The sequence below is a fragment of the Ricinus communis genome, chromosome 4 (assembly GCF_019578655.1).
Source record: "Ricinus communis isolate WT05 ecotype wild-type chromosome 4, ASM1957865v1, whole genome shotgun sequence".
In the NCBI taxonomy this organism is placed as follows: domain Eukaryota; kingdom Viridiplantae; phylum Streptophyta; class Magnoliopsida; order Malpighiales; family Euphorbiaceae; genus Ricinus; species Ricinus communis.
The window spans coordinates 23,737,263-23,788,343 of NC_063259.1; the positions used below are offsets into that span (position 1 = coordinate 23,737,263).

At 33.1% G+C, this 51,081-nt stretch overlaps 6 protein-coding genes across 8 annotated transcripts; 3 read left to right on the forward strand and 3 right to left on the reverse strand.

The window, feature by feature from the left end:
- The first annotated feature begins 12,504 nt into the window (after positions 1–12,504).
- On the forward strand, positions 12,505–12,840 carry LOC8264511 (flavonol sulfotransferase-like). Its single transcript, XM_015716471.2, has one exon. The coding sequence runs from the start codon at positions 12,505–12,507 to the stop codon at positions 12,838–12,840; it is 336 nt and encodes a 111-aa protein (XP_015571957.2).
- A 1,264-nt stretch (positions 12,841–14,104) lies between these two features.
- On the reverse strand, positions 14,105–19,564 carry LOC8264512 (probable isoprenylcysteine alpha-carbonyl methylesterase ICMEL1). Of its 2 annotated transcripts, XM_002514470.4 has the most exons (12): positions 19,003–19,549; positions 18,789–18,888; positions 17,535–17,611; positions 17,351–17,420; positions 17,156–17,236; positions 16,675–16,749; positions 15,845–15,946; positions 15,575–15,715; positions 15,429–15,494; positions 15,179–15,322; positions 14,955–15,045; positions 14,105–14,514 (listed from the first exon to the last, which is right to left on the reverse strand). In XM_002514470.4, exons 1-12 carry the CDS (start codon positions 19,229–19,231, stop codon positions 14,353–14,355), a joined length of 1,338 nt encoding a protein of 445 aa, XP_002514516.1. In that variant the 5' UTR covers positions 19,232–19,549; the 3' UTR covers positions 14,105–14,352. The 2 variants fall into 2 exon arrangements, with proteins under 2 accessions (XP_002514516.1, XP_015571939.1); XM_015716453.3 differs by having other exon boundaries at positions 18,789–19,564.
- Positions 19,565–33,118: 13,554 nt separating this feature from the next.
- LOC8264513 (phosphate transporter PHO1 homolog 1) lies at positions 33,119–38,598 on the forward strand. The gene is made up of 14 exons (XM_015716472.3): positions 33,119–33,611; positions 33,716–34,016; positions 34,440–34,845; positions 34,943–34,991; positions 35,115–35,186; positions 35,496–35,625; positions 36,197–36,317; positions 36,401–36,650; positions 36,772–36,876; positions 36,971–37,015; positions 37,096–37,248; positions 37,386–37,664; positions 38,056–38,192; positions 38,296–38,598. Exons 1-14 carry the CDS (start codon positions 33,390–33,392, stop codon positions 38,384–38,386), a joined length of 2,361 nt encoding a protein of 786 aa, XP_015571958.2. The 5' UTR covers positions 33,119–33,389; the 3' UTR covers positions 38,387–38,598.
- Positions 38,599–39,441: 843 nt separating this feature from the next.
- On the forward strand, positions 39,442–42,693 carry LOC107260908. 2 transcript variants are annotated; one of them, XM_048373188.1, is made up of 4 exons: positions 39,442–39,661; positions 39,758–39,890; positions 41,167–41,295; positions 42,410–42,693. In XM_048373188.1, exons 1-4 carry the CDS (start codon positions 39,507–39,509, stop codon positions 42,431–42,433), a joined length of 441 nt encoding a protein of 146 aa, XP_048229145.1. In that variant the 5' UTR covers positions 39,442–39,506; the 3' UTR covers positions 42,434–42,693. The 2 variants fall into 2 exon arrangements, with proteins under 2 accessions (XP_048229145.1, XP_048229144.1); XM_048373187.1 differs by having other exon boundaries at positions 39,448–39,661; positions 42,403–42,693.
- On the reverse strand, positions 42,609–44,058 carry LOC107260918 (lysine-rich arabinogalactan protein 19). The gene is made up of 2 exons (XM_015716591.3): positions 42,987–44,058; positions 42,609–42,870 (listed from the first exon to the last, which is right to left on the reverse strand). The coding sequence occupies exons 1-2, from the start codon at positions 43,734–43,736 to the stop codon at positions 42,769–42,771; spliced, it is 852 nt and encodes a 283-aa protein (XP_015572077.2). The 5' UTR covers positions 43,737–44,058; the 3' UTR covers positions 42,609–42,768.
- A 600-nt stretch (positions 44,059–44,658) lies between these two features.
- Positions 44,659–50,492, reverse strand: LOC8264514 (tRNA(adenine(34)) deaminase, chloroplastic). The gene is made up of 4 exons (XM_015716530.3): positions 46,728–50,492; positions 46,559–46,646; positions 45,881–46,008; positions 44,659–45,178 (listed from the first exon to the last, which is right to left on the reverse strand). Exons 1-4 carry the CDS (start codon positions 50,357–50,359, stop codon positions 44,905–44,907), a joined length of 4,122 nt encoding a protein of 1,373 aa, XP_015572016.2. The 5' UTR covers positions 50,360–50,492; the 3' UTR covers positions 44,659–44,904.
- Between the last annotated feature and the right edge of the window lie 589 nt (positions 50,493–51,081).

The window sequence follows — 51,081 nt, forward strand, 5'->3', positions numbered from 1 at the left end:
CAATAATGTCATATGAATTATTATTTTTCATCTAAATCCCTTGACCAGGAGTTCTCTTGAGATACCTAAGGATTCTATTGATGGCATCTAAATGACTAGTACGTGGTGCATGCATGAATTGACTTATCATACTTACAGCATAGGTGATGTCAGGTCTGGTTACGGTGAGGTAGATTAGTTTCCCTATTAATCGTTGATAGTGCCCTATATTGTCTAAAGGATTGTCATCTTCAAAATTAAGTTTAGTTTTAGTCTCAATTGGTGAATCTATTGGTTTTACTCCTAGTTTTCCTGTTTCTTTTAATAGATCTAGGACGTACTTTCTTTGGGACAGGAATAGACCCTTATGGGATTTGGCTATTTCTATTCCAAGAAAGTAGGACAGTTGTCCGAGATCTTTGATGTCAAATTCCTCTTTTAATTTTTGTTTTACTTCCTCAATTTCTTCATTGTTGTTGCCTGTTATGATAATGTCATCAACATAAATGATAATAATGATAGTGCAAGAGAGAGTATGTCTGACAAACATAGAAGAATCAGATGCACATTTAACGAAATTGAGTTTTAAGAGGAAAAAGCTTAGCTTGGCATACCATGCTTTCGGAGATTGTTTCAAACCATAGATGGCCTTTTCTAGTTTACATACCATGGATTGGTTGTTGGTAGTCTCATAACCTGGAGGCAGAGTCATGTAGACCTCTTCTTCAAGGGTCCCTTGGAGGAACGCATTTTTTACATCCATCTGATATAAGCCCCATCCTGAGTTGGTAGCAATAGACAATAAAATGCGAACCGTGCTCATTTTTGCTACAGACGCAAAGGTTTCCTGATAATCTACCCCATATGTTTGGGTGAACCCCTTTGCTACCAATCTAGCCTTGTATTGCTCAACTGTTCCATCATGTTTATACTTAATTTTATATACCCATTTGCACCCAACAGGTTTTTTTCCTTGAGGTAGAGGGACTAATTTCCAAGTGTCATTTTTTTCAAGTGCCTGAAGCTCCTCCTTCATGGCTTGACACCATTTAGGATCGATGTTAGCCTCATAGAAGGAGAATGGCTCAGTATAGGAGGTGATTTTATTTAGGTAGGTCTTATATGAACTAGATATGCTATGGTAGCTAATAAAGTTTCGAATAGGATACATCACCTTGTGGGACACATAGTCCCTTAGTCTGACTAGGGGTCTGGTGGGTCTAGATGATCTGCGTGGGGCGACTTCTTCAAGTGGTGATCCTTCTCCCCCTGAAGAAGTGCCCCAGAGAGTGATACTGTCTCTTCCTGAAGGGTTGGTCTCGGGATTTGCTGCGAAAGCTATGTCCTCATTGGACGAAGGTGGGAGAACTGAACTGTCAAAAAAAGGAGAGTTAGTATCTGGAAAGAACAAGAAAGGCCCATAAGGGGGATGAGGATTGGTGAAATAGGGTGTGCCTTCATCAAAAAACACGTCCCTAGAGATGTAGGCTTTGTGAGTGCACGGGTCATAGTATTTATAGCCCTTCTTTGTTGAAGAGTACCCTAAGAATACTGTTTTCACAGAGCTAGGTTCCAGTTTATGAGAACGTTTAGCATGAACAAAGGCTGTACACCCAAAAACTCTAATGTGTCCTAGTTCAATTTTCCTGCCCTTGAGAATTTTCAAAGGACTAAGATTTTTGAGTTTTGGACTAGGGAGGCGGTTAATGAGATAGGCGGCAGTGAGGAGGGCATCAGACCAGAAGATGTGAGGAACATTGTTTTGAAAAAGTAGGGATCTGGTGACGTTAAGAAGATGGCGGTTTTTTCTTTCACAAACTCCATTTTGTTCGGGAGTGTACGTGCAGGTAGTTTGATGCAAGATGCCTTTAGTGGAAAAGAAGTCGGAAAAATTTTTATTGATGTATTCGGTGCCATTATCAGATCTAAAGCTTCTAATGTTGGCATTATACTGGGTTTGAATAAAATTGGAAAAATTTTGAAAACATTCAAAAACTTCATTCTTGCCTTTTAACAGGTAGACCCAAATGATGCGGGAGAAATCATCAATGAACGTCATGAAGTAACGAAAATGATTATAAGAGGTACATGGAGCAGGTCCCCAAACATCAGAATGAATTAGATCAAACATTTTTGTTGAAAAAGTAGAGGACACAAAAAATGGTAATCTAGTATGTTTTAAAAATTGACAAGTGTCACAACAACCAGAATCTATTTTAAGACAAAATAACTATTTTAAGACTGTATCAGCCAGATGCCCAAACCGCCTATGTAGGAGAATGTTGTGATTGAGAAGTTTAGTGGAGGTAAGACACTGATTGGTAGGATTGGTGAGATAGTATAATCCATTGTGAAGGTATCCTTCACCAATCGTCTTCCCGGTGGTGCGATCCTGAAAGATTACAGAAGATGGTGAGAAAATAATATTACAATTTAAAGTACGAGTTATTTTTCCAACAGATAATAAGTTTGACGTAAAGTTAGGTAATAAAAGGATATCCTGAATAGAATTAACATTAGGGAACAAATTTGATGAGCCAAAACTAGAGATTTCTGCTCGACTTCCGTTTGCAACTATCACATGTTGGGAATCTATAGGGACAAAATTGTGCAATTGTGTCGAGTCCCAAGTCATGTGGTCAGTTGCACCAGAATCAATAATCTAATTTGTAGATTTATAGTTTTGAGATACTAAACCTGTCCCACGGGACTGTTGGAGAATAGACTGAAGTTGAGAGAGAAGTTGGGAAATTTGAGAATTTTCAGATGGGCCGGACTTAGGTCGGTTTGATGGGCTGGGCTCGGAGGCTGGACTGGCCCATGAAGTGCTGGCCCATGAATTGCGGGTGGGCTGGGCTGTGGCTGGTGGGTTGAGCTTTGAGCCAGGATTGGCCCATGTACAGTTGGGCTGGGCTGTGGCATAAGCTACGGGGTCGGGTCGAGCGGAAGCGGGTCGGGCTGAAACGGACCCGCTTTCCACGTCCGACCCGTTGAACGCATCATAACCCTTATGGTTAGATCGTTCAGCATACTCACGCCGCTAAACCTTTCTTCTTTTCTTCGCTCGTCTCTGTCCCTTCTTTCTCTAGCCCTTCTGCGCTCTCCTCGGTTGAGCGTCGGGCGTAGGTGCGGGTGTAGATGCCAACACCGCTCGTGAGAGTGGCCCTGCTTCTTGCAGTGGTCACATCTTGTGACGTTGTTGGGCGTCCCTCGGCCGACTCGCGGGTGAGGCGAGGCCCTATTCTCTGTGTCATTCTGGTTTGTCATGGCTCCCATAGTGGCATGTCTGGTTTCCTCTTGTTGCACAAAAGCGATGACCGAGTCAAGTCTGGGGAGTTTGCTGGATAGCAAAATCTGTGACCGAACCGCCTCGTAGCTCGACTCGAGCCCGCTCAGGTAAGTGAACACAAGGTCTTGCTCCGCTCTTTGCCTTATTTCTTCTGGATCAGTAGTGAGTGGGAGGTAGCTTTGTAGCTTCTCCCACTGAGTTAATATTTCGGTTGCGTAACTCGCGCTGGACCAAGTTTCTTGTTTTATTTGTGCCAATTCCTATTTCAACTGGAATGCAAAGTTCTGTTCTTGCCCGTATAACTGTTTTAGTCGCTCCCATATAGCCTGTGATGATGCCAATAATAGACATAGCCTGGCAATCTGAGGCTCGATTGTGTTGGTTAGAAGCGACATGACCATGTGGTCAGTCGTCTGCCAATCTTCAATGGCCTCATTCTCTTCCTTTGTTGGTTGATCTAGGTTGATTGGTTGTGGTCTCTTTCGAGTTCCTGCGATAAATCCAATTTTTCTTCTTCCACTGAGGCTGATGTATACTGCCCTCGACCATTGGAAATAATTTTGACTGCCTGTTAAAGTTATGTTGGTGAGCTTGGTAAGGTCGTTTTGAGACATGATGAGAAATTTGGTTGGTTGGTTTTTTTTTTTTTGATTATTTTCTGGGTAAGTGATGACAGGATCACTCCTGCTCTGATACCATGTTGAAATATTGAATGATATTATTCTGTGATGAATTGTTAATACACAAGAATTATGAGATTATTAAGCATGTGTGATCTGCTATATACAAGTATACTGCAACGGTTCTTTTGCTATCTATGATCCTATTCTAACGTTCCTTTCTAGCTTGGGAAGGGTGGAAGTGACTTTCTTCCTTAGGGAAGAAAGGTTGCTCCTTTTCCCTGTTTTGATGCCTGTGATGATCTGATTGCCTGTGATGATCCAGTCTGAGGCCATATGACCAATAGTCTTTATCTGTTGGTTCTTCCTGGAGGTCCTGGACTGTTGGTCCTTGCTGGTTGTGCTTTTGGTCTTGTTCCTCAACAAAATCATATTCTCCCTCTATCATTCATCCTTTCATCTTTCTCATTTCTTCTTCTTCTTCTTTAATCACACTCCACACTCTCACACTTATTGCAATACCCAATAGTTTTTTGAAAAAAAAATAATAAAATAAAATAGAGAGAGATTAATCTAATGAAGAAGTTGATTGTGAGACTCTAATTGAACAAAACGACAGAAAGTATCACAATCAGCAACAAACTGTACCCACTTCCTCTCCTCATCGGAGATCTTTCTCTACCTTCCACATTGAAGAATATAAAGGTGTAATACATCGTCGTTTGATCAATAAGAGGTACTATTATTATTTGTTGGTCATCCTTCCTTTATTACTCATTATTATCTATATCTCTGTCGATTTAAGGAATACTTCTCCGCTAAAATCTCCTCTTAATTTCGATTCGATTTCTAATCAAATAAGAGAGACTGAATTGCAAGCTCTTTACTTGCTTGAACAACAAAAACTCTCTCTTTTATCAATCTTTTCCTTCTCAAAGTAACAACATTTGAAGATCTCATATCTGTCATTTTAAAGCAGATGACTTTTAACAAATAAATTCAACAAGATCTATTGTCAGCTCATAAATTTTGGAATGAAAATGTCTCAACTGGTTCTTTTTTGAGTTTTGGATTTGGTTTCAATAGTTGTAAAAAGGTAGAATCAAGATTCTTGAACAGGAAAACTATAGAGTGAAAACCCATGTCATATAAGTTTTTGTTTCCCATTTGCTTATGGATGAAAGAACCAAATCCCTATTTTTTTCTTTTTTATTCTCTTAGAATAATATACACAAGAATTGCAAAAGTTTTTTTAGGGATATTGTGTAATTCCACTTGCTCTTTTTCCACCACACATAATGATTTTATAATGAAATAATCCATGTAAGAACTTCTAATAAGTGACTTGCAAAATAAACTTGTTTGTTTCTTTTTAACAAGCTGACACCCTCAATTGTTATTTTTAAAAGTTTAGACAGTTAATTATAAAATCTCGATAATTCAGACACCAAATTTATAATTATCCCATGAAAATAAATAAAATAACATATAACATAAGCTAAATGCCTTTTTATTTATAAAAATCAGAGAAGTTTTGAGCTCTAACACTCTTTGTTCACCATGCATTAATATTGATGAGAGTTAGTAATTTTTATAAGGAGAGATAAAGAATAATTGTTTTATCTTATTGAGTGACTCATGACCTAATGAGACTCTAGCAAAAAGTATTTACATATTTTTGTTCTATTTATCTTTCGTTTTTCTTTTAGTTGTTTTTTTTCATTAAAAGAACTGAGAGGAAATGAATTCAAGCTATAAATTCTAAATTCAGCATTGTTTGTCACTAAACTTGATAGACTTAGAATAATTGCTCAAATGTTCATGAACGCATATGATTCAAATCCTTTTAAAATAAGTTACTTTGACAGGTTGAAGTCTCAAATCTGTTGCGTTATCAGATAACTGCGCATTAGCTAAATAATTAAAATATAAAACGGTGGTTATCATCCAAAGTCTTCAGATTTGAACATGGCATTTTGCAGAGACAGATGCAACGAATGAGGGGCAAAAATAAAGACCAATAACAACTAAATTTCTGGCAAAACTATTTCAGGACAAGAAACTTTTAGTCGTTTTCAGTAATATCGGTGGTTATCCGGTGCACTTCTGACCCTCTTCACAACGGCTTCATAGAATAAATAAATAAAACAAATAATGTTTGTTTATTTATATATTTGGGTGAATTTCAAAAGGGTTGTATTAAAAAAACAAGCTATCTTAGACTTTTATCTTTATATTACTAATTCTAAACTTTGATTTCAAAGCAAATCATTAACACTTTGATTTTAACTCAATGTTTATCACTTAGATCTATTTAATTTATTGCGATAATATTCAGAGTTATATACCATTTATTCTCTAAACATTATTTAATATATAAATCTGTTTTTATATTTTATTTATTACTTTAAAATTTTCTTAATGTTTGTAAAATCAACATTACTCATTTATGCATAATATAGTTAAATGGCGAAATCAGTATTTTAAAAATATAATTTAATTAAACTTATTATCAAGTATTAAATTTATTTAAAATTAATTATTAATTAAAATGAAAATTTATTTTTAATATAAAATTAATTTCAATATCAAATAAAAATAACTAATTAATATTCTTTACTTGCTTTTTTAGTATAAGTTAATCCAAGTAAAATTTAGACATTTGAGAATCACTTATTTTTATAATAATATTATTAAACTATTATATAATTTAATTTTATATTATAATATAAATTAATTATTTTTATTTTAAAATAACATATTATTGTTATATGCTAGAATTAAACTATATTAAAAATAAAAAGTTTAGTACATTTTGATAAAAATTAAAAGATTATGTTATAATTTAGCCAAATAATTTAGACACTAATTAATTTTATGGAAAATATGCTAAAATTAATGAGTCCATTATTATTGAAAAAAATCTTATAATCTTCTAACTTAGGAATGAAGCTTCTCAACTATTCGAACGAGATTAATATAAATAAATTTTTACTTTTGCTACAGTTTACTTCTTAATGTCCGATAAAAGTCACTAGTATTAACTAATTATTTATTAAATAATATAAAATTAAAATTAAAATTCCAAAATTTCAAAGTGCCTGTAGCAAATGAAAGGGAAAAGCCAGTGGAAAGCAGGTTTTTGTCCAGGCCGGCGGCAGTCTATTGGAAAAAAGAAAACATTAGTATAATTTTATCTTTTGGTATAAAAAAATTACAAGTCTACACATTGATTAATTTTAAGTCATTATAATTAAACAAAATAATCCAACTATCTCCAATTTTAATTTATGAATAATGGACCGTTGCAAGCTAGTAAGTATACTGTATATAAAGGATCTTGCATTCTCTTCTTCCATAACTCCAAATGCAGAAGCAATCATATTCTGCGTTTTAAGTTTTTCATTGGTCTTTATTTGTCTTCCCCAGTAAAACACTTCTCGATTTACTTTCCTTCCTTCGCCTCTTTTTTGAATGGATATTGATAATGGAGAAATGATAAAAGCACTCCCCTTTGTCCATGAAGACAAGGAAGGAGGATCACAAAATCCCATGCCTGGAACCAAGTATAATGAGCTTATCTCAACCCTACTCACAAGAAATGATTGGAAATTCATGCCTCTTCACCAATACCAAGGCTTTTGGCACTTCCCTGTTTATCTGAAGGCATTATTAGTTGCCTAAGAAAATTTTCAAACTCGAGCGGATGATATTATCTTATGGTACTTATCCCAAAAGTGGCACAGCTTAGCTTAAGACCTTAGTTTTTGCTATTACTACACGCCATCGTTATAGCATTTCTGAAAGCCCTTTGTTAATATTTATACCACATGACTGTGTTCCTTTTATAAGAATTGAAATGAGTATAAGAGAAACTTATACTCGCGATTCAAAAAATCCACTTGTAGCTACCCATGTTCCTTATAATTCTTTGGCGTTCTCAATAACGGTGGCTATGTGAGGTCTATTTTTAATGACTTTACACTTCTTCCTTTTTTTCTTTTTTAAGTATCCCAATTGTAGACTTTGACTTCAACATAATACACAGGAGCAACACTTGATTTTAACTCAATATTTACCACTTATATCCATTGTGATAAGCCTTAATTTCTGCAGTTTCTTTTATGCACAGTAATTAAATCTGATATGAAAATGAAGGATTTTTCGAGTTCGTCCTCTCTTTCTAAAGGATGGGTCTAAAGTAAAATGCTAAATATTTCGTCTTTTACCGTTTCATTTTTTGTTTATCTGTTTTTAAAAAATTATTAAATACTGCAGCAGATGAACAAGAAAAACAGACTGTTCAGCATTACTCCTATATTAGTCTCTTCTTTTACTCATTTTAATTATCATGACCTTAATATAAGGTCACCCGGATGATAGTTTTCAGGAAATAGAAGTAGAAGAGATATATGAAAAAATGCCAGCCAACTATTATTAATTTCCTTTTTCTATATTGTCAAGAGATACGTTTTAAGCATTTATACTATACAATTATCTTCTTCATTATTCTCCTCATTTTTCCTACATATCAACTCCTACACATAATTCAGCTTATAACAGTTCCATTTATATCCTTTTCTTTCTTTTATAGTAAAAGCTGGATCATTATTAATTTTACAATTGAAAAAAAAAACATAATTATATGTTGTAACAATCCAAGCTAATAGAGTTACTCAAACAAGCCAAAATAAAAAGTTGAATATTACAATGCTGTCAGAAAGATAAAATAAATTTAAAAAAATTAAAAATAAAATATCTAAGAACGTATAAATGAGATAGTAAGTACTTTTTTAGTTTAAACTTTAGATATACAATTACTTTAAAATTTATAAAAAAGTATTTTATCATCCATAAGAGTTTTATCCAGTATGTTTTAGATTAAATTTAAATATATTAATACTATAAAATAAAAACAATAATTAAATTAAGTCTAAATATATTTAGACTAAAAAAATAAAAATAAAACTTAGTTAGTCAACTTTCACAGGATATTGAAATCATCTCCAAGATCGAGAGATGGAAAATTGGGTACCAATGGAAGCCTGACCAAATTATTTTATTAGAAAAATCCAAGTGGATAATATAACTGATTACATTTCTGGAATTAACATCAATTAATTTTCTTTCACCACCTGTTGCTTTTACATTTTCCGTCAGTGTTTTATTTCAATTAATAAATCATAAATATTTATTTAAATACATCAATCAACAAGATAAATTTTTTAAAACAATTTAGTCCCGATCATGATCAATGGAACAAATGACCCGGCGATCTCCAAAAAAGTCATATGATTGACCAATGATATGTTAATTCCCTGCAAATACGGGTGTTCAATTTTTAACAATACTGAATAAAGAAATACTTCAATTTCATAATAACATTATTTAATTCAAACTAAGAACCGATTCAGAATTCTTAGATAACATTTTGAACAATTCAGAGGAATTTTATAATAAATAATATTGCATATTATTATATAATTAATTTTATTTATAAATAATAATAATTTTAAATTTTTTTAATAATTATTTACATTGAATTAGAAGTTGTGAAACTTTCTGTCATTAACAGTTAGTCCAACTGATAAAATAAATTAATATTTTTCCTTATCAACAATTCTTTGATCTTTCTTCTTCTATTTTCTTTCTCAGAATAAAATGATTTTATTAATCCATTAGAGAAAAATTACTTGCATCATTTGAGATCAACCGTTCTACATTATCAGGAACATCCTGAACCCATATAATTTCTTCATCAATACAACGTTGACAATGAGAAAGATAATGAGCCACTCTATTGGCTTGTCTTTCCATAAAATGAAATCTCCCAAGGCCAATAATAAGAGCATCTAACTCCCATATGTCCCCAATCAACATATCACCAAGCACACCGTTAATCCATTTATCATTTATGCCATTAACCTGAATTTCTTAATTATCACTTTCTACTCGCAACCTTTCATTTCATTGTCAAGAATAATATGCAAACCTATTATAACTTATAGGTTGTGATTTTTTATGAGAAACCTATCATAAGTTATGACTAATAGCAATTTTAATAAATTTTATTTCATAAACCATATCTGCATTATTCACCTCGAAAGATTAAATAAAAAAGATAAAGTATTCCGTCGTCCACAAAGAAAAATATATATACATAAAAACATTTAATATCTTGGATTCACTTCACTCCTAAAATCAAAGTGCAGGTTGATCTCTCTAATTGAGGCTGCATATATAAGATTGACAATTTTGATCCATGGTGACTTCAGAAATTTCTGAAAATTCCTTGAAGTGCATATCAAAGTTGGTTCTATGGAATAATTAAATGAAGCCTCAGGAAATATCTAGCAGAGGACTAATATTTTTCATTCACAATAAAAATAGTTTATTTTATTGGAAGCGTACGAATAAAATTTTAAAAATTATTTTATTGAAAAAATAAATAATTATTTAGATTAAATTATTCAACAGAAATTGAACGGATTTAGTTTTCTTTTCTTAAATTGGTAATTTAGTTATTGAAATTTAGAAAAAACAAAAAAAAGTTCTTATGGCTAATCTATTTAAAAAGTTTAATTTTTTTTCTTTTTCTTTTTTTATTTGTTTTTGTTCTTGTTTTATATATATTGCAAAATTATTATGCAAGTAAAATAAAAGTTTTGGTGTTAAGAAAAATGATTGGTACATATCTTTCTTTTTATTTTCTTCTTTCTCTATCTTTCTTTCTTGAATTAGAATAAAATAAAATTTCAATAAGGAGCAATAATATTAGCAATAACGATACAGTAGAACAATAATATATATTATAAATCCTTCTAAAGGACTTTCTTGGGGTTTCAATTTTATTATTTCTTTAAATTAGTGACACTTTTGGATGTTTTTAGCAATGATTGTTATCTGGGGTCAGTTTTATTGACTTTTAGACTTGATTTCTTTTTTCTTTTCTATAATCCCCAATTATAAACTTTGACTTCGACATAATACACTTGATTTTGACTCAGTATTTATCACTTATATTATATCGATTGTGATGGGATTTATTCCATGCAGTTTATTCTTATGCACAATATTTAAATGTAATCTGAATTGGAAAATAATTATTGCAGCATTATAAAGTTATATTACAATAATTAATTAATATTTATATAATAAAATAAAAATAACTGAAGTGATAATTTGTTTCATAAGAAATATTTGTATAATTTATTATTACAGAATTATTCGTACAATAATTCAATATATGTATTATTGTTTCTAATCCACTTTTAAACTTAAATAGGTGTAATTGTACAATATACTCTTCACTCTGCAGTTTAAAATTTAAGCTTTTTTTTTCTTTCCTTTTTTGCATAAACAGCTAAATAATTCTTTACTTATATACTATGCAGTTATTACTATTATCTTAATGATAAATAATAACAAAAATAGATTTATAGTTAAATTTTTATATTATATAATCAATTTTAAAAAAATAATAGTTTAAAACATTTTAAATGTCTTCTTAATAAACGTGCTAATGTCTTGAAATTTTATTCATAATAAAATATAAAGATCATTTAAAATATTTATTAATTAAGTTTTTAATTATGTATGAAACTAAAAATACAGATACAATTGACGTTACTATTTTAAAATTAAAAATAAACTAATATTATTATTTGATATTACATTTAAAATATAATTGAAATGGTAGGTTATAATTTAATTACTATTAATTATTATACTATAAAAAATTATTAAAAATTATTTTTAAATTAAGATTATTATTTAATTAAAAAAATAATTTATTAATTAATACTACAGAAAATGTAAAATTGCACATCCATAAAACTTCTATCTTATAAAAAATAAACATATAAAAAAAATATTTCTCAAAATTTATATATATATAAGTAATATCTGATAATTGTAAGAAAGATAAATTTGTGTCCTTTTTAATAGAATTTATATCATATGACACTCTTGTCTTAATGTCGTAAAACACATGGTTCGGTTAGAGCGCAATTAATTGTTTGAACATTAATTTTAACATACTTGAGTTCTTTATGTTTACTAGTAGATTCCAATTTTGGCATTTTGAATATATTAATATTTAGTATTGTTTTTTATGAAATATATTTAATATTTTGAAAGCAAAATCAGGGTATCAACAATTAATACGCATACTTTAAAATTTCAATTAAATAAATATTTTTAAAACATTCCAACAAATTCATTCTTTATTATAGAAATATGTGTAAAAATTAAGTTTTTAAGAAATTTTCTAATTCATTATCCTTTCTTAAAATGATTTCTCTATTCTTAAATTTAAATATGATTAAAAACAATTAATAATGCCAAAATTGATTGTCTATGGCCTAGCCATGAATGTAGCCCCAGCAAATGTCATAGCTTCGAACTCAAAAAATATTGCTGTACGCCCTGCGTCGGTTCCACAGTGGGGTGGTTCACAAAGGGTGCCTAGCATTGAGCAATCGCGACAGTCGAGATTGCCCAAAGCATTCCCACTTGTCCATGATGACAAGGAAGGAGGACCACAAATTTCCATGCCTAAAGACTAAGTATAGTGAGCTTATCTCAACCCTACTCACAAGAAATGATTGGAAGTTCATGCATCTTCACCAATATCAAGGGCATTGGTACTTCACCGTTTACCTAGAGGCAATGTTGGCTGCTCAAGAAAAATTTCAAGCTCAGCCTCATGATATTATCTTATGCACTTATCCTAAAACTGGCACAACTTGGCTTAAGGCCTTAGCTTTTGCTATTACTACACGCTACCGTTATAGCATTTCTGAAAGCCTTTTGTTGACATCTACACCACATGATTGTGTTCCCTTTCTAGAAATTGAAATGGGTACAAAAGAAAGTTGTGCTCGTTATCCAGAAAATCCACTTGTTGCTACACATATTCCTTATAATTCCTTGCCAACTTCTATAATATAGTAACCTCATCCTAAGGAAGTAACCAAATTTTTTTTTCCTTTTCTTTTTGCTTTTAATTTAGTCAAGTTTGAGTTTTTAACACTTAGTCATGAAATGATCTCATGATACTGTTAGATTATGGTATCAGATTTTAACTGTTAACTTTCTAAGTTTGATATATATATATATATTGAATACTCCTATTATCAAAAGTTTGAGAATATATGGATCAATAAAAATATGCACCAGCAGATACATAAAATGGCAAAAAAAGAGCAAAAATCAATGATATACGGAGGAGAAAATTTAGCTATTCAAATTGTGTAAGAAAAAAAAATCTTATTTTAAATATCTACAACTAAAACATAAAAGTTCATCTGCTCCCGTAGCTCAGGTGGTGAGAGCGTTGGTCTTATGAGCTGAAGATCGCGAGGTCGAACCCCGCTGGTACCATATGTGCCATTTCTATTTTTGCCTGTTCCTTCTAATTTTTTCTGATTTACAAAAGAGCAAAGTTAATTGAGGTAAAGAAAAAGCCACCATACTAGTTATATTGGCTAATAATTTACGGGTGGTTGTGCTTGTTCCTCTAAGGTCTTTCCCCCGGCACAAAATCAGAGAAAATAGGACTCTCTTTAGCATTACGATTGCACTTGATGTGTAGTGTCAGACTGCTTTTTCTAACGGCTGGTAAGCCAAAAACCAAAAACAGCACATAGTTGTGTGTGTGCACAATTTGATAAATAAGCCAATTCCCTGCCTCAGTGGAGCGGACGGGGTTAAATGTGTATCTCGTAATGATACACTGACTGTGTTACATTATTTTCAGGTCCTGTAATGTAATGCAGTAATGGCCTTTCGTTCACTTGTCAGGCCTTGTAACACTAAATTTTAATTTTAAGAAGGAATGGCTCCAATGCTTGTATAATCAGAAAATGGTTTGGTTTTAATTCTTTTCCTTCAGCAATTATGACATAACTTAGTTCAGTACACATGTTATGTCTTCAAGAAATAATCACGCCACTGCCAGTTATTTTGTCTTGCGATTCAGATATTTCAGGAAAAAACAAAGTAATGAAGAAAAAGATACTTGAGGAACATGATTGTTAATTTGCAGCTGCCATATAAGTCAATTGTTTCTGATGAAACTATGACGAAGCAGGCTATGGTTACTCATGACAAAGAACTACTGGAAATTCCTGCAGGGTACATGCTGATGAGGAAGTTTTTATTGGTGGAGATCAAGTTAAACAGGAAGATGCCAGTAGATTTTGTTACCAATGCAGAAATCAAAGAGGCCACGTTTTCCATTGATAATGAGAAGGCACCAAGAATTGATGCCTACAAAACCAACATGCTCCTCCATCAAAATAAAGGACCTTTCATCTACAGGGGAAAATTACAGGAAAAGAAAAAGGCAAAGAGCAGTGTAACAAGAAATGATCTACTTCCATTAATGATATGCACATCAGTAGAAAGAATAAACAAGAACTTAGGTGGTTTAGTGGTTAGTGGTGGAGTGTCTGGGAATTGTTAGAAGGGGCTAACTTTTCGAGCCACCTGTATCATGAATTCAGGTACGAGGCGTCTTCTTGGAGGAGCAACCGCATCTTTGGCCTGAGCTTCTGGATCATTAGCATGAACAATTGCAACTAAATCTTCAAACATCTGATCTTTGCCCCCTCTCATTGGATCCTGAGTGGCATACCATGAACAAGTTAATACAAAGATCAACCCTTTATTTGGTGCACTATTTGCACAAAAGGGAATTGAAAGGAAATTAATAGAGGAAATAAGAAAAAAAAAAAATTTCATCTCCACTGTTTCGGGTGTTTATTTTCTTTTCCTAAATGATTTCTGCTTTTTGTGTTCCTCTCTCCATTTCCAACTTACCAAACAATCATAAATGCACAAGCAAACATTTATAGCAAATTCGGTTGGAGGAAAAAGTAATCTGGGGGAAGAAGCATCAAAGCAATTCTTCATTTGCAACAGATTTGTTAGATGGAAACCTAAATTATAATCAGGCAAGATTTGTTGCAAAAAGAGGTACTTGGCTGAAGGAAAATCTAAGTCAAGTAATGTCCTACGTGATGGCAAACTTGCCAAACTGGAATCGAAGCATTGGCCCTTACCTGAAGAAAAACATCTGTATGAGTCTTCCCTTCATATAAAATCGATTCAGCCCTAACTCCAACTCTTTGAAGAGTTTCAGCAAAATTCTTACTGCATAGAGGGGCATGTGAACAGTTAGCTTATTAACTCCATGTAATGGCTTCCTCAGTCCTATCAAAGATAGGTGAACGCTGTATATATGGAAGAATATATGCAGAACCAGTTACTTCGTAGGAGAACTGACCTGGCATCTGCTGGAATAGAATAATCTGCAGTACCATGGAAAAGAATAATAGGAGGAAGGAGTGAGACTGCATCTTTCAGGTTGGGATCCTGTACAATTACTTCGGGAGAAAATCTTTGCAAAGATTCTTCTCCTTCCATTATGCTGTGCCAATAATTGGAGCCGTAAGAATGTTGGAACACCATGATAAGGCACCAACCAACTAAAACAAAACAACTGGTGTAACTCAACAGGCAATGAAGGAGTGTACCTTAGAAAGACGGAACGGTACAAACCACGACTGTGGAAGTAATCTACAAGGTTAAACAAATTGTACCTATATGCAGATGTTTTTTTTCTTATCAGTGGAGGACAAGGGACATTCAAACTTTATAAGAGTATTTATCAAAAACAAACCCTCCAGATAGACCAAAATAAGCCTTAATCTGGGAGACACTCCAGGTGGTGCTTTCTCTTTCACTGGCCTCCTTGATTGCCTGGTCTACCAGAGAACAAGCAGCAATGTGTGCACCAGCCGACTGTCCCATTAAGTAAATCCTAGTGAAAGAAAGCATAAGCATAACAATGTCGTTAGTATTTAGCGACAAATTAACCCCTGAATGGATATTTAAATATTTCTTTATTGTTTTCTTCAGGAAAATCTAAAGTAATATAAAATTCACCTACCTGTTAGGATCACCTCCATATTGTGCAATGTTGTTGCACACAAAAGAGATGCCTTGAGAAGCATCCCTCACCATGTCGCTCATGGTTGCCTGAGGGAAATTTCTGCACATGCAAGTCAGTTAGGATGCCATAGCTACAGTTGACAGTGTGAAATCACTAGAAGCACACCCACATGAAGAAGTCACTCGCACAAAGTCATCATACTAAGTAACTTTAAGCAATGATCAGTCTACTAATATAGCGTTACATAAAGAGACCGTAGAACAAAAGATTCGAAGTAAAATCCAAGCATATTATATTGCATTTATGAGAACATTTAAACTAGTTCCACAGTTGAACAATGTTCAACAATACCCAAAGTTCATCCTAGGTCTGAAAATGGATAACCAGGAGATAACAAAGTAACTAAACAGAAAAGATGATGAAACTAATTAGCAGCAGGTATCATCAAACAGAGAAGAAAAACTGTTAAAGAACCACATGCTCATTAACCCAATCTCTGGCAAAATACATATAGGGAAGCATTGATCTCACATTGAAATTTCTCAAGCGTCCAAGTAATAACATAGTAGCCCATTTTATCAGATGGAGACATTAAACACAGATAGGAAAGACATAGACAATTCAATTAGTAGTTCTCCATTGTGATTGGTAATGCAATCAAGCATTTAATGAAAAAGCATAAAAGCAAACAAAATCAAATCAAATTAACACTTAGCTAAGATGAAAACAATGGAAACAGTGTTAAGACAGCGGATATATTCATTGCAGAGCTTATCCAGAGAAGAGCTTTTTCTTTACACAATAAGCCTCGAGTAAAATGAACTCACCTGTAATCTATGCAGGCTACTATGATATCTCTCTCTGACAACTGTTTCCCTAAAAGAGAACCCCATGCTTTATATCTGCAATAACATTGAAATGCTCCTCAAAAACATGTCATGGATATATAACTAGATATAAAATATAAATTGCAAGAAAATAGCAATTGAGAACCAAATCTAAGTTTCTTGCTAGGCAAACCATCAACCGTTGGATATCTAATTAGTTGCTAACTGTTGAATTATGAAACCTCAATAAAACATTTATGCTTAATTTTCCATTGGTCTGAAACTGAAATACATTTACTCGTGTACCTTCCAGTTATGCAACTATAATAAGCTGTTGTTTAAGAGTATTCACTTCTAAAATTGAATGATGTTCAGATTAATTAGCTCAAATCTGCCAAATACAAACATTGATTACATGCAATAAGAGATTATTCAACTCAACTAAGCCTTAACGCTAGACATGCAACATAAGGTTACTCACCCGATAATCCAGGCTCCTCCAGTTATAAATGCAACAACTGGCTTTGGCCCATCATTGTTTTTGGGTAAATACAGATCAAGCCTGCATGACACAGTCTCCTTTGATCATGCCGTCAACCCATGGATTTTTACGCAGGGTAGACAAACTTATTGCGCGGAGATGCAGAAGAAATAAACAAAACCCATAATACACTACCTATTTCTCGGTTGATCGCCATAAACTATACTTCTCAGAACCTGTTTGGAGAAGAAATAGTAATATCCAACTGCAAAAGATTAGCAGACTAATTATGTTCCATGTCAGATAGATAGAAATCATGATATGTTACATGGACTTTTGTGCATGGAAGTTTTGTAGAGGACTACTGAACGCCACAAACCTTGAATAAAACCTGGAAGAAGCATCACAGAGTAGCAACCAAGGGCCATAAACCTCAATATCCATTTGTAGCCTACCCTGAATGAAAGTAAATGATCAGGAACCACGTAATAGTTTGGATAGAATTGAAAGCATTTCAAGCTAAAATTCATGAAATAAACAGTATATATAGAGAAAAAGAAAAGTATTTCGTGTATAGCATGTTAGAGATATTAGAGAACATAATTAGCCATCATGTTAATTTGATCAAATAATTCCTTCAAGAAATGTAAGGGAAACATTCAAGACACAATGCCCCGTCTTACAATTCTCGACTACATGGAATTGGGTCAATAATATCCTCCCTATAAGATGCTACTTTAAATGTGAAGCTAGTACAGATGCCCAGAGGAACCTGTCACATAACAGAGACGTCCAGCACAGAGATGAAATTTGAGGGCATATAATTTACTGATTGCCAAGTGAGGAATTGGACATTATGAAAATTATGTGATCTGAAATAAAATTGAAGCAGGGTATTTGTTCAAAGAGATAATTAATACATAGAGCGGTATTTTGTAGTTCTGACCAAAATTAAACCTTCTATAGAAGGTCCAACCAATATACACGTAAAACACTTGTGAATGACTGTTAAAAGATAATCTCATTAAGCTTGAGCTTACCCTCAAATTTGAAAACAGGCATTTATAATCTAATAAGTAATCATCAATGAATTCTCTATCCTGCACCAAGCTTCAGTATAGTGTTCATCAAGTACATTCCTATAGAGCACTGATTTGTATAAATAAACCAACCCCCAAAGACCAAGTCCAGAGTAAACATTTCCATGAATCAACCACCTATTTAGACCAATATTAAAGACAAACTCATTATTGGCACCCCTATTAGACAATCAAATACTATCCATCGAAAGATTGATCATTGAGAAGGATACTAATACGCTAATCATCTGTTATCATTTCAGTTACTTGAATTCAAAAGAAAGTTCTTAATTCAGATCCCATTTTCAGCCTAATGTATATTCCAAAATAATAGAAGCCAAACCAAAATCTATTCTCAAGAAGAAGCACTATGAATCAATAGACATATCATGCATTAACTCGCTCAACCGCACCTCTCTAAACAAAAAATACCTATCAAAAAACAATCAAAACGTATAAATCAATGTTAAATTCCAATGCAGGCATCTAAAACATCCAAAAAAAAGAGAAGCATAAATCAAAGAAACATAGAAAAAGGAAAAGAACACTAGTACCCAAGAAATGTTAAAAGCTTCAAACTCAATCTAGTAACAAGAAAAGTCTCAGCAGCAGCGTGACCCACTTCTTGACTAATAGATTGGGCGCGTGGACTGCCTGTAATATCATCAAAAAGGGAAGGAATGGAGCTTTCACTAGCAATACGTCGTCGTCTCTGTTGATGATAAGAATTGACAGAAGAACTACTAGTAGTAGTGATAGTCGTAGTACCTGCAAAACTAGAGGTTCTTGACAACAGAGGCTTACTTGAAATGCTAGTTTCTTCATCAATTAAAAATCTGGCAGTTGGGTCATCAAAATTGAGAATTTCTTGTTTTAGCAACATTGCTGTGGTTGCTGCTGGAGAGGGAGGTGATGGTTGGTCAAAATAAGAATTGGGTTTTAATCCTTTCGAAGATTGTTTGACAGTTAAAGGGAGGATTGGATTTGGAGAAGGCATTGTTTTTATACAAATGTTGAAACTTGAGGTGTTCTTTGTTGTCGGATTTTTAATATTAAGATTGACACACAAAAACAGAAATCAAAACAGTTAAAAATTATCTTGATTTTCTGTTTCTGTTTCTCAAGAATGATCAGAAGAGGATCTATGGAGAGAGAGAGAGAGAGAGAGAGAGAGAGAGGGAAAAATGCCAAATTGGGGTTGAAGAATGAAGAGCCAGTTGGTGATTGCCAGATGGGTTTCTTTCTTTTGTTCAGAAAATGTAGGAAAATTTTGGAATTGGTCCTTTGAATTTTTGTTGCCTTATATTTGACATTTTGGGTCTTTCGACTTTGCTATTGCTTCCTTTCCTTTGTCCAAGTCACATTGTTTTCTCAGTTTATTTAAATAAAAAATAAATAAAACCATAAACAACAGCAAAAAGAAAGATCATTGATTTCTTGGTTTGACAGTAAGACACGACCATTAGTTTTGGTTTGCATTCCATTCCAAGAACAAGGAAGAAACTTTTTGCTGCAAGTTTCTTTAATCATTGAAATTAATAGTATACACGTTACTCTTTTATGTTTGAACACATAATAAAAAAATCTGCATATTTATAAAGCCGGCTCTAAAAGTGTTCCAGTGTAAAATTAATCTATATTTAATCTATTATATTGATATGTGATTATTTTATTGATATATTGTAAAATAAGGATCTATCTATATATAAAATAATTTTATTTTATTTAATAGTAATTAAAAATTATATATACAGGGAAAGTAGAAGTACTATTGCCACCTGGTTTTGATTTAATTTACTCTAAACATGCATGCATGCAATAAAAGAAGGGAAAAAGAGAGAAAAGATGGCTGGTTTTAAGGTTTCATACCTGTAATCTTGCATTTTAAAGATATGGAGATTGGAGGGATTAAACCTGAAGCTATGAAATTATATAGTAGATGGTGCAACTGCCATATGAACAATGTCTCTCTGTGTGTGTATATATATATATTATATATATTGTTAAATTATTAAAACAAGTTATTGATTTAATTTGGTCCAATCGGAAAAGGTATGTCCCCATGTGGATAATCTATAATACTATTTTATTTCATCAACTTACGGTACTTGTTGACTTGTTATATCAGCTAACTGCGATTAATTATTAATTACTTAAGCATAAAGTTTATCCATTAAAACTACCATTGAATTGTTAGGCAGGTCAGATGATGATGCCAGGTCAGAATATGACATCAAATCTCCAATACTACAAATCACAACAATTCAATTTATTATTCATCATCAGAGCCTCTTTATAATACGAGGATGAGTTAAATTATTGAATTTTTGTTTTTGGTTAATTACAGTTAAATATAATAATTCATGAATTGATGCAACCAATTAGTCAAATAAATAAATCATGGCAGAATTAAAAGGGAACCAATAAGACCCACCAATGTAGATAAAAATATTTTTTTCTCTTGCTAAAAGTTTTAAAATTCAGTTTCAAAAATCTAATCTGTTGCATTAGACTCAGCATGTGATAGCATGAATATATTAGAAATTAAAAGTTTACATATGAATATATTAAAATTATTTTAATAAAGAGACACATCTCGAAAGGAATACTTATTTTAGTAAAATAAGTCGACTTTATGTCAATATAACATAATCTCATGAAGCTCTAGGACACAGGGCTACCTTCTTGGAGTTGAGGGTGTTCTAAGAATGGATGTGGCCATGTGGGTATGTGAACTTATTTATAGGGTCGTGGAGCAAACACAATTCAATGTGCAATAACTAGGCCCCTAAAATAGCCCAAATACCCACATGGCCAAATCCACTCTTAGAACACCCTCAACTCTAAGAAGGTAGCCATTCATAATTTCATATGGAAGAGAGAACAAAAAGAAACAAAAACAGTTTAAAAGTTCACATGATGATGAATAACCCAATGGCCATTTCTTGCTGGTACTTGTCCCACAATTATATGTATCATTTCTTTTAAGAAATTCTTACATATTATTGTGATTTAATTTATAGCTAAATCAATCAATAGATATGATAAATGGGTTTGGGTAGAACTCATTTGGTGTTTAATCCACTTATATATACTATAACAACCTAGTAATCAAGCGATGTGCTATAAATATAACTTCTTATACCCTCCCTCATGCTTAGCATGACATGCAAACAGGCCAAGTCTAAACCCACCATCGCAGATGTGGAATGAATATAACTTCTAATACCCTCCCTCATGCTTAGCGTGACATGCAAACAGACAGGTTCAAACCCACCGTCGCAAATAAAAGGCTGACTCTGATACCATAATAAATAGATTTGGGTAGAATTTATTTCCAAAAGCTAGCTCAAAGGAAGAGGGTGTCCAATCCACTTATATACACTATAATAGCCCAGTAGCTAAGCAATATGGGATAAATACAACTTTTAACACCCTCCCTCATACTTAGCATGACATGAAAACAGGCTAAGTCCAAACCCACCACCGCAGATGTGAGATAAATATAACTTCTAACAAGTTAGATTACTTACCATTATTAACCACTCGTAATTAATAATCAACTAATACAATCGCAATTTATTGATTGCAGTACATGAAAATATATCATGATTATTTATTAAAAATTAAATTAAATTAATTAATTAAAATGAAAGTTAAGTAAATTGATGAAATGTAAAGCGCAATGCGGTAATAGACTTAAATCCAACTAATACTAAAATAACTAAATTAGCTATTTAATTGGTTGGATTTATTTTTGTTATTGTTTAAAGATTTCGCATCTTTTAACATTGGAGATGATCTTCCCAGCAAACCCTTTGTATTACTTTACAAGTCCAATGATGATGACCTTGGCAAGAAGGTTCTACGTCAGCATGTAAACGGCTCATGGCTCATTGGGTATAGCGTGCAGATCAACCCTATTTGTTCTCATTTTAGCCTGTAGTATCCTCTAAAAGGGTGCTGCTTATCGGGCCCTATCATTTTCTTTTTTTCAATTAATTCTGATTCCAATATTGAGCAGGACTATATAGTAATACCAGTACTATTCACAATCATAATTGTAATAATATGGACAAATATTAGACTATATCGACATCAGGCAATAATGGTGTTGAGACTTTTGGGTGCTGAGCTTTAAGAAAAAAAAGAACTTTCGGCATCGACATCGGCTTCATTTCTGAACCAAAAGGTGGAAAGAAGTGGTTTATTACTGGAAGGACACTCGATCTTTAATATACCTGAAGGCCCTACTCAATTCACTACAGATCTTTTGCATCATATTATTGGACTATGCTTTGGAGTTTGGTGTATAAAGAGCAAAGATTTGGTCGAATGAACTTTTCAGGAATTCGTCACATATTTGCACAGTAGGGAATGACTTAATTATTTTCAGCATATTACATCTAGCTGTTAGATACTTGTCATCGGCATTTTACATTTAAAGAATGAATGATATACTTTCAACGTTTATAATTGATGCGGGTTCGATTAATCAAATCACCCGCGTGAGTATATCTCGCCGTAATATATGATAACCTAGGTTGAAGAGTTAGAGTTTTATCTCATGCACTGAAAATCTCCTATATAGAAGAAAATATATTGTAAGTGGGCTACTCCATTCATTTGATTATAAATATAGATAACATAAATCAAGTAAAAGCATTGCTAATTATCACCCTCTAAATACTCATAGCCTTCACTTTTACTAAATATTAATCTGACCGATATAGATCGGTGTATGGATCCATAATTTCTGATTCGTATCAATAATTATGGAACATTTTTATCTAACCAACTGTTAATTATGTTGCATCAGAAATAGTGAAAAAAAACTCCTTTAAAGAGTTTGCATTAGCTTTTATGATAGTTTAACTTGCTTATGTCATTTTTTTGAATAAAAGGGAAGAGACATCGCAATTCAAGATAAGCAGAATTATTATAGCCATAGAAAAAAAGTATTTTTAAGAAAAATGTAAAGTCGGGTTATTAGTTTAAAGCTAACTTGTTCTTGGACGGAGAAGAGATCATTTTGACCTTAAAAGTTCGGTCAAAAAGGCTTAAAGTTTCTTGCTTATTACATAGTGAAGGAAAAGATCAATTATCATTGAATTGCTTTTGTTGTGTCTTATAAGACAACGTACTTTGCAAAGTTTAAACCTTTTAGCTTGCTTTGATTATAGTGATAATTGATTGAGTGCATAGCTTATTATACAACTAAGAAATTAAAATTTACTTTTACATCTGTATGCATGTATCAACTATTATTGCTGCACCAATAAAGAACAAAGAATTTTAGACGGAAATTCAGATCTCGGCTGCAACCGAACTTAGCAAAGAGTATTAGAAAGATTGATGTTAAACAATGCCGTGTCTTTACAGAAATAAAAAAGATTTTCTCTATAAAGTTCTCAAAATTTTTAAAAATAATAGTAAATATCTTTTAGAGTTCTACAAGAGTCTTAACGTCGAAAACGTGCCCGATGCGATAAAAAAAAGTAGTCTATTTTAAAGCTTTTATGCAACCTAGAGACCCAGTTTTAAATTTACATCTCTTGTTCTTCTATAGGGACTTGCACACAGGCATTTGAAATTAGGTATAGATACAAATTCATCTGGTGCAGGTTTTTACCAGGAATTTATCTGCTCGATGGGACGAAAATTGTCAGTTGGAATTTCTCATTAGAAAAAAAAAACAAAAATGGTGGACTCCAACTTCATTGGTCAAGCCTCTCCATTGATCTTCCACTGGATAATGTATCTATTTTAATCTTCGCTGGCTGCCTTATTAGCAGAATCTTTTCTTTGAAATATTGGTGATGAACCATAGTCTTTTTAAATACTTCTTGTTTAACAACCTTCAAGATATGATAAGAACATAGTGGTGAGGAAGATAAGAATCCGTTATGGCTGCTGCATAATATTTGGCAAAAATACATTGCTTGTGGAAAGAAGGTATATGTCGCAAGTTGCAATTGCTTCAGTGTATGTAGCTATGGAAACAGCTCATATGCTACCATATTTCCATTTTATTTTATTTTTAACATAAAGTATTCAAAAGAGAAGTGACTTGAGTGAGCCAAGCATGGACCCAAAATGCATCTTAGTTATGTTTAATCAATCGTTGAAAGTATTATTATTGCGTAGAATGATTATATATATACTAAAGGGTTTTCCTTTTGGCTAAATAAATTGCATTATAAATTTTGCAGCTCCCATCTGCAGCACTCATTAATTAGTCAACAGTTCTTTCTTTTTGGACCCAGAAGTTTCCAGTTGAAGGATCGAGCAGAAGTTGCAGTTAGTTTATATATAACATTTTAGTCCTATTAATGTTTTTTCTTTCTTTCTTTTAATAATGTGCTGATTACCCTTAAATATCAGTTTTGATCAGTGCTTACCTGTCCCTTTTCATAAACTTTTAATTTTTATTTAATTGATTTAGATTTATAACATTTTTTACATTATCATGAATTTTTTATTCTATTTTTATTAATATTTATTAATTTTATAAGTTTTAATTATTATAAAAGTGTTTGAGAAGCGATATACCAATTATGTTATCAAATTTATGTAAATACCATTAGTGGTTAAATATTTTATTATATTTATATATATATATAATATAAATAAATACAGACAGTTTCAAATAATTTATAGATAATATTAAATGTGAAACAAGAATTAAAATAAAGTTTTTAAACAAATTTGAAATAAATTCAAATATTTTAGATGGACTGAATTTAAATATTTTTTACCAACAAATATTCTGACTTATTATCATTTTAGTGCCCATATGTAATAAGCCACTACAAACATTTTTCACAATAACAATTCCTGCTGAAGATAAGCATGAATTCGATAATCATTGTCATCAAACCTGAACATGGACTTGATTTTCAATGTAGGAAAGAGAAAAAATAAACGATTTGTTGCAATTTTATCAAAGTTCTTTTTGTTGATTATAATAAATTTGAGGGTGAATTTAATTTTTTTTTTTTTAAAAGTAATACTAAGGTGTTAATTTGGCACAGGATTGGTAGATTTTGCATCACAGTTGATATGTTTGTAGGGTAAGATCTGGTGCTTCTTTTCGTGGAAGGTGAAAGCATTTAAATATGCTTCATATTGATAACCGACATTGATTGGTCTATTTTGTTTGTTTCCTTGGAAAATTGATTTAATCAACTATTCATTAGAAGCATCAGAATTTCCAATGAAGGAATATCCCTTTTTTAGTCTTACTTTCCTCTTAAGAACCTTTTTAGGGCAGGATTTTAGTAGCTAGTCCAATAGCCATTGGAATCTCTTTTTCTTCTCCCTTTCTAATAATCTCAGATTTTCTGCTTGCATAATTTTATAATAAAATACTAAAAGATAGTTGGATCTGAATAAAATATAAATATTTTAATTTTCTTTTAAATTCATCTAAATTTAATTTTACTACCTATATCTATTTCAAAAATTATTGATACTACTATTTATCTATTGCCAAGACTCGCTTAAATCAATTTATATTTTATAATTATTAAAATATTTATTTATGTAAATGGTTTTACGTAATAAGATCGGTATTCACTTGCATAGCTCGTGATAAATTCCGAGTATCGAAGAATGTGTAAGAATTTGTCAAGATACATATTTTCACTCCTATCATTTTACAATTACCAAATCTGTTCTTTATACTGCTATTAATGAAGAGAATAAGGTTTTGATGGATTAAATTGCTCCTTAATATAATGATTGAGGAATTAACTTATACTGCACTTTAAGTTGTCAGGATTAAAGTGCAACGTAAAATATACTCTTTTAATTGATTAACCCTGAAAAAGTAGAAAAAGAACTGAGGTGAAGACTCATGGGTTTGTTTTGTAGGGGATAAACTAACTAATTTTGACGTGGAATTTAATATACGACTATGTGTCAATTAGTATATTTGTCTTTTTCTAATTATTATAATGATAGATGATTCATTAACTGTAAATAATGAGTATAGATAAATTATTTAATGTCAAATTATAAACACGAGTACATACTGTATTCTCATTTTATTGTAATGTATAACTTTAGTATAATTATATTAAATTCTAGAAATATTTTATTAACCTTTTGTGATTTCATTATAAAAGAAAATTATTTTTCTAAGTATATAACTTTTAAATAAGTTATTTAAAGTGCGATTTTATGATAAGAATATTCAACAAATACGTATTGGTGAATAAATATTTTTTTATCTCAGTATCCAAAATAGACATAATCATAATAAACATTAAAATTCAACCTTCACTAAATTAAAAAAAATACAAGTACTGTCTCGTAGATCTATAACCCTCACTAAGAAGATCTTCACCATATCTGGTAGATATGCTTGTTTATAGATGATTAATCAGATTACAGACTGAAATTCCAAAAAAGTCGCAGCTTTTAGCTTCCGTTAGTATAATAATTAAATTATCCATACAGGTTACAATTATAGGTGGATTTTATATAAATGGCAGGCAGCCATCCTCCTGCGAGTTACTGGAAAGTGGGTGACAGCAGTGGATAAATAGTTTAAGCCCCATCTTCATGGCTATCAATCATTAGGATTTTACAATGATAACATCAACGATAATTACATATTTAATGGGTAACATTAATAAATAATAATGAAAAAAGAGACCAGCATGAGAATCTAAATTTTTATGAACCAGAAATTTCTTAAAGAGAATCTTTAAGCAGCGTGAAAGAGTTTGCAGTTAGGCAAGAGACCAGACAGGCAGCAACTACGTCAGCTTTGGTAGTGGGGATTTTCCTACCACAAATTTGAATCCATGAAACTAAGAAATCAATTAAGAGATGAAATGTGTAATCATTTGCATGGTTATTAATTATGATAAATGATCCGTACACGAAACTTATATTTAGTGCATGCAAAAAAGAAGAAAAAAAGGTTTGTGCATTTGTAACTAATATCCTTATCATATTAAAATAAGTAAAAAGATTTAATAAATTTGTTGTCCATCTTTCTATATTGTATTATATTTAAATGGTTAGAGTAGGCTACCGATATCTTATTGGCTTAATAGTTAAACTGGCTAAATTTTGAAATGTTTTTTATTACGATTTAGAGTTTGAAATTATAGAATCGCATTGATTGAAAGAGTTTTGCCTTTGCGAATTCATTATTGATTGAACGGAAACAATTGTAAATACTAATAAGAATTTAGTTAGTGGTTAAGATGTGAGATTAAAAAGTTTCATTGTGTAAACAGATGAGTTTTTTTTTATTATTAAAAAGTTATTTGAGAGATTGAGTTGTTTGTTTACGTATGATACTAGCATAAGAGGGAAAAGAAAGAAAAAAAAAATCCTGGAGCAGTCTTCACAGAGACGAAATTGATATTGCAAGATGTTATTTTATATTCTCAGAATCAATGCACATATATGCCTGTATATACTGTACATGTAAACGGTAATATACTGAGGGAAATCCTTCTTTTAGTCGGAGCTTTGCTGCAAATTGTCAATTAGCATATCTTTCGTAGTCTACAATAAAAGAATGGCAAGCATCCATGCATCAATGGAGATTAATATTAATACATTGTTCCCATTGTTGCCAGAGCAAAATATATATGTAGAATGATCATTCTGTACTCAATTATTTTTGAAAAGATAAACAATAGAAAACAACGAATAAGCCTAACAGCCCCTCGTATGCGAAATCTATAAATATAATCTAAAAATAGTTCTCATCGATAAAATGCCAGACATATGCTACTAATTTAGTAAACAATTTCATTTAACTGTAAGATCCCTGTCAACTTTTTTTTTTTAATTTTTCTTTTTCCATGCTTCTATTCTTCCCCAACTCTCTCCGGAAGATTATGGTTCCTAGCCCATCTACAAGAATCAGAATCCCTTCCGAGGCCAGCTTCTGAAAACCACTAGATTACAACACATGAAAATATGCAAAGTTAGAGCATATACTTGGAGACATCCTAGGTGGCTGTTGTTTAATGTTGTACAAATACGACCTCCATATGTAAAAGAATATTTATTTTAGAGTATGAAGCCATTAATATATATATATATATATATATATAAGTGGAAGGTATATGCTCATCAATCTGATATCGTCACTAGTCCTGATTAATTTTAAAAGAAAGAATAAAGATGGGTATTATTGCACCAAATATGTAGGACGTTAGGATATTCTATTAATAAAACATCAACAATAAATAGAAAAATTCAGTCTTACCATCAATTTCTTGTTGTTTCATGCAGAAGAGAAATATTATCCAAAGAATGGTATATATGCTTAGAGTCCATATATCTTTCCAATGCTTTGGAAATCTGAACCAAACATTTATTTATATAAATAAAGTATTTTTCAGAAATTTATATAGAAAATCTGTGTATATTTGAAGATTGGCATCTTATTCCTAGCAAAGATCATGCATGCACTAATATTATTAGACGTGGGACGATGAGCTGAAGCTCATGAAAGAAATCAAAAGCTTGTCAAGATTGGATTGGCAGAGCATATCGATCATCTTTTCTTTGAATTCTTTTCTTTTTCATGCATTTTTTTTTTTTCTGAAAAGAAATTTTAGGTAATGAAATCTGAATAATTCAGTACACATTTCTCAGATAATAATGAATTTTTTTGAGTTACTGTTTGATTGAATATGTCCATGGACATGCTTAGTACATATCCTATCCGTCGATTCTAACCTGATTCACTAAAAGCTATTTATCACAATTTTTTTTTTTTTTAAGAAGAATCAATTTATCTTCTATATGACAAAAGTGCAAAATTGTTACTAGGGTTTCTGGAGATTGAGAGAAAATCCCTCCAACTATATAGGTGATTTTAATCGGTCATACCATGAGATACCCATATAATATAAACTTATTTGTTTTGTACGAATAGATAATTAGTGATATATAATCTGAAGATTTTATCTTTAAATATTAAGAATTATTATATATTTTAATTTAATAATAATATTATATGAGTTATTTATCTGTCAATTCAGTATATATAGAAAAAATGATATGAATTAAAGAAAATAGAAGAAATAACAAAAAATATACTCATAGTAAGGTAAACATAAAAAAGGGAAGAAAAAAAATGATGGCATTGACCATTTGGATTTGAGACTGATGATTGATAAATATGTTTAGGGGTTAGGATAAGTATCTTGTTTGGTCATATAATGATGATAAATGTGAGGTCAAACATTTGTAGACAACAACAAAGAAAGGAAAACAAAAACATCATAGAATTATATCGATGAAGATGAAGATGTCAGTATGATAATGTTTATTAGTTAGTGTTAGGAGAAGAAAGGAGGCATTGCAGAGAGAGGTGGGTGACTACTTGGGCGCACCCAAAAATGATATCCGAATCAGAACATCATTTTAATGTATTGTAATTGGCTCATCACATCCATAGCCTTTATTATTTCATGGGTTCTTCTATCTTTTTTCTCTCTCACTTTAATTTCCTATACATAATTCTAGTCTTCATGTAATCTTTTATATATAAATTCAAGAAATTTTGGGTTTTCTGAAAAGGTCAATGGCCAAATTGAGAAAACGCCCCCTCCCATTTCACATTTTCTTTTCTTCCTTTTATTTTCCTTAAAGAAAAATAAGAAGGTCATTTTGTGCCATGCTATTTTACCCAAACTGATCATAGAACAAAGAAAACTATAAAGCAAATTTTGACTTCTATTAAGCATATCTCTATTAAGAAAGAATGTTCCTGTGATAAAAATATTCTTTCATTTTTCAGTTCATTTAATATTTATGGCAAAAATCACTATCCATCGCTTTATATACATATGAAAAGATTATCGACTCTAAATATATAAATAGCAATAAATAAATAATCAATTCATTATGTTTTATTCATGTGTTAACACTTAAATGATAAATATTTATAACACATATTTCAATCAGCAATCATTTAGTTTTCTTTTTTTTTTTTTGAAAAAAAAAAGATTGGAAATTAAAATTGGAATAAATAATTTCAATTGTTGGCACTTAATTCATTGAAAAAGATCATTAAAAACTAGAATAGGATTACCTTATTAATGAAAATAAATGCTGTAGGTGTAGAAAACTTATGTGGAACAGAAAAGAGATAAAAAGAAATGGAGATGAAGAAGAAAAACATAGAGCGCGTGTTTGAGTCAGCCACCTTACTCCCGCTGTCAATTTTCCACAATCATATTCTTGATGGTACATTCCATGTCCAGCAACAATTTTTCTTTTTTTTTTTTTTTTTTATTTATTAAAAAAAAAAGGGGAGAAGAAAGAGGTTAGAGAGAGAAAGAGAAGTGGACACAAAAATTTGAATTTTGTAGTTTTGGTTTATCATGTTGACAAGTTGGGGCTGGAGGAGCAATTGACAGCGCCACAGTGGAAGTGGTACTGCTACAACAAGGAACATGAGAATATTACAACTTGGAACCTTCTGCATTTTTTAGGCACCATTATTGCTAATATTAGATTTACCAGTACCTTACCATTGATTCTGATTATTAATTCCAACCTTAAATGGTAAGGTAGTTTCTATATTTCATTTTTATATATTTTTTGAAAGGATATTTAATTTGTTTATTTAAATTCTGTTTCTTAACAGATTTATCTATAATCTACAAAAAAAATTAGATAGTAATTAAGAAAATTATATACTATTTTTTATTAATCGGGTTTTTATATTTCATTTACAGACTTTTTAAAACATTAAAAGATTATAATAAATTATTCAAAGAGACATAAATAAAATAATAAAAGAATTTCTAATCTATATATATGTATATATTAATTTCTGAAACTTAAGATTTTTATTTTGACAAATGTATTTATTTTGACATATAAAATTCGAACTTACATGTAATTTTATAGTTTTTTAATTAACTTATTAATTAATAGATTATATTTTTAACTAAATACTCATTCTAATCTTAAGAAATAATATATCAATAATAATCTAGTTTTCTAATTAGATAATAATAATTTTTAAAAATAGCATATATACTAATTATATATTAATATTATATCGACTAATAAATTAATTTTTAATTAAATAATAATTTTGATTATAAAAATAATATTTTTAAATATTATTATTTATTAATAAATTAAATTTTAATTATATAATAATTTCTAATTCTAGAAAAATAGTAATATTAATTATATTGACAGTATTAATTTATATATATTAGTATTAATAATAAATACTCTATAAATAATTTTATATTACTGCATTAATAAAATCTTAAAAAATTAAAAATATTTAAAAATAGTTAGTTTGCTATTATTTTTTAAAATATTATAAATTAATATTAAATATTGAACAATTTATTAAATTATATCTAAAATAGTTAGTTTGCAATGATAAATGACTAGTTTAATTAAATCTTAAAAAAAATTATAGAAATTCAAATCTAATTAACATTCCAACTCGCACTAATTTTTGACTTAATCACATTTTTCAAATACTTTTCCAATAAAACAATTCACTTAACGTAGAAAACCGCGTACGTAAAGTTATGTTTGGCATCTTTTATTATTTGCATTCAGGCTCACAATCTATAACATACAAGGGTTGTAATAATGGAGTATCGAATCTATAACGTTATTAATGTTACAAACAAACCTTTTCTTTTTTAAGAAAAGAAAAAACAACAAATGAATAGATTTTTGTTAATTTATTCGATTTGATCTTGTCCTATACAATAATCGATATAGCAGATAGAATTCGAACTCCTTTTCCATGACATGGTTACCTCTTTTTATGACGTAGGCAGGTGGCTTTACGAATTAGATTTAAGAAAGAAAAAAAAGAAAGAAATAGAGAGATGATGGACTGAGATTGAATATTTAATTTGTAATAGGGATATTACAAGTAACTTTCCGACATATTTTTTTATGTGTTTTTGGCTCGTATTTTTTATTTTTATGAGAAATCCAACTAGCCGTGAATTACATAATATAAAAAATTATCTTTTTAAGATATCTTGCTCTTAAAAATAAATATTCTTATCAAATTGTGGCTTAATATTGGAAAAATTAAAAAATTTATAGTATTTTTTATTCAGTTTGATGTTTTGTCAAGAAATGAAATTTAACCTATGACCAATTTTATATGCTTTGGATTGACAGTCCGCTAATAGAAGGACTATTTTGTTTAACAATATACAATTGGGGAGGATGAAAGGTGCTATTTAAAAATTTAATAATTAAAGTACACAATAAGATAAATGTTATGGGGATAATTTGTAATTCTCCCTTTGTAATATAAGAGATTAAGAATTTGTTATCAACTTTTAAAACAGCAGATCTTTATATATATTGCATATCATATCTAATACAACCAGAAAAACTGAAAAAAGAAAAGAATATAATAAATTTTATATTTCTATAATGGAAAGTGGTGATGAGAAATTATTGGCATTTTTTTTAGTTATCCTCAAATAAGTGGAAATATGGCTGGTCTAATTAGAAGCAACATTTGTGTCCTTAGACAAAATAAGCCAATCATGTCTCACTTAAATTAATCTTGGGTAATTAACAACTTAATTGCTGATCTCAATTGCACAAATCTGCCCTTAATTTTAAACATTAATTCTTTTAATGCCACAATGCATTGCAAGTAAAAAAATTTAACCAAAAAAGAAAAAAGAGACAAACCCTTTTGTAACTTGTCCTACATGACAAATTTTGCCCTCTGAGAACTTTTTGAGTAATGTTATACTTTAATTTTTCTTTTCTTTTCATTTCATTTCATGATATATACTTTTTTGTAATAAAATGTATGCATATATGGACCCACTTACGTGCCAAGGCAATCCTCTTTAAATTCTCTACTCCTTCAAAAATCTTCATGAGAGAACATGTTGGCCAAGGAGTCATCACCATTTCGGGTGGCGGTTTGGTCAATTTCCGGCGAATCTTTGCCACTATAACTTTCAAGTGGAAGAGGCATAATATTTAGTATATGTGTTAGAATGATGCTGTCTTAGCATACATCAATCATCATATTCCTCTTTTCTCACCCTCCATAAATATTGTGATCTTGGGCTACCATTGAAACACACTTAGAACACTAGCTAGTCTACACTCCCAAGTTCATCTTAATAACAAGAAAAAGAAAAAAGATGGTGAAGTTTTCGAAGCAATTTGAAGGCCAGCTTGTTCCTGAATGGAAAGAGGCTTTTGTTGATTATTGGCAACTCAAGAAAGATCTCAAGAAGTTCCATTTTCTTAATATTAACAGTAATAACCCTACCAAGCATCAGAACCATCATGCTTCTTTCCTTTCCTCTCTTAAGAAGTACTCTCCATTTGCTCATCAACATAGAGAACATGGAGCTATTCAAGTATGTACTTTTTCTTCAGCTACGTAATAATATTCATGCAGTGAACGTATTGTTTTGAAATTTTGCATGAATTAATGTGATGTTCTTGTTGTTGTTATTGACAGGTTCACAAGAAACTTGCATCATCGGCAAGTAAAGGTGATATGTATGAGACAGAACTTCTTGAGCAGTTTGAGGATACCGATGCTGTCAGAGAGTTCTTTGCATGTTTGGACCTTCAGCTTAACAAAGTGAACCAATTTTATAAAACTAAAGAGAAAGAGTTCTTGGAAAGAGGGGATTCTTTGAAGAAGCAAATGGACATTCTCATTGAGCTCAAATCTGCATTCAAGCGACAGCGGGGCAAAGGTTCTTCTGCTCAGGATTCCAAGGAGGATACAACTATATCATGCACCATTTCTTGTGGTAAAAAGATTTCCCATCCATTTCAAGAATTGGAGAAAGGATTATTAGTTTCGGTTTTGTTCTGTTGCACCATTTGATCATTTGTACAACTTGCACATATTTTACCATCAAAAGTATGTCACATTTTCTTGATCTCACTTAAATGCATATACTAGAGGAGCTAAAACCAAATTTAGCTCCAAGCTACATGATCATGTAAATCCACATGCGCAAGAAAGAAGTTGCAGCAGAATAATCCCCTTAGGCATCAAAACTAACCTGTGACAGTTTCACTCAATTTTCCAAGTGTAAAATTGTAGCGGGGAAAAAAAAAATTGAAGTAGCATAACAACATAGGACATTACTATTAGAAGGCATATTTTGATTGTTTTGAACTCATGTTTGAGAATACATTTGATCTCATTTTTCTTTTCTTGGCTGCAGAGCAGGACTCTGTAAGGGACAGAACAGAAGAAGACCAAGTGGTGCAAGACACAAGCACAGAAGACTTGCAGAGAATTGAAGAGATGGATTCTCCAGGATCAGAAGCGATTGGAAAATCACTGAGAATGAAAAGAGAGGAAAGCAAGCTGAGATCACTCTCCGGTCGAGTATTCAACTTCCAAGGGAAGAATTTGAAGATAAACATTCCTTTAACAACACCCTCTCGCACATTCTCTGCAATTAGTTATCTACTTTGGGAAGATTTAGTTAACCAATCCTCAAAGAAATGTAACCCAGAAGAAAGCAGATTGCATATCAACAAAACAAAGTTGCATCATGCAGAAAAGATGATTAAGGGTGCTATGGTTGAGCTCTATAAAGGTCTGGGTTATCTCAAGACTTATAGGTATAATCATGTTCGGATGATTTATTAAATTGCATTACCGAAATTGAGTTTGGAATAGAGAAAGCTTACTTGTTTTATAATTACTATAACTTTTCAGGAACTTGAACCTGCTAGCTTTCATAAAGATTCTGAAGAAGTTTGACAAAGTAAGTAATTAAGTCACTCAGGTTTTCCTTTTTTCTTTTCAAATGCTGCTTGATACTATGTATTTTGGTCTGCATAATTAATGGAAAGTTTACTATTGGTGTTTATATTTTTCTGATCTCTAGGTCACAGGAAAACAAGTTCTTCCAATCTATTTAAAAGTTGTTGAAAGCTCCTACTTCAACAGCTCAGACAAGGTAATCAATAACCGAATCCTAAAATCCACTATGAAAAATATCTAGTCCTTATTATTCATAGAAATGTTGCAGTGAAAAAATGAGAAAATCTGCATGCAAAATTATGATAGGGTGAATTCTTAGATGTTTTCCACTATTATTTCTTGGTCTGATTATCCACAGACATTGTCAAGTGGATAGTGATCCTTTTGCTTCATGCCTACATCTACAAAATTTGAACCTAGATATGCTTGTCTTTTAACTTTATAATCTCTTTTGAACTTGTAATTCAGTTAAGAAGTTGCTTATGATCAGTCTCATAAATGACAGGTAATGAATTTATCAGATGAAGTTGAGGAGCTATTTGTTAAACATTTTGCAGAAGAGGACAAAAGAAAAGGAATGAAATATCTTAAACCTCGACAACATAAAGAATCACATAGTGTAACCTTCTCCATTGGTGAGTTGTTCTTTCGTTTTTTTTTTTTTTTATGAATTGGAGGATATTATTATTATTTTTTGTTAAGTGGGTTCTTTTTTAATCAATCATTTTGATGGAAAGTTTTGATCTTTGGTTAAGTTTGTGACAAAAATATAAGATTTTAAAGTTTCAAAAGAATGGACCCATTAGGCCACTAAGGGAATGCAAATGAAGGGCAGTGCTAGCTGCCTGGTTCACTTTATATTTGGTGGATGATAAAGCATAGGTCCCATGCCACACACCCATTAACATGTTTGACATAAAATAGATCCGTACAAGGACTGAACATGAACAACACTCTTATTGCATAAAAGACAACATCAGTTTTCTTCATGCAATGTAAGACGCTTTTTAGAAAGAGTGAACTGCCTGTGGCCAACAATTTATATTGGACATATGACTAAGAAAATGATCTTTATCCTATAGTTAGATAAGTTTTTTTCTTAAAAAAAAGAATTTACCAAGGTAATTCCATGTCTGCAATTGAATCGTATAAACATACTGTAGATATGTAGATGAACATTGATCTAACATATTTGAACATAATCAGGATTATTCACTGGATGCTTCGTTGCTCTTCTTGCTGGATATGTTATAATGGCTCATATTACTGGGATGTATAGGCAGCAGCCTGATACAGTCTACATGGAAACTGTCTATCCAGTGCTTAGGCAAGTTTCCCTTAATTGGCTATTTTTAGCATGAAACTTGAAAATTCTTATGGTAATAAAAGGAGATTTGCTATATTTTGCAGCATGTTCAGCCTCATGTTCCTACACTTCTTTCTGTATGGTTGCAACATTTACATGTGGAGAAAGACTAGGATTAATTACAGCTTCATTTTTGAATTAGCCCCCATAAAGGAGCTTAAGTGCAGAGATGTGTTCTTGATATGTACCATATCGATGACTGCTGTAGTAGGAGTCATGTTTATTCATTTGTCACTTCTTACAAAAGGGTATTCTTATTCTGAAGTTCAAGCAATTCCGGGTCTTCTTTTATTGGTAATTTCTCGATAAAGAAAACCTGATAGACTTATAGCAGTTCAAGTACCTGCTTTTCCATTTTAAATGGACTTCCAGGTCTTCTTTCGTACTGGACTAACAGTTTCCACTTCTATATCAGATGTTCCTGTCACTGCTATTGTGCCCCTTCAACATATGCTACCGGTCTAGTCGTTACCGTTTCCTCTGTGTGATTAGGAACATAATTTTATCACCTCTCTATAAGGTAAAAACAATTTCCATATTTGGTCATCTGATAGTTTCATAGGCTTATTAACTAAAGCATTAGTTATAACTGTACATACTAAATGTCTCTGCAGGTTGTGATGCTTGACTTCTTCATGGCTGATCAACTTTGTAGTCAAGTAAGTTTGGTTTCTGATAGCATATGAACAATTAGATGCCTAAACATATTGCTAAACTGATGACATTTGTAACTGAATAGGTGCCAATGCTTAGGAACCTGGAGTATGTGGCATGTTACTACATAACTGGAAGCTTTAAAACCCAGGACTATGGCTACTGCATGAGGGCAAAGCATTACCGTGATCTTGCTTATGCAGTGTCCTTCCTGCCCTACTACTGGAGAGCTATGCAGGTAAACGAGTGTTATTTTTATTAGAACTGTGTAGACCTATGATTCAACTTATTTGCTTATGGTAATTAGAAATTTTGTGATTAAGGATTTCACTTAATTTTTTTTTTTCACCGGGTTTCACTTAATTGGGTGTGCAGTGTGCTAGGCGATGGTTCGACGAAGGACAGACAAGTCACCTTGTCAATCTAGGCAAGTATGTATCAGCAATGTTAGCAGCAGGAGCCAAAGTAGCCTATGAGAAAGAAAAGAGTGTTGGATGGCTATGTCTTGTTGTGGTTATGTCAAGTGCTGCAACAATTTACCAATTGTATTGGGACTTTGTAAAGGATTGGGGTTTGCTTCAAATCAATTCCAAGAATCCTTGGCTAAGAAATGAATTAGTGCTTCGTCGAAAGTTCATTTACTACTTCTCCATGGTACAGTATTATGTCCTCACTCCGTTCCATTCCTCTCATTATCAGTGGAACAAGATGGATAGGAATTTTAATTTCCACCCAATATCCAGTATATTGGCACCTGCCAAGTTATTCTGTTCTCCGATTAGACAAATCAACTTGCCTATTTTCATATTTAGGCTATCAAGATCAAGATAAGATGTTAGAATTAAGACAATGAACATATTCCTATGAAAAAGGATTCATTATTGGCATTTTCCAACATAGAGGAAGATTCCCATCCAACATAGCTAGCCTGTGATGGACAACCAAGAACACAGAATTAGACATCTGAAATTAAACATTACGGATGCATTTTCGATTTCTTTCTCTTAAGCAAACTCTAAGCACACATTTGGTTATTTTCCTGCAGGGTTTGAACCTTGTCCTGAGGCTTGCTTGGTTACAGACAGTTCTTCACTCAAGTTTTGAACATGTTGATTACAGAGTAACTGGGCTATTTCTAGCTGCCCTTGAAGTGATTAGAAGAGGGCATTGGAATTTCTACAGGTAAAGTAACTAACTCGGTTTCATTTACAATTTCTTTTCATATATCTTTTTCATCAGGTGTATTAAATCATAGGACTAATGGGGAATTGTTTCAATGGTCCAGGTTGGAGAATGAGCATCTAAATAATGCTGGCAAATTTAGAGCAGTTAAAACAGTACCACTTCCTTTTCATGAAGTGGAAGAGGAAGACTGATGCCCCATTGGCAGCAGTTGATTACAGAATTTGATTCGCAAACAATGATATTTTTCAACCAAAATTTCCCATAGGAACCTTTAGAGTACTTGCACAAGTTGTTGTAACAATACATCATCTTGATCATTATTGTTGTATCATGGATAATGGGAAAGAAATGGTTCATACGTGTATACAAAATTTTCTTCAACGAATAGAAGATCATTAGTTGACGCCTTCTTTGCGAATATTTCTGTTGCCGCTTGATTATGAATTGACTCTTATTCAGAATTGAACATAAAGAAAATGAGTGAATACGTTTTTTGAAAAAAGAAAAAAAAGAAAGAGATGATTTCATACTAGCAGAAGTTATTACAGATGATACAAAGTTGCAGAATGAGTAAAGTTTGCAACCCAGTTCCGCAAATCCACGACAGGCTGATAGGGAATTCTGAAATCTTTCTGCAAAACATGAAGGAAAGTAAAGGATTATGTTCCCTGTGACCTTCAAGTTCCTGGCACCTCCAATAGAAAGATGACTTCCCAAACTTTATTAACTTGTATCAACAATATAATTGCCACCCGATAGAGGTTGGATGCTGGTTCCGAAAAAAAAAATCAGCAAAAGCAAAGGAAAAAAATTCACATAATGATGAGGACTAAAAGAATAGTAATGAACAGAACCCAAATCCTGATTAGCAGAAAAGGGTATCTGCCATGCTGCATGCACAAAAGGCCCGAGCCATGGAAAATGATGCATAGAGGATGGTTTTAGTTTCTTCCCGTTGAATTGGAATTTATAGTTTTGAATTTATTACATTATATTATTAGTGATAAAAACAGGAGCTTCATAGGGAAACATTCAATCTCTATCTATCTGTAGTAAATTAGTAGGTTGGGTCAACAAAATACATAAACAAGAATGAGCTGAAGCTCTTCAAGAAAATGGACAAGAATCATTCGTGAGCTCTGATGAGCAAAACACCTATTGCATTATATAAGAAATGAATAAAGAAACAGACAAATCATCTAAAATCTCAATTAATATAGGACCCACCATCCAAATATATGAATATGAATGCGTAGCTATATATACTTTCCCTCTAATAACCTTAGGTATCACAATTAGGATCATCACGAAATGGCTGCTCCTGCATGCTACACTTATTGCAATTTCTCTCCTGCCACAAATTCTCTCTCTAATTCCAAACTCAAACCCATCAATTCCCTTTTGTGTGACAGCTTCTTTAAACCCATAATTTCTTCAAAGGCGCACCCTTTTTACTCATTGCCCAGGTCACTCGCCAAAACCCTACTTTTCTTTTTCAAAGTTCGAATCTTTGATAATAGTACGGTAATTAACTTCTTATTTTATTTTGCGGATTCCTACAGGCTGAGAGTCTGTCAAAGAAAGTTTGCATCTTTAACCCAGAAACGCTCACAACGGTTAGTGGTGGCGCTTTCTGGACTAGTGGATGGAAATTCTGAGACTTATCCAGAAGCAGAACCCACTGATTTAAATGCGGTATATGATTTTCTTGTTGTGCCCTTTTAGCTTAGTTAGTTAAATCTGATGTTATTTGGTGTTACTAGGTTTTGGTGATTAGTTCTTTTGCTGTGGCCTTCCGGATTACTCCTATTTTCTTTGTTCTAATGCTATTATGGTTGATTAAAAGAAATACATGATTTTATGTGAAGGCAATTCATGGTTTGATGGTAATTCAAAAAGCAGTTAACCGTGTATGAGTTTCTTTGAGGATGTTTATGAAGTTTGAGAGTGAGAAGTTGATGCTTGTATGCAGAACTTGAGGCTATAAGGAAAGCTATTAGCTTAGCTTATGGTATCATCAACCAAGTAATTAGTAAGGGATGAATGAACAATCTGAATGGTGATACAAATTGTTTGACACTTTTGTCCAAGGTGTCAGGAAAAAGGTGGCAGTAGCTATGACAAGAGAAAAGGATGATAAATTCAATTGGGAATTAATTAAAAGGGTTCGATTTTATACTTCCCCAAGTGAGTATTCAATCAATAGATTAAATTGATTGAAATGAAACCCATACATTGTGCAATCATTTCTATTATGCACCTCTATCAAGTTTGCATTATATACAACTCATGCGAACTCACATTGTACTTCTGTGCTCCAACAGAATTCACATTATAGGTGATCTGAATCCTTTGTCCCTTTGATAGGTGCATGACTTCTTCTATCCCTGATGCTGGATTTAAGAATGTTTCTTTTAGACATGAGGCTGGAGTATCCGCTTTAATGCACATTTGCAATAGTACCATACATTGTTATAAATCCTTAAAACATTTTCTATTGGTCAGCTCTGTGAAAAATACATATTGATTATATTTTTGGTAATTAACCACAATGAAAGATGATAGAAGTGTAGAAGAATGTTTCTAATCCCGTAATGCTTGGTGAACCATAAACATTTTATTGCTCAGAAATTTCTGTTTTCATCTTTGTCTTTCAAAAATTTAGTTTCTTGTGCATACTTGCATGTAAGGAAGCCCATTAGCTCTTTACTAAATTCTTTGTTTAATGAATTTTATCCTTAGCATCGATATTGTTTGAGCAACTACCCATCTCTTCCCCTCCCTCCCCTGCAAACCATTGGCTAAATACATGCATTCATCCATAAAATTGATTTCTGCACTTTTAAAAATTCATCCTGCACTGTTATCTAACTAGAGACTAAGCAGTGATACTTTCTTATTAGTTTTTATGTTCTTTTTTTCTCCTTTTGTGTTTTATGAACTTCTATTTTTTGGCATGTCTTCCTTTTAGGGCACAACTATTGACACAAAACTTCCTAGAAGGAGCTTGCTTGTGCAATTTACTTGTGGTGAATGTGGTGAAAGAACACAGAGGCTCATTAATCGATTGGCCTATGAGCGGGGGCTTGTTTATGTACAGGTATTCGTTCATTGACTTTCATTAAGACCTACTAGAAATATGTTTCCCAATGGCAGCAAGGCCGTCAAATTTCCATTCTGATATAGTGTTAATATGTTTTTTTCTGTACTTCTTAACATAACAATAGAAATAAATTTAGTTTTTGTTTGCCAATAAAAATGTTAGTATCCATCATTGCTAGAAAAGTTATGACCTAACTAAACTTTATGTTGTTTTGTATTCATACTTGTAGTGGCCAAAAGATTGGAGTGAACCATCAAAATTTTAAGCACCGCAAGATGATGACAAACCCATATTTTCTTAAACAAATTTTGTTAATATTAATTGGATTAACATTTCTAGAAATGAAAGATTTAAGTTCAATAAGATGCATATGTTTGCTATATATATACCAAACTACCACTAAGACCTTTGACTCAAATGATTGTTTAAGTGACCATTATGGTTTCTTGTTTTCGGTCCATGGAAATCACACAATACTGTAACCTATGTATATTCTTTGCACCTAAACTTAGTTATATTATTGAATCTGACTCTTCAAAATATCCAATTTGTTAGTTAATGGTTTATTTATAGTTTGCATTACTTGGGAAAGCTTCTATACAAAATCATGCAACTGAAATTGATTGAATTTTGTGTTTTAGTTGAATGTGCTATCCTTTTCATTATTATCATACCATTCATTGTCAGTTCTGCATGCATTAGGCTTCAGACCTAAATTATAAGATGATTTTGATTTTATTTACATAAAAAGATTAGCATCTTCTTTACAGTTTTAATTCTTCTCATTCCTCTATAAAATTCATTAATTTATTCGCCGACTTCTCATATTAGAGTTAGGTTTTTATAGATGCTAGCTATTGTCAATGTAGTTTTGGCTGCATATATGATGCTGCCAGCTAAACTTTTTGACAGCTTTCTCTTTGCTAACCTATGAGTTTGTTGCTGCTTGTGCTATAGAAGTAGAGGCGCATGGTTACATATTAATTTTATTGATCAATTTCCCTGACAGGAAGTTGTAATTGATCTGTGTTGTAAGCGTGTTTATGGCTCTATCATAAAGCAGAAAATTTCATTTTTATTTGACAACAAGATGTTACTTATTAGTGTGCAGGATGTGAAAAATATCACAAATTAGCTGATAATCTTGGTCTCGTAATTGAGTATGTTTTGCGGGAGGACATAGGTTCGGGATCAAATGCAGATCAAGTTTGATAAACGACAGTGAACTTCAGTACTTATACAGCTTCATTTTTTCGCATGGTTTCATGTAATATTGTACTTCAATTTTGCTTTATTGCATACGAACTTTGTAAGAACCATACTCAAAAGAATAATTGTATGAACTGAAAAAATACAAAATTTTGACAATCCATCGGCATGCCTTTTACATTATAACTCCTATTTGTATGAATTTTTGAGTGATCTTTATTTTGTACACATAAAATTATATCTCTTGACGATATGAGATTGCTAGAAACTGTAGCCTGTGACAAGCAGCAGAAAGGCAATAACTAATGTCCTTGCCCAAATTCCAGAACTTTCTCCCAGCTGATACAATGCATTTCCTCCATTCTGCAAGTCAAAGGAAGAAAGAACGGAATCATTTATGGTAATTCGACATTGACTTCTTACTTGAGCATTTATTTTGAGAGTACAAGCAATGGATTATGTAAACAGTAAAGGCGTACCGGATTTGGGGATGGTGCAGGGGCTGTATCATCAGATTCTGCCACCGCAGTAGTAGGTGGTGCTGGAGGACTGGGGGGAGTTGGTGCTGGAGCTGGTGGATGATGATGCTTCTTGTGCCTGTGCCTTCTTTTCTTCTTGTGCTTGGGTGGAGTTGGTGCAGGTGAAGGTACTAATTCAGGTGTTGGAGCTGGTGGTGGAAGAGCTGGTACAGGGGCTGGTGACGGAGTAGCCAGTGCTGGAACTGGTGCTGCTGGTGATGGTACTGGTGCTTCCTTGGCCGGTGCTGGTGCTGGGGTATCCTTTGCAGGGGCTGGTGCTGGAGGTACTTGGGCTGGAGCAGGGGACACTTGTGGTGGTGGCAAAGCAGGTGGTGGTGTAGCTGGCGGTGGTGGTAATGCAGGTGGTTGAGCTGGAGCTACAATTGGAGGAGCTGGTGGTGGTTGTGGCGTAGGAACTTGTGGAGGTGGGACAGTTGGACTAATAGCTGGTGCTACTTTTGGAGATGGTGGTGTAACAGCTGGAGGCGTTGCTGCACTTACTGGTGATTGTGTTGGTGCAGTTGGTGTGGTAGAAGGCGGAGGTGTTACAGTTGTAGGTGGAGGAACAGTAGTTGTTGGTGGTGGCACAGTGGTCGTAGGTGGAGGAGTAGTAGGCAATGTCACTGGTGATGCTACTGGCCCTTGGGCATTAGTAATGATTAATGGGAAGCAGAGGCAAGCCAGGAACAAGGCCAGAAACCTCGAACCCATTTTGGTTGTGATGAGAACAGAAGATCTATTTAATTATATATAATGCAAGAGAATTTTAGATGTAAAAAATGTTTGGTGCTGTGTTGGAGGGAGAAATGTAGTCTTCACCCGAATGCTACATTACTTCTAATGATTTGGAGTGAGCAGGATATTCTGCCAAGTTTACAGCTAGTGGGCCACAGCACAATCCTGATATTCTTCTGAAGCTTGAAAATCTTGCCAAAAAAGAAAAATAGAAGAAAAGAAAAGAAAAGCTTCCTCCGAGTTTTAGCAATATTGGTATGTAGTCTATTATTATTGAAACCATCATTGATCATAGTCTCGGTGTTTTTCTTTCAGGATTTTGGGTATGATATTAACCAGTCTTGTCATGCACAAGTAACTAAAAATAACCCCCAACAAGGGAATACCTTACTTGAGTTGCGGCTTCTAAAGGTGCCTCATAGGCCAACATAAACTCGCAAGTTTCTGGACAAACTTCAAATGCAAGTTTGCCTTTGATGAGCATTTCGCCCTCTATATGGTTCATTAATTTGTCGTGCCAAATGTGACAAAAAAGGGGAAGGACTAGAAATGAGCAAGGAAAGATATGCAGATGATATTGCTGGCAAACCTTTTACCTAATGCGGATTGACCACGATGTTGATCCTAACACAACCTAAAAATTGGTCAGCGGTCCCTGTCAAACTGATTGCAGAATAAACCAGGTCAGGAATCATCTTAATGGTCTAATTCCCAGTTATGGATCCCTTTACTTCTTCAAAACATCATACTCTGTTGACATTTTCATTTGCAACATTTCACATTTTTTGCATTTGATGGGAATTTGGAAGTGCATAATGGCTAATGCAGCTCCTTGAAAAGTTCAAGTTAAAAAGTAAAACCTAAGCAATGGTTACAGATTGTTGGTAGATCTTGAAAGTTTTCAACTTAAACTGATACCTAATAACATTTATAGATGGTAGTGAGATAAATAAAAATTAACAAGTTAAAACTAAGATTCAAAATTTCGACCTCATGTGTAGCTCTCTTAAACACAAAGACACTGGAGTTTACCATCGTCTAAGTTAATGGTGGTACTTGGCAACTGCTCTACAAGAATCAAATAAGAAGCCTATCACCAGAGATGCATTCAATTTAATGAGAAATGGCCATTATTCTGCTATTCTTACAAACACAACAAGGCATGGAATATATCATGCATCTTATGAAGTATTTTTGATTGATGACTTGCAATAGGAAGAGAAGGTTTATTATGTGGCGAATCTCCACTCTTTGCTTTTTTCCTTCTCCTGAGCTGGAAGAATTGCTGCATTACATCTGCACATTCAGGTGCCAATATCCCTCGCCGGATTTTCATGTTTGGATGAAAAGGATGGACTGGAGCAGGTGGCTTATCTACCAGTTCCGAGCCACTTCCTCCTCCCCCATTAGGAAAAAGTCTGCAAAATATGTGTTGTAAATTAAGATTAGAACCTAAGAAGTCTTAAAACTCAGAATATTCTTTTGTGTTTAACTGATCTGAACGTTGCTTAACTATCCAAACCATGCTCTACATGGTAATACCACATCAATTACAATGTAGTGTTAGCAAAGGCACTTTGATTTAGGCCTTGAATCTCATTCCAGCAGTAATCTTTTTTTCCCCCCTCATAATCAGAATCAGGACAATTGCAGATTCATATTCCACCAGCTGCCAAAACATCTTACAAATATTTTATTGACATCAAGTCACATGGCTGGCAGGAACCGTTTCATCATTCCCTTTTGTGAAAATAAGATGCAAATGAAAAGAAAGAAGAAACTAAAATCAATAGCAAGAAAAAAAACCGATTGAAATATGGAGCACGATGTGCTGTTTATGAATTGGATTTTGGTCCCATGGGTTCTTTCTTGCACATCACAGACATTGCTGATAGAAGTAATACGGCAAGGGGAGCCATCCAGAAAGACGAGTAGAAGTGTATTTCAGTTAAATGGACATGAACATCTTAAAGGCAAAGCTTATTATAATTCTAATCCTTAAAAGATAGAGTGATTTAGTGAATGTTCTCACCAGTGACCACTTCAACCACCAGTATAAGCAGTATAAGCAGAAAGTAATTTCCAACACAACTAAGTTCTGAAGAAAAGTCAGATGTTACCTAATCCAGCTTCCATCAGCTCCAAGAAGCTTATTGGGAGCTCCCCACACAACAGTGTCTATTCTTGCTTGAAGTATTGCTCCAGCACACATGGGGCATGGTTCAAGTGTTACATAAAGTGTAGTCTCCTGATAATCAACAAATGCAAAAGAACATATTTACACCAACATTCAACAAAAATAAGTGATGTTCCTAAAGTCGGATTAAAAATTCCTAAAATGCAGACAATTTAGGACAGAGAAAGATGCATATGGTAATTTCTGTGGATTAGCCTCTATGTTACAAAATCATAGTTCAAACCATTTAATATTTGCATATCTAGAACTAATGGCCAAAACTGAAAGCGGAGACTATCCCATACACCCTTTCCACAAAGGGTTCAAATATGTACATCAATATTGTATTATCCAAAAGTACTCACTTTCACCTAAATGAGTACTTGAACCACATCATCACCACAAATGACGAGACAATTTTAAAGCAAATATCTTAACCACCAGCCAATATTGATGCTGCAAAGACTAATCAGAAAGGCTGAAGATATCAATCAGTCTCCTCAAAAATATACAGGTTATACTTGAGTTAAAAGGATTTAATACAGGTCATACAGGTTTTAACCAAGGGAAAAATTACCGCAGAAAACAAAAAAAATATAATAAAGAAAAAATAAAAGAATACCGCAAGCCTCCAGCTCCGGAGTTGGTTTGAAGCCTCCCGTATACAAATCATTTCCGCATGGGCAGTGGAGTCCCGTAACTCCTCCACTCTGAAACACAGATCACCGTGTAAAAACCCACAACAAAGGACATATCATATCAGACCATTCAATAGAACTTGGAGAACTTACAGGTTGTAGCCACGAGCAATGATTTTTCCATGTTGCACCAGAACAGCCCCAACAGGCACCTCCCACGTATCAGCAGCCTTTTTGGCTTCTAACAGTGCTTCTCTCATAAACATTTCATCAATTTTCCGCTGCTCATTTTCACGTACATATGCCTCCTCCCATTCATCAAATTTGTCTTTTGGGACTTGTTTGTTCCGCTGGAGTCTCCTCTGTTTCAACTCTCCTTCCATCCCCTCGGCGCCTGATACTTCAGTTGACTTGGTACTAACAGGTTGCTCAATCAGCTCCATTGACCCACTGATTGACATATCAGCTTTACCCCCACCATAACTTTCTTCTACAATAAATGTACTCATGCCACTAGAAGGCAGCAATGGAGATGATGACTTTCCTACAGTGCTAGGGGGGAAAACATGTGAACTCTTTTGATCATGTCCTTGTGTTCCTTCAAAACTCTTTCCATCTTCCCCCCAAACAAGGTTTTCCTCTTCAGATGGAGAGGAAATACCTTTTGATGTGGAACCAAATTTCAATGTAGTTGAAGGAGGCGATGTGTCTACTTCAAGCCGTGTTATTTTGCTTTTAGATACACTTGTGCTGGACACTTCTCCCTGACCTTGACTAGTAGTTCGCCCTAGTTGCAGGTGATGAGAAGAGGAGGTTTCCTTTGTCACGCTTCTTTCCCTTTCCACATTTTTATCACTGTTTTCCTCAGGGTCACGGCCAGAAAACCATGCCTCGCTACTAACAGAATCATTTGATGAACTCTTTCCACCCGATCTTCTTCCTGACTTAGGGGTTTCAGCCCGTGAACCCCAGCGCAGTCGAACTACATCCGCAATAATACTCCACAAGGACCTTCCAGTTCTCCTAACAACAGCATCTTTATTTGATGTGCTGCCCTTGTGTGCTTCTGCCTCTGGTGGTTCCTGAAGAGATAAGTCTGTCACATCCCACATTTCATCAGAAGGACCCTTCTCTCCAGAACCCCCAGACAATCGCTTCGAGTCCTGTTCCTTCAACTGTAGAGACTCTGAACCGAATTGACTTGAATTCTTTCTCTTCTCCTTTTCGCCTTCCACCAACTTCTGTTTGAAATCCTTCTCCCTTCGAGTTTCAGAGGAAGATACTTCTTGCCTTGACTTCTCCATAAATTCCCCTACAAACTGCATAGATGACTCCTCTAGACGATAAGCTGAGCCCATAGCATCTTCAGGGGTCAGAAGTTTCAAAGGCTCCCCATGATACTCATCCTTCCCATCTCTGCCATATGGTTCTTGAAATGATGTTGGAGTTCTCCCTGCAGAATTTTCATAGAAAGCACTTGAGCTGCTATCAGAAGTTCGGCCGCTAACATCTTGAGTTGCTGTCTCACTAATTGGATTAACATGCAATGAACCTCGATTTACCACTTGATGAGATGGGGGCATCATCATTGCTTGTGAACTTCTATAATTCCCGTCCTCTACATCAATTTGTTGTATTCTAGCTTGGGAAACCATATTCAGGGATGCTTGAGAACTAGAGGGCTGTTCTGAAGGTTTTTCTTGAAAACTCGGTACTTCAGAGGTCCTGTGGGCCTCATTTCTTGATTTGGCTTCTGTGATTCTTTCAGCAGTTTGATTACATCTTTCTCTTGTTTCTTGAATGGGTTTAACAACTGATGTCAGCTCACTTCCTCGATCAATCACTCTCTTCTCTGAACTTATTTTAGAATCATAAACTCTTTCTTTATCACTGGCATGAATTACTGATACATTGGTGACATTCACTGATATATTGGTGATATCTTGGGACCCTTTTCCAGATTGAATTCTCTGAAGTGCCTCTTGATCCGTATGGAACCTCTGCTCTTTTGCTTGTCCAACCAAATGAAACTCACTGATACTTTTTTCCCGATCCTTCATCCCAGCTTCTGATTGTAAAATAAATGTACTGCTTTTGTCATCACGAATTTTCGATATTTCAGACATTTGTTGTGAACTTCCTGTGGACTCAATCTGTCCACTTACCTGCTCAAGTGTTTGCTGGTGTTTCTCACTTGTCTCCCAAACTGACATTCGAGATCTCTCTTCTTCCTGGATCTTCGATCTAGACTCAGATTGCCTCTGCAATTTAGAAAGTCTTCCAGCATTGGTGTTTCCAGCTTCTGATATTTCAGAGAGCTGCAGGGCATTTGATGTTAAATTTCCCTTTCCAATGCTTTCATCAGCAGTTTTACGATATCCAACCCTTCTTTCCCCAATTAAATCTGCATTTACTTTTAGGTTTCCTTCTCTGCCATTGAACTGCCTTTGGTACTGGGAAGTTGTTTTTCCATTTCTGCCTTGGATCTCTTGTATATCAGTAATTTCCTGGTAATTTTGTCTGAATTGAATCTGTTCAGAAACTTGATTATCTGTTTGATTATTTTTCTTTTTTGTTCCTTTCTCAAAATCGACTGCCAAAGTTGATTTCCCATTCTTGTCACCAATTTGTTTATCAGAACTTGACACCTTCCAATCTTCACTTTCACTAGTCCTTGCTATTCTCGAGCATAATTGCGAGGAATCGTTTATCAACTGCATTTCTTCAACCTCAGTAAGTTTCTTCTCAGTTTTCTTTCTCAAATCCCAGTCTGCACCAGTCCTTGTGGTACTAATTCTCTTCTCTGAAACCTTTCCCACCACTTGCCCCCCAGATTTATTCTCTCCACCCCATAACTCTTCTTTATATCCGCTTGATGATTCTCCCAGTAATCCAACATGCTCATCTTGAACTTCCTTATCACTCTCAAAATCCCCCGTAGAAGACAACGAGTAATAAGATGAAAAACTGGAACTTGCTTTCCTTCCTCTGCGATCCTCACCCCTCAGAACAGTTTTCCTTTCCACCTTCTCTTCCCTCTCTTTCCTCTCTTCTTCCTTTCTGTATTCTTCCCTCTCTTCCTTCCTTTGATCCTCTTCCCTTTCTGCCTTCCTTCTATAACCGTCTTTTTTAAACTCACCAGTAACTAACTCAAATTGACTCTTGGATTCACTCTCCAAGGAACCCAATCTAACATTTTTCTTTCTGCTCTGCGGACGTTCACTGCTATTAAAATTATTTCTCTTTTCCATTTCCACTCTCTTTGAAAAAGTTCCACTTTGACCTCTATCACCTGAACACTCCTCACTCACTTCCTCACTTAACAAACTAATCACAGCTTCAACATCATCAACACTACTTAAACACCGCCTTTGGCGCAAATCTTTACCCCCAAACCTTCCCTTCCTTCTCCTCTCAATTCTTTCCCCACTGCCCTTCTCCTTAAATGAACAACAAACCTCATGATCGAGATCATAATCCAGGACCCGGTAATAGTACCGGTCCCTGCCCCCAAAGATCAATCTTTTACAAGGTGACAATTGAATTAGAGTAGATTGCCTCAACCCATAAAATAAACTGGGGTTTAAAGGTAATCTGTGAGTGGAAAATGAAGATGCACAACAACAAGAACAACAATTGCAACATGAACAGCACTGAGATGACGATAATGGGTTCTTGTCAAATCTTTCAGTTAATAAGTTAGAGTGATCATTGAATGGAGAAAATAAGAGATGCCCTTTTGTTCTAAGTGTCAATACAGCTGAACTAGTGTAAGTATTGTACATATCTATCTCAGTAATTAGAATGCTAGAATTGAGAGTGAGAAGAGAGATGCAAGCTTACCTTGATGAGGCTTTTTTTAGCTTTTCTATTTTATGATGCAGAATCCAAACCAAGAGCAATATCATGTGTGGCTTTGGATTGGAATAAAGAGCGAGTCCCGTTAAACTATTTTTTAACATTCGTGGGACCCAATTGCTCGTGCTGATAAATTTCTTCTTATATATCTCCAAATATTTTTTTTAAATTCGCCAATTTAATTATATTATTATTATATATTTTTAATCTAAAATTATTAGTTTTATATTGATTTATTATAATCTATTTTTATAAATGACAGATAATTTGATTGAATTAGTAATTCATTTTTCTAAAATTTTATCAATTCATCATGAATTTATTTTTAAATAACAAATAACTAGTTATTCAATGAAATAATAGTTTTTCTTTTCTAATATAGTGTATTTCATTTTTATTAGATAAAATAAAATTTAAATATCATAGCTAGAGCTGTAGAATTTCCATTTTCACATTTGTTTTTTCATGTTTTTATGTAGGGCTGAATTATCTCGGTGATTCCTATGTATCGAAAAATATCATATAACTGAAATAATTAAAAAATTTTATAACTGAACTGAACTAATCTAAAAATATTTTACTATTATGGTATAATACTAGTTCTTTAATAATAACTGTACCAAAATCGTATCATAACTAAATCGTTTTA

Coding starts and splice junctions, on each gene's coding strand:
- LOC107260918 (XM_015716591.3), bottom strand. CDS start 43,736: ATGGGTTCGAGGTTTCTGGCCTTGTTCCTGGCTTGCCTCTGCTTCCCA. Junction 42,871..42,986: donor CTGCACCATCCCCAAATCCG/GTACGCCTTTAC, acceptor TTTGACTTGCAG/AATGGAGGAAATGCATTGTA.
- LOC107260908 (XM_048373187.1), top strand. CDS start 39,507: ATGGCTGCTCCTGCATGCTACACTTATTGCAATTTCTCTCCTGCCACA. Junction 39,662..39,757: donor CCTTTTTACTCATTGCCCAG/GTCACTCGCCAA, acceptor GGATTCCTACAG/GCTGAGAGTCTGTCAAAGAA. Junction 41,296..42,402: donor GGGGGCTTGTTTATGTACAG/GTATTCGTTCAT, acceptor GTTACTTATTAG/TGTGCAGGATGTGAAAAATA.
- LOC8264514 (XM_015716530.3), bottom strand. CDS start 50,359: ATGTACAATACTTACACTAGTTCAGCTGTATTGACACTTAGAACAAAA. Junction 46,647..46,727: donor ATTGCTCGTGGCTACAACCT/GTAAGTTCTCCA, acceptor TCTGTGTTTCAG/AGTGGAGGAGTTACGGGACT. Junction 46,009..46,558: donor TCCGGAGCTGGAGGCTTGCG/GTATTCTTTTAT, acceptor GTTGATTATCAG/GAGACTACACTTTATGTAAC.
- LOC8264513 (XM_015716472.3), top strand. CDS start 33,390: ATGGTGAAGTTTTCGAAGCAATTTGAAGGCCAGCTTGTTCCTGAATGG. Junction 33,612..33,715: donor GAGAACATGGAGCTATTCAA/GTATGTACTTTT, acceptor TGTTATTGACAG/GTTCACAAGAAACTTGCATC. Junction 34,846..34,942: donor GGTTATCTCAAGACTTATAG/GTATAATCATGT, acceptor ATAACTTTTCAG/GAACTTGAACCTGCTAGCTT.
- LOC8264512 (XM_015716453.3), bottom strand. CDS start 19,231: ATGCCTTCTCCAAATCCAATCCTCCCTTTAACTGTCAAACAATCTTCG. Junction 16,750..17,155: donor GGAGGAGCCTGGATTATCGG/GTGAGTAACCTT, acceptor ATGTTATTGCAG/ATATAAAGCATGGGGTTCTC. Junction 14,515..14,954: donor ATACAGATGTTTTTCTTCAG/GTAAGGGCCAAT, acceptor TATGCCACTCAG/GATCCAATGAGAGGGGGCAA.
- LOC8264511 (XM_015716471.2), top strand. CDS start 12,505: ATGCATCTTCACCAATATCAAGGGCATTGGTACTTCACCGTTTACCTA.